The following is a 58,348-nucleotide window of genomic DNA, read 5'->3' as shown; positions in this document are numbered from 1 at the left end:
AACTTCTATTTTTCAAATAATTTTCCAAAATTCCAATTTTCAAACCTTTCATTTTCAAATAATTTTCCAAAATTCTAATTTCAAATTTAATTTTCAAATAATTTTCCAAATTTTCAATTTCCAAATTTAATTTAAAAAAAATTCCTTTCTCAAATAACTTTTTAAAATTCCAATTTTCAAAACTTCCATTTTCAATTTTTTTTTTTCAAAATTCCAATCTTCAAATTTAATTTTCAAAACTCCAAATTTCAAATAATTTTTCAAAACTTCCATTTTCAAATATTCTTTTCAAAATTCCGATCTTCAAATTTAATTTTCAAAACTCCCATTTCCAAATAAATTTTTAAAATTCAAATTTTCAAATTTAATTTTCAAAAACTTCCATTTTTAAATAATCTTTCAAAATTCCAATCTTCAAATTTAATTTTCAAAACTTCAATTTTCAAATAATTTTTAAAACTCCCATTTTTTTTAAAAAATAATTTTAAATCAACTCCAGTTTTCAAATAATTTTAAGTCCTCAATTTTTTGTCTTTCTTTAAGGTTTAGGGTCACCAAAAATCTCATTTTTAATAAACTTGTTGCCTTTTTTTTTTTTTTTTTTTCAAGCAAACACCTTCACAAATTTTTCTTTGATTTTAAAATAATTTTTCCGTTTTTCTTGATTTTTAATAAGTATGAACAAACTTCATGGTTCCAAATAATGGAACTCATTGAACCAATTCATGCAAAAAATAAATTGGGCTTTGATGGGGGCCCAACATCCGAAATATTTTCTTTGAAAATAATTCAAGTGAAGTGCATAATTATCAATGAAGATTTCTTTCTCTGTTTTATGACGCATGCGATATATTTTGTATTCATTATTGTACATTAATCCCGTTTCATGATAGTGCATTATGACTTGCTGTTAAGATTCGATCTCACTCCCATTTTGCTCATTCTCATGCATGATTTGTTTTATTATTTGATCATTTCATTGGTATCTATTGATTTCCTCATCAATTGCTGCACTTGTCTCATTTTATTTAGTAGAGACTTATTTTTAGGGACTAAGAAGGGTGTTACGATTTTTTACTGAACCTTCCTAATAGGTAACTTGGTCTCGAACCTGACTCGATTTTTCACAGACTTGTTTTTTCAAATAAGGAGTCACATTTAAGGTTTTTTTTTTTCTTATTTTCTTTTCCCTTTAAAAATAAAATAAAAATAAGTGGCAACTCCAAGTTTTTTTTTAAAAAATCATATTTTTCACCAAATAAATAAAAAAGTGAGTCATGCATCGAATGGGAACGCATCGAGCGAAATATGGGGTCTACATTACCATAATACTTGTCTGGGATTTGAAGTGATACATAACATAATTTGATTTGATAATTTTTTTAAGTGATAATTGGCCTTTGTCATACTTATTTTGTCTATTATAATTTTAGGACACAGGGTGTGAAGGGATTTTTCTCAATAGTACGGTAATTTAAAAAAGTTATGCTTAAATTACTGTAGTAGAAGAAGTTATTACAAATATACGGTAGTTTTTGCCACCTAGGAAAGAGGATTTGCCACTTAGGAGAGAGGAGAAAGGAGAGAGGTTCAACGGATAATTTTTTTTTAAAACCAAAATCATCTTTTCAAATTTCAAAAGTTAAAGGGAAATCGTCTTTTCAAAAGACGAGTTCCATGAAAAAAAAAAAATTAGTATTTAAAAAAATTCCCCATTTACAAGGGAACTCGTCTCTTGAAGAGACGAGTTCCTTGAAAAAAAAATACATATTTTTTTTAAAAAAATCCCAAATTATTATTTAAAAAAAAAAAAAAACGAGTTCCATGAAAAAAAAATTAGTATTTAAAAAAATTCCCTATTTACAAGGGAACTCGTCTCTTCAAGAGACGAGTTCCTTGAAAAAAAAATACATATTTTTTTTTTAAAAAATCCCAAATTATTATTTAAAAAAAAAAAAAACAACAATTCCTCGAAGGAACTCGTCTCTTCAAGAGACGAGTTCCCATGGGAAAAAATATATATATATATATATTTTTTTTAAAAAAATTCCCAAATTAAAAAAAAAAAAAAAAAACGCACAATTCCACAAGGGAACTCGTCTCTTGAAGAGACGAATTCCCATGGGAAAACAAAAATTTTTTTTAAAAAAAATATATATTTTTTATAAAAAAGTTCCCAAATTAAAAAAAAAAAAAAAGAGACGAGTTCCCAAGTGAATTTTTTTTTAAATATTTTTTTTTATAAAAAAATTCCCAAATTAAAAAAAAAAAAAAAAACAATTCCACAAGGGAACTCGTCTCTTCAAGAGACGAAGAGACGAGTTCCCATGGGAAAAAAAATACCCAAATTTAAAAAAAAAAATAATAAAAAAATAAAAATAAAAAAAACAATTCTTCAAGGGAACTCGTCTCTTCAAGAGACGAGTTCCCATAGGAAAAAAAAAATTTTATAAAAAAATTCCCAAAAAAAAAAAAAAAAAAAAAACTATTCCACAAGGGGAAACTCGTCTCTTGGGAAATTTTTTTTTTTTTTTTTTTAATTCCTAAATTTATAAAAAAAAAAAAAAAAAAAAAAACTATTCCACAAGGGGAACTCGTCTCTTCAAGAGACGAGTTTCCCATGGGAAATTATTATTATTATTTTTAATATATTTTTTTTTAAAAAATTCCCAAATTAAAAAAAAAAAAAAAAAAAATTCCCAAGAGGCGAGTTTCCCCTTGTGGAATTGTTTTTTTTTTTTTTTTTTTTTTTTTTTTTTTTTTAATTTGGGAATTTTTTTAAAAAAAATATTTTAAAAAAAAAAATTCCCCATGGGAAACTCGTCTCTTGAAGAGACGAGTTCCCCTTGTGGAATTGTTTTTATTTTTTTATTTTTTTATTATTATTTTTTTTAATTTGGGAATTTAAAAAAAAATATTTAAAAAAAAAAAAATTTCCCATGGGAAACTCGTCTCTTGAAGAGACGAGTTCCCCTTGTGGAATTGTTTTTTTTTTTTTTTTTAATTTGAGAATTTTTTTTTAAAAATAATATTTAAAAAAAAAAAAATTTCCCATGGGAAACTCGTCTCTTGAAGAGACGAGTTCCCCTTGTGGAATTGTTTTTTTTTTTTAATTTGGGAATTTTTTTTAAAAAAATATTTAAAAAAAAAAAATTTTCCCATGGGAAACTCGTCTCTTGAATTTCCCTTGTGGAATTGTTTTTTTTTTTTTTTTTAATTTATGAATTTTTTTTAAATATTTAAAAAAAAAAAGTCCCATGGGAAACTCGTCTCTTCAAGAGACGAGTTCCCTTTGTGGAATTGTTTTTTTTTTTTATTTTTTTATCTGGGAATTTAAAAAAAAAAAAATTAAAAAAAAAAAATTTTCCCATGGGAAACTCGTCTCTCGAAGAGACAAGTTCCTCTTGTGGATTTTTTTTTTTTTTTTTAATTTAGGAATTTAAAAAAAAAAATTAAAAAAAAAAAATTTTCCCATGGGAAACTCGTCTCTTGAAGAGACGAGTTCCCCTTGTGGAATTGTTTTTTTTTTTTTTTTTTTTTTTTTTTTAATTTGGGAATTTTTTTTAAAATAATATTTAAAAAAAAAAAAGAAATTTCCCATGGGAAACTCGTCTCTTGAATTTCCCTTGTGGAATTTTTTTTTTTTTTAAGGAATTTTTTTTAAAATATATACCTTGAGGAATTTTCTTTTTTTTATATATATTTTTTTTCATGGAACTCGTCTCTTCAAGAGACGAGTTCCCTTGTAAAGACGATTTCCCTTTGTTTAAAAAAAAAAATTATCCGCTGAACTCCTGTCCTCTCTCCTCTCTCCTCTCTCCTAAGTGGCAAATCATCTTTCCTATGTGGCAAAAACTACCGTATATTTGTAATAACTTCTTCTACTACAGTAATTTAAGCATAACTTTTTTAAATTACCGTACTATTGAGAAAAATCCGGGTGTGAAGTTAATAAGTGATTAAAATTTTTTAGTACACTAAGGTTACGGTCGGTTAATAAGATAAGATATGATAAGACACATATACCCTTGGATATTAAATTCAGGACATGAGCTAACTTAGGTTATCTAATAAGATATGTAATATTATATTTATATTTAGTTAAAATATATAAACTTTATAATGGTTTTTGGTACATGGGAACAGAAAGGTAAATGAATATTTTGTTTTTATTCCTATATTTTGATAAATTTATTGATTCTATTTCAAGTGTTTGGATAACCATAGAAATTCAAGATTGGAATAATTATTTATTTTCATTTTAATGTTTAGTAATAATATGAATGATAATAAAAAAAATAACAATAATATCATTACACAGTTTAAAATATTTTTTATTTTCATTTAAAAAAATAAATTTTGAAAGTTTTCTTTTTTTCACTAAATAATAAGACTAAAAAAAATAGTCTTGTTATGGGATGAAAAGGTATAAATAATTGATGAGAGAAATTTAAGAGTAAAATAGTAATTTTAGACTATTTAATATTTTTTTTATGGGATAAATGAATCAGAATATCACCTACGATGAATTGAAATCTCACTTATAAATTTTCTTTGATTTATGTCAGATCATTTTTATTTTATTCATATCCTCATAAAATTTATTCAAACATGAGAATGAAAGAGGAAAAGAATGAAATATGTATATTCCCATATACCAAACACCTCATTGTGATAAATATTTTTGTATTATATTATTCGATATATAAAACTTATATATATTTGTCTCACAAAATTAGTTATATTTGAAACATACATTCCAATCCAATTATGATTGATAAAAATTTTTGTTACACTCTTTTAAGGCACTTCAGAGTAATTATTCTAAGTACATAAAATATTTTATGTATTTAATTTTTCAATAAAAACAATTAAAAATATTTTAATTTTATTCTTAAAAAATGAATTATCAGACAAAAAAACGTCAAAGAATTATTTTATTTTTCAAAAATTTATTGGACATAGTGGATGTTCATAGGGACAAGCAGTAGTGATGTTACAAAGTGGATGATTTCAAGGCAGCCACTCACACCTCCGCCAATCCAAATGTCACAATGTCCTCAGCTCTACCGCCACATATGGACCTACAACCAAATCAAGATGAACGGCCTGATTTCGCGGTAGCTCCCACTGATTCTTCTCAGAAAAAAAAAAAAACAACAAAATCCGCAAGCTGCCGATTTTCACCTCCCCTGATCAACTTTGGGCCCACCTCATTTATTGAAATCAACGCTTCCCATGGGGCTGGGACGGCTCAGATCGTCGGAGCCGACCCCAGCGAAATGCCACGGAATCCACCATATCACTTTCCGACGCGAGTCAGTGCTCGTTTTATATCAGCAAACCCCGAAGTCCTCTCTCCTCGCTAAATTTTGCAGAGAAATCAAACCCTAAGACTTCAAAGAAGAAGCTTCAAGAATGCCGGGCCTCAGAGGGCCATCCGATTATTCACGAGAACCCGCTCGTCATCCATGCCTCCGGATCAATGCCAAGGTCGGTTTTTTATTCGTAATCATTTCCGTTTGGTTCCTGAGAAATTAAAGAAAAATAGTTGAAACACACTCTAAAGCCCAATCCTATTATTGGTTTCAGGATTTCCCTTCTTTCTTCCTGCGTTGTCTTCAAAATTGTTCCTGAAGTCAATTTATTTGTTCTCTTCTCATAGGAAAAAAGTTTCCATCGAGGCAAACAGAATTAATCATATGTGTGTGTATTAATAATATTTCACTCTGCCATTCTTGGTGCAGGCGCCTTTTAACGCCGAACCACCGCGTTCAATGTTGATTACCACTTATGTGACGCCAGTGGATTTGTTCTACAAGAGAAATCATGGACCAATCCCTATTGTTGATGACATAGAAAGGTAATAGGCTCTACATTGATTAAACCATTCAACGTACTCTATTTTAGTGAACTTGAACTGATTTCTGCTCGTGTTTGTCTAAATAGATACTCTGTTTCTGTGCGTGGTTTGATTGAACATCCCAAAATGCTGTCCATGAAAGATATCTGGTGAGACATGGATTTTATTTTATTTTTTTCACTTTTTTATTTTTATTTTATTTATTTATTTTTACACCAGGGAGTGGTGAATGATATGTATCTACTTTGAGCCGCTGTACCTCTAGTTTAACCTTCTTTCGAGCAAAATTTGTTGTTTATTCTCCTTTAAAGAAATTAATGAGAGTATGTTGTACATATTTAATTGAACAAGGATTTAATGTTGTGTGATAACAGGGATCTTCCAAAGTATGATGTTACTGCCACTTTACAAGTATGTTTCATATACTTATCTTTTTGGTTTAATGTTGGGGTTGAGTCCTCTAGTTGGAATCCCTCCCCCACAAGCTTTAGATAGTACCTTCAGTTCTATTCTTAATCGAATTTCATGAGCTCATTAATTGGCCTGGTTTTGAGTTGTGCAGTGTGCAGGTAACAGAAGAACAGCTATGAGTAAAGTCAGAACCGTGAAAGGAGTCGGCTGGGATATTGCTGCTATTGGAAATGGTTTATTATCTCCATCATCCAAGATCAAGCTTGTTGCTCCTTTTAGTACAATTAGTGTAGATTAGCTTCAAATCTAGTAGACAATAAGATGGCCTGCTAACAAAATACTGGAGAGTTTAGAATCTTTTGAACTTTGAAGGGAGCTGAGCTGGTCATGAAATCTATTGGAACAAACGCGATCCCTTCGGTGAATTATTTTCTTGGAAAAGCCAGAAGTAAAATTCTTTACTCCCTTTTTTAAAGGAAAAATATTTAAGTTATCATTCCTTCACCCTTTTTAAGAAGTAATTTTTATAGTTATTTTTTATTAGCTATCTGTGTAGGAAGTTTCATTCTTGGACAGAAATCTGATGGGGTTGAGGTTTTTCTTTTTTAATTTTTTTTAATTATTTTATTAACTGTTAACTTCCCATATTTCTTTAAATTCCTGTCAGCTGTCTGGGGTGGTGCCAAATTGGCAGATGTTCTTGAACTTGTTGGGATACCTAAGTTCACAAGTACCACACAGTCAGGTGGAAAACATGTTGAATTTGTGAGCGTTGATATGTGTAAGGTTGTAGCTTTGGTCTTTTAAATCTTATTCTTAATCTTGTATGCTGTTTTGTGGTTGTCCTTTACTAGCTTATGAGTGATCTTGTATGCTACTTTTTTTAATGCTTTCATCAATCACAAAAAAATGTAGGAGGAGAATGGGGGACCTTATAAGGCATCAATTCCACTAAGTCAGGCTTCAAACCCTGAAGCTGATGTTTTGCTTGCTTATGAGATGAATGGAGAGGTTAGTGAACTTGCCTTCTGAGAAGGGTTTATATGCTTATCCTTTTTGAAGATTCTCATCCTTTTATGTCGGCATGTTCATTATGGTAAACCGTGTTTGCTACCAAAAAGTATAAATGGAGAAAAAGCTTTATCTTGCTAATGTTAGTAATGAGGTGAATATTTTGACCCTTCTGTTATTTTTCTGTAATTGGCCTCCCTGTGTCCCATGAACACAGTAAGTTACTTTTACAAGGATTGTGAATATAATCTTCCATGGTCAAATAATGATGTATCTCTGGTGTTCTGTCTTTGCATATGAAAGTCTCATTTTTTTTAACATAATCTTGCTCAGTCATATCTCTTTTTCTGTATTATATGTTTTAAACATCTTTCTATCCTGCCTTACTAAATCCCTGGTAATTCAAAATTTGTGTACATAATATCATAATCGATTCTTCTAACTTCATTTTTCTTTCTTCTTATCATGGCAAAGCCTCTGAACCGTGACCATGGGTATCCGTTGCGCGTCATTGTCCCAGGGGTCATTGGTGCTCGTTCAGTTAAATGGCTGGATTCCATCAATATTATTGCAGAGCCATGCCAGGTTGGAATGCCATTTTCATTTTGATATTTTATTCATTTTCTTTCTTCACTCTGTCATATGATAGAGTTTATATTGCTATTTTGCAGGGGTTTTTTATGCAAAAAGACTACAAAATGTTTCCACCTTCAGTGAATTGGGATAATATTGAGTGGTCTACCAGGAGGCCAATAATGGATTTTCCTATTCAGGCATTTACTTGATGCTACCCCTTTTTTTTTTTTGAACAATGTTTGCAATTATGGTTCTATAAGGATAAATATGGATTTAGTTTGTGAGAGTGTGATATGCTGATTCAGAGTGAATTGTTTTAAGGCAAATATTACCTGATCAATCCTTGTGGATTTGCTGACAGTGTGCAATATGCTCCCTGGAAGACATCAATGTGATAAAGCATGGAAAGGTTAGTTCTCTTTGCAATTATTGGTTGTATGATAAAGCACATTTCCACAAAACATTGGGTTTCTAACAGATTCAGCTTTACCTTTTGAATCCACAAAAGGTAGTTATTTATTCTCCAAGTCTTTGAGACTCCCAAACATATCTCACATTTCCATTGTGCTTAAGTACCTATAAAATTGTGCGATTTAGTAATCTTAAAATATTTACATGAATATTCGAAATAAATTTCTAATAATGTTTCTGTTTTTTTTTTTTTTTTTTTTCTGATTTATTATAAAATGATGGCATTAACTTATGGTGCTTTTTAACCATGATTTGAGTGGTTTGCCTGTCAAATTTATTTTGAATCTCTCTGGAAATATTGATGATATTTTCCATTATATATCTCTATCTGCTGCTGTGGATGTTCACCCAACCACTGAAGGAGTTCAAGGTGCACAAATTTGTTCCTTGACCCTTGCCCTTGGAAACTAATTATTCCCAAAACCTGAATTTGTCACTGTAGGGGCAGGTATTGCTGCCTGTCTTCACCTCGATGGATGGACCTGGGTTGCTTTGCAAAATCTACCAACTAGCTCATTTTTATTTCTGTGTGCAGATAACTGTTAGTGGATATGCTGCAGCAGGAGGTGGCCGTGGAGTTGAGAGGGTAGATATTTCTGTTGATGGTGGCAAAACCTGGGTAGAAGCTTCCAGATACCAGAAGCCTGGCATTCCATATGTTTCTGATGATGAAAACAATGACAAATGGGCATGGGTGCTTTTTGAGGCCAAAGTTGATGCCCCTCACAGTACTGAAATAGTTGCTAAAGCGGTATGTCTTGTTTCTTGTGATGGCATCATTGCCTGTCATATTCAATGTCTACACCCTTACACTGACTGAGATTTTATCCCAAAACTATATTATATGTCCAGGACATATACCATCTGAGGTGAACCCATTTTAGAGAATGTGTCTTCAAGATTAAGATTGGGACCAGATAATAATAGTCAGCTATAATATCATTTCCAGATGTTCTGAGAGCAATTAGATCAGGTAGAGTAGTGACAATCAACATTTTTGTATGAAATTATAATTGTTGTTTTGGGTGGGTGTTGGTCAAGCATGGTTGCAAAAAGTCTTTCTCCAACACAAATGGATTGCTTATGCTGCTGGTTCTCTATACAACTTTCAGCCCTGACACACTTGTTTAATTTTCCTATTTTCTTGGTTATTATTGCCCTTTACTGACCGATAAATCATGATCCTTTCCCAGGTAGAACCAATTTAGAATGCTGACAACTGATTGTCTTGCAAATCACGATCTGTATCCAAACTTGGCAGCTTAGCACATGCTTTTATGCATGTGTGTTTACATATAAACAAAGAACGAAAATATGTACACAAATTTTTATAACATACATGGGTCTGTTGTCCTATGCTTAGTTATGAGGGGACTGCAGAGTCCAACCTTTTTTTTTTTTTTTGGGATAGGTAGACTGCAGAGTTCAACTTGAACCTTTCTACTAACGTTTTGATAACTTCTGGTCCCAGCCCATGCAGAGTGACCCATGAGAAATTTGCATCCTATATGAGTTGCAATCCATGCTACGGTTTGAGTGTAGTTTTGTACTCATCATGTTTCTCATTCCATTGATGGGCAGGTGGATACAGCAGCAAATGTCCAACCTGAAAGTGTGGAAGAAATCTGGAACTTGAGAGGGGTACTGAACACATCGTGGCACAAGGTTCAGGTTCGAGTTGGTCATTCCACTATGTAGACAGAACTCAATAGAACTGAATAATCGAATGAGCTTCTTGCTGTGCTGTGATCCATGACTGGCTTTTCTCTTCTGTGTGTTGCTTACAAAAATAATGATGCTGGATCAATGGAGCATCTTCATTTGTAATTGAGATTTGTGTGTGACTCGTACCAGTTTTATGTGGTATCGTTTGCAGGCACAGGTTATGTTAAGCCCATAGCGGATTAATCTTACAGCTGGGCCCAATGAGCCCATCCTAGCATATAGAAGTTCTATGCATTATACTTAGCTGGTGAGCAGGTCTATTCAGCCATCCATATTTATCCGCCTACCTGTATATGGATATGAACCCATGGATTTCTGGTGAATTTACCACTGTCTCATCAATTACCTGTTTTGACTGAAATTTCTACATTATCAGCCATATTCAACTCACTTGATCTCGGTAATCGTATTAGGGATGAGATTGGCATTCATTCATACACAGGCCATATGAGATTGGCTCTTATCATATTTGACAAATCTAAATTGTGTCTTAATTTTGTTGAAGGCATCAGGCTTTAACAAGTAGATAGGGGAAGGTCATTAAAAAAGCACTATGCAGCAAAGTAGATGCCTCTGACTCTGACTGCATAAAGCGAGTTAATGATTCAGCAGCTCCAAATAACGGCAGGGTACTTTCACATTCTCCAACTTATGGTAGCTCTAAATTCTAGTAGAGGATCCTTCAGGAGGAATTAAATTCTTCATTAAGAGCAATTGATACTTTTATGCATTCCTTTCACTTTCACAGGCATAATATCTGACACAATTAGTATTTATCATTATGCTTTTATAAGTTTATTGTGGCCTTACTAGGCTCTTAGAATTCACCATGGCCCATGTAAATTGGTTTTTGCTGTCATGCCTTTGATTGAGTGTGAAAATTCAAGAATTTTCAAAAGATCAATCACTCAATTATTGTAAATCTATAACTAATCTCTCTTGGCATTCAACACCTCTTATCTTCTCCCTTTTTCTCTTCCAAAGTAGTATCTTTCGAAATGACTTCTGTAGGTGGACCTTCACCATGTAACCTTGTTGGTTGTACTTTCAAGCTCCTATTCTTGTCTTTGCCTGACTCTGAGCTATGACACATGCCACTTGCTCTGAAAGGGCACGTCCATTTGGACCCACTGCTGACAAATGATAGACTCCTTAAAGGATTAAATTTTTCTACATCATCAAAATGCATGTCACAATCCTAATCCCTGAACAATAAAATACATATTCATTTCATTGTATTCTAGCCTTACATATCTGTAAATTATTATTACCTCTCTCGTCATCTGCTTTGAAAGTTCAAGCGTAGCTTTCTTTCGCTGCGTTGCCCATTCATGGAAGTCATTCTCAGCATATAAAATTGACATGACCCAGGTGAATTGAAAACGCCATTCCTTGATCACTTCAGTCATGGAGTAATTATATTAAATTCACCGGATTCCAATCATTCCACACATGACCATCCGCATAGCCATTTGCTTTTCTGTATTTTTTATCGTCCCCACTTGTGTCACACCCGCGGTGAATGGTGGGTACAAACACAGCCCCCAGACCCGTCCAATGGATTGCCACCCCCACCTCCACCCCCACCCTAATCCTAGGCCACACAGCCATACTTGTATAAGACATTTCACCAATTATAGAATCCAGAGATACCATAAATGTTTACAGTTCATAATATATCATAAGAATTCCTACGTTGATATAGTATCCCCCCATATGTTTGGTCGGCTACAGGAAAAACAAAGAGATCACTACTGTGTGGATGAGAGCATGGATTCTCCATTCCACCATCATGCCACTTGTGGAGTGACCGAATTCAACTTGCTTTTTGTGATGGGAGAAGCCGGGTTCAATTTATTGCAAAGGCCCTACGATCGATTTTTTTTTTTTTTCCTTTTTGGGGAGGATGATGATCAGCTTTATGAAAGCCTTTTGAGTCGTTGCATATAAAGCCCAGCCGGTGGATAGGTTGCTGAATCGATGAAGAGGCTTAAAGCATAGGCTGCCTGCTAGTGACTGGTCCACCTGTTATATAGGTGGGGAGGTTGGGGATGTCGAATCACTGACTCACTGCCCTTAAATGATACCATTTCTGTCACATCGATTTCCCCAAGGAAGGAAGAAACCATGCGCTGTTAGGAAGAGAGAGACTGCTGAAGTACACCCTTTTGCTCTCTGCTTCCCCTGTCGCTCTTGAATTGAATTGGGCCCCTTTCTCTACTGCTTCAGTAGCTTCCAATATAAATTGTGTGTGTGTGTGTGTGAGCATCAGCTATCAAGATGAATGATATATATCAGATCGTTATGAACTGAATATGATTTGAAGATAGGATTGCAACTTCTCACGTGTGAGACAAATTAGGTATTTCGAACATATTTTATTGTTATTAAGATAAGCAAGTACACCATGTCACCAACATGCTCAGAATATTAGATGGGATTTAAAAATGATTTTTTTTTTTTTTAAAAAATAAAAGTCCATTTTTAAATTGTTCTTCTCTAAAAAAGTTTTTAAAACAAATTGAAGTTGATAACATTCAAAGTTATTTAATTTATTTATAAAAAGAAAAAGAAAAAGAAAACATGAAAGAATAAAAAGTAATTTTTAAAAAAATTATAAAAAACAAAAAAATAAAATACAATTTCTTTCTTTTTTTTCATTCTTTCCATCAACTACTACAGAAAATATTCAAATATGATTTTTATTTTTAATTACACACATTTTTTTCTTTGACTTCTATAAATTTTTTCATTATACAAATAAATTTCAAAATAATTAATACTTAATATATAAAATTTATTAATTTTTTAAAAATAATTTGAAACACAAAATCGGTGCAATTAATATTATAAAGTCATGAAACTTAAAATTATTTAAATTGATATTAAAAAGTCACATACCAAATTCATCCCGAATACTTTTAAACCCAGTTGGACCCAAAAATTAAGATTTGACTCATAAAAGTTGTATAATTGATGGGAAAGATATAAAATATGAAGAAACCAATATACCTTTCAAAACTATTTTCTTCCATAATGTTTGAAAAACTTTTTTATCTTAAATTTTTTTTAATAATTATTTTGAAAATTTATTATTTTTAAAAAACTAATTTTAAAAAAATATATTAAAATATATCATTTAAAAAAAATGACATATTTTCAGTTATTTTTTATATACACAATTTTAAAAATATATATTTTCTAAGATGTTTGATTTTTAAATAATAATAATTTATTTTTATTTTTATTTTTATGGAAAATGGTGTTTTTTTTTTCCAAATCACTAAATTATATTAAATTTTATTTAGGTTTGCAAAAGGAATAAAATTTAAATTAATGTTTTTCTACTTTTTTTTTTCGTAGTCAATAAATGTCATTTTTAGAAAGATAAAAAATTTATGTCATTCTTCTCAATTTTCACACTTCCTCTAGGTCTTGGGCTTAAATAGTGAACTTATATGGACCAAAGCTTAATTTTTGGGCCCAACTAGATTCAAAACACAATTGTCCCTAATTTTATTTATTCATTTTTACACATAACTATATTTTAACAAAAAATTTTATTGGGAATTTAATATATTGGATTTATTAATAATTCTAATTATTTATAAAATAATTTGAAACTTAAATATTAGATAAATTCTTTTTTTTTTAAATAGAAATTTCTATCTAAAAAGTAGAAAATCTTGCACAAAAAGTATAAAATTACCTTATGTACTTAAAAAATACTTTAAAAATTTTTAAATTTGAAGTAGTAATTTTTTTTAACACCTCACATTTCTAATCAATTTTTAAGAAAAACCATTGCATTTTCAATATAACTTTCAAATAGTTTTTATATTTTATATAGAAGTTATTACAATTTTCTGTTTTTGAAAATGCTGACATAACCTAATTAATACTAAAAAATTATGGATAAAAATTGTTCTAAAACAACTCTATTGATTTTCCTATACTTAAAACCATAAATTTTCAAATTTTCTTAGATAAATAAACTTTGTTAACTCAAAAGTTCTCCTAATTACATTTAAAAGATTAGAGAATGAGGTTAAGTATATTAACACATTTAAATCGAATGAAGTTTTTACGTTTTATTGTCAAATACAAAGGAAGGCTCAAATACGCTTATAAGAGATTCAAAAGTAACTAGAAATGGATCCTTAAAAACTCCAGTTGCCTAACACACTACGTAAGATGAAACTCATGGATGCACTTAGGATAATTTTTATTATTATTATTATTATTATTATTTCTAAATGTTTTTCATTCATCCTTACCTAAGCTTAAAAACAACCTATTATTGTTATATATTAAATTTTGCTTTTATGTGGGCTTCTCAATAAATATGTCAAAAAAACAAAAAAAAAAAATTTTGCTTTACATTTTTTATGGGTGATGGGTGGTAATGGAACCAGTGTTAATATTAAATTGCATTCATTTTATTTAACTAATTAAGATTTATTAAGTGACAATTTCTTTAAGACTTTAAAAGGGTATTTAGTAAAACTTAATACTTATTATTGAATGACTTGAGGTGATGTTAAGTTAAATTATATTTAAGTTGTTGACTTAAAACTTATTACTTATTAAAGTTGTTTGATAAAATTAACTTAAAATTTATTTTAAATTATTAAATTAACATATTTGTCTCATAAATTATAACTAGGGTAAATGAGGTTGATGAACAATAGATGTGTCATGGAGTAACAAAAAAGATCGTGTAGATAATTATGGCAAATGAGGGTAAAAAAAGATAAAAAAAAATGTGCACTTAAAAATAAGTTAATCATTTTTACTTATTATTTAAAATTATTTTTTATTTTAAGTCATACCATTAAGTTATTTTAATATATATGCTTAATTTATTTAATAACTTAAATTAAATTATTAAGTTACTTTAAGTCAGTAAGTTGATTTAACAAAACACCGACTCAATATAATAAGTTTATTTGAGATGCCTTTTTGGGGGGTTGGAGATCAAGTAGGGGAAATTCATTTTTTGAATATGATTAATCATGTAGCATTTAATCACTAAGTTAATTTTGAATGTTTTTTTAACAATGTTTTCAAAAAGTTATCGATTCACTGATTGGACCACGGTCAAATCAGTGATGTCATAAATAATAATTTATATATTATATACAATTTTAAATAATTATAAGAAATTAAAATTATATAAAATTAAAAATTAATAATATTTCATTTTTATATTTCATATATCAAAGTAAATGATGAAGAGAAATATAAATATATTAATATTTTAAATTTTATTAAATAAAACATTTATAATATTTAAATAACAAGATATATTTAAAATGAAAAAAATTATAATATTTAATTTTATTTGCATGTCTTTTTTATTTTATGATTTGAAATTATTATATTGATTAATTTATATTATTATTTTTAATTACATTATATAATTATTATAAAAATAATTGTGAAAGTGTTTTATACTTTTATACAATAAAAATTTGAAAAAAAATATTAATTTTGTTATATAATTTATTTGCAAATTTAATACAATGAAGAAGTTTTATAATTTAATAGTTAGGCTTCAATTTTTACCATGATTTTAAAAACCTGGATCGACCTGACCGTCAGCTAAGGGTTGGTCCGCAATCGGACCAGTTGAATCAGTGGTTGGACCAGTAGGGTCAACTTTTTTTTTTTTTTAAAGCAAAAATAAAATTAAAAAAAAAAACATTTTGATGCATTTTACACTAAAACGAAAACATTTCCTAAGGGAATTGAATCACTCTAGAGGAGCCCATTCAACCCATTTCTCATCAAGCTTAATAAACTTTTAGTTGTACAAGTTAATGGTTCTTGCATGCATTTTATACCTCATATATATATATATATATAGGCGGTACAAAATAAAATAAAAAACAAAAAACATAAAATTAAATCAAAACATAAAACCGACCATGTAGGCGGTATCAAATAAAATTAAAACCAAAGCTTAAATAAAAACCATCCATATAGGAGGTAATCAAAACATACTTATATTATACATAAGGAGAATATCTTACAATGGATAAGGGTAGGAAAGCTTGAAGAAAGCTTGAAAGCTTGAAGGCTTAAAGGGATTACATGATGAGAGAGAAAGAAGAGAGAAGGGAGAGCATAGGCTTGGGAGAGAAAATTTAAGTGTGCTTACAAATGAAACCTGAGCCTCCTTAAATAGGCAAAAAGGGAATCTTGAACAGTAACCATGAACAGTAGACCGACCTTGAATAGTGCTTGAATAGTGAACCGACCGTCCTTGAATAGTGCTTGAATAGTGAACAGTGAACAGTAGAACTTTTGACTCCTGAACCGGAAATGTGCTTTCGGTTGAAATGACGGCTGTCAGGCATCTTTAAACTGTGTGAACACATGCTTGCTGCTTTTGGTGCAGAAACTGCAGAGCTTGAAATATTCTTGATGGAAGACATAAGGCTGATGATTACTTAGATCTTCTTATTGGAGGAAGGATTCCTTCACAATCATCACCGTTGTCTGGAAGGTAGCTTGTTGAATCATCAGACTCTGCATAGGAATTTTCTTGGAGAAGCTTGTGCTTCCTTCTTCAAGGATTTTCTGGAAATCTTGAGGGTCTTAGCTGCTGCGAGCATGGCTTGTAACTGTTGCTTTTTGAGGAGAAACTGAGACATATCATCACTGGCTGAGACTTGTGTGGGGTTCTTGAGGAAATACTGCTTGACTGCATCAATAGATGCATCATTTTTCAAGGCATCCCACCATTTAGTTTTAAAAGTCCTTCCCAGAGATGGAAAGGCTGCTGATTCATCCGTAATGATAATATAGTCCCACTGGACTATCCAAGCAAGGCCAAAAATGCTGAAAAGAATAGTGAAGGGGGAAAAGCTGAAAGTTCTCTAGGGACATCAAAAGAACTTCTGAATAGCTCAAAGCCATCCAGGATGGGCTTAGGAAAGATCTTAATAGTTGGACCATAATAAGTCCACCAACTGTAGAACCAGAATGGGAAAGAGGAAAGCTGATTCTTAGATGGAAAATAGAACATCCATGAATGATGGAAGTCCCTATTCTGGATCAGAAAAGCATTAAACCATGCTTTCTGATAATCCCAATAATTAAAAAACCTTGGCTTAGATGGTTCAGAAAATTCCCTTGAAAGATTGGGATTTCCACCCCATTGCTTAACAGTAGAATCTTATAGATATGGCAGGTGGAGAATGCCAAACCTATATTGCTGAATTTGTCAGCATGATGCTTAATCTTAACAGAACCAGTTTCTGTAAGGACTGCTTCATAAAACTCTCTTGTTTTAAAATATCACCAGAGGGATAATGAAAATTTTCTTTAAAAGCTTTTGCAGCAATCTTTCTGGGGTTTTCAGAGAAAAATTCTCTTTCTATAACCAAAAGAGCTTGATTTAAATCATTTTGCCAATATCTTGATTTTGTTGAAAGAGGTGTGGGGTTGGCAGCCACCACAATTTGCTTGTTTGAAAAAGAAGAGCTTGATGCTAATTCCTTTTGAGAGAGATTAGCCTTAATAACTTGCTTAAAGGTCTGGGACCCTGAAATGACTGGGTGTTGGGTGGCCTTGGCTGGATTAGCAGGATCAGAATGATCATAGTACAAGGTCATCATCTTGTTATGCATAGGTTTAGAAGAATGAAGCCTTGCTTCTTCTTCTTCAACTTGTTGGCTCCATAGCATTTTATGGGGAGAAGGAGCTTGACTGGATTGGGTTTTCTGGTTAGGAGCTTGGGTATTCTTTTTAGGGGCCATGGTCTCATGAACCCTGCAAATTCCACGAGTTGAGTGATTAGGAATGGAACTTTCTCCTTTAATAAAATTAGGGTTTAAAATAATCCAATCAGTTGAATTATACTTAAAAGCTATATACTTAATTGTTTTCTCAAATGTGAAAACAACTTTTAAAATTCCTTGATTCAAAATATCAGTTTGAAATCTTGAAATGCATAAAGGAATGCTTAAAATATCATTTATAATGAGATTATGAATGAATTGGGTACCTAGAATCTTAGGTGGATTTATTTTAACCAGATTAATATCTTGACCACAAAGAGTGACAGGAATAGCAAATTCAAAAAGAATTTCCTTATCAAAAAGCTTTGTTCTTATACCTTGGTTATCAACCCACATGGGATAAATAGAGCTTAAGAAGGGTATTCCTAGGAGGGCTTTTTCCTTAAGATCCTTAACAAGGACAAAGCTTTGCTTAATACAGATGTCATGGTTACGGATATCAACATCCGTTAATTTATACTTGATGGCAAGTCTTTTGCCATTGGCTCCAAATAGAGACTGACTAGTCTCTTCGCATAAAGGAATAGGTACAAGACCTTCTTGAAGGCAATTATCAGATGCTCCTGAATCAATCAAAGCAATAATATCAAGGACAAATATATCTTTGACTACTATAGTAAGGGAGATTTCCCACCTTTGGAAGATAACCCTACTCACAGTATTCAAAAAATTATTTGTCTCATTATCATTAACTTGAGAAGATTCTGGAATATCCATGAGGTTTCCTTGGTTGACAATTCTATTGATTTGATCTTGAAGATCAGAGAGACCTAGACTTATGAATTGTCTTAACTCCTTAATCTCCTTTTTATGCTGCTTAACTTCTTCATGAAGTTCCTTAATGCTGACTTCCTTGGGAGACTGTTGGTCAAACCTGCTTAAGATATCATTAAGGTTATAAGGATTAACAGTCTTCTTGGCTTCTACCTTAACAACAGATTTCTTAAAAACTTCATAGAGATTTTGCTTAGTCTTTTCATCTTCAACTTTTCTTAAAGTATCTAGGATGAATTCCTGATCTTGGCTTATGACATTTATAGTTTTAGGACGACAATTACAATTACCTTTAATACAAACGGCTTGGTCACTAGAAGATTGGCTAGAAACTTCACCACTACTGTCTAGTTGATTAATGTCATCTTCATTATCTGAATCAATCCTTGATTCAGAATCTGTGGAGCTTAACATTACCTTACAAAGCATATTTTTAGTCATCTGAGACACTTAAGTTATTAATCTTTTGCTTAACTCTACAATCTTTTTTATAATGGCCGACTTTGCCACATTTAAAACAGATAATTGACTTGACGTCTAAAGGAGTTTCTACCTTTTTCTGGGTATCCTTGTTGACCCTTCTTTGGACGTGCCTTGACTGCTTAGTATCATTCATCCTATAGTTGTCATAGGTACCTCTCTTACTGTGGTAAAACTTATCTTTGCTAGGCTTCCTGCTTGGTTTTGCTTAGAGGAGGCATAGTTTCCTTTTGACTGAAACCAAACTGGCTACAGAATGAACCAAATTCATTCTTGTAGATTTTCTGTTCATTCTTCATTTGTTGCTTAAGCTTGAAGTCATTGCACAACTTAATCCCTTCAGCTGTGACAATGCTTATAATCTCACCATAGGTTAGCTTATCATAAGGGATTTGACCATTATACTGTTCCCTTATCTTGATCCTAATTCTCTCAGAGAAAAGCTTGGGTAATCCTGAGACGAATTTTTCTTTCCAAAAAGACTGGTTACAATCTGACCTTAGCATGATTTTGGTTAGGAAAACTTCCTTATACCACCTAAAATCATGAAGCTTAGGACACTTAAGGTTGGTCAAGAGATCTGCAGTTTATCCTTAATTTTTGCAGGATCTCCAATGAAATGCTTGGATATAGAGTAGATTAGAGTAGCCACTGCATCCTCTATATCTTGGCCATCTTCGTCCTTAACAACTTCACTATTCTCATTAATCCTATAGGCTTTAAGGATACTATTTCTATCATCGAAAATGAGATAATTATCCCACCAACCCTTAAGCTGACCTGTAAACCCAGCAACAATGGTCTGAGCTACAGCATGATCTGGCAGTCTATTGTTTAACTTATAGGCTGTACTTACCATGGTCATTTCTTGAAGCTTAGTGAGTATGTTATACTCGGTCATACCGTCTATGTTCCATTCATAGATAGTACCACTGGTGTATGAGGCTTGAGTATACTGATTTCTTTCCTCAAATTGCATGTCAGGAAAAGTAGGTCTAGGATAGTAATTCCTAGTCTTAAAGGTCTCTAAATTGTTAATAATTTGATTATGGGGTTCCTCAAACATCTTAATTAGTTCATCAGCTTCTTCTTCTGAACTAATATCACCTTTAACCATATGATTCTCATATGAGGCTGAACAGTCAAAGGGGCGACAAGATTATCCTTAATCTTCTGATTAATCCTATCAACAAAGGCTTGGTTGATTTGGGGATTTCTTGGAATTCCTTAGAAAATTCAAAGGACTCTGTGCTCTTAGTGTTATTAACACGCTTACTGGGATAATCTGGATATTCCTCTTGTTTGAAGAGTTCAAACCAAATCCAAAACTTAATATTTTTCTTTTCTTGTCTTAAGTAGGCATAAAATTCTTCTTGGTAAATGGTTCTAATGACCTTAGGGACGGTGCTAAAGAACCAATCATTCCTTTGCTTATTGACTTCAGAATAGAAGTCTTTTCTTAAGAGATCCTTGTTGATCTCAAAGTCCTCATCACTTAGGCTTATTGTGTTAATCATCTGAGAATAGGTAGGAGACATAACAGGGGACTCATCCTGTTGGGATTCCTGAGTAGACTCATTTTCCTCAGAATAAAATGGTCTAGCCACATTGGTGTAACTTCTGACACCTGATAGCTTAATATTCTTAGGATTTCCTGAGCTGGGACCTTCTTCTTCCCTAGTGGTCCTAACTGGGACGGAAGAGCTTGAAGCTCTAGAGGTTCATAAACAGAAACTCTAGGGCTGCTGGAATGTCTGAAAGATTTGGAGAAAACCAGTTCTCCTCCTCCATCAGGGTATTGAACAATTTGTTCAATACTTTCAGAACGCTGTGCTATGGCTGGAACAGCATTAGCAAAATGCCAATTTTCAGGAAAATCAACATCTTTCCACAAGATCTTCTTGGGGATGATGAAGTCTGACTTATCTAGCATATCAGAGTGAAAATAAGTGGTTTCACCCTTGGGACTGGTGCAAAGAGCCTAGATCAACGCTTGTGTTCATACTCTTATATGCAAACCTGGTTATGATGGAAACAAGACTGTTTCCTGGTTTGATCTTAAAGCATGGGTCTTAATATGCAGGACAACTGAATCTAAGATGTCTGCATCTCTTATTCTAACTGTGAAGTTAGGATAGCACTGGAAATAAACAGGGCCATCATTCAGTCCAGCTTGGACTGCGCCTATAATAGAATCTCGATATTCGAGATGCCTATTATCCCTTAAACACATGACAATAGAGGTGTTTAAACCTAATCTTGTCAAAGGCTTAGCTGCTACTTGAATCATACCAAAGTGTATGAAATTATAGTCATCTTTCTTATGCTTATCAATGGATCTGTTATCTAGAAGTCTTATGACTTGGTCGTCTTGTTCTAAACTGACTGACATCTCAGAGGTCTTGATGGTATAATCTGTGAAGAACTTAAAGGTTCCTTTCTTATAAATTTCTTGATAGACACCTTGGGTAACTTCCATCATCTAAATCATTTTGGATCTTAGGATAATTGATCTCTTCACTGTTTACAACAGTATCTTGAGAATCACTGGATCTCCTAGACATGGTTCGGAAAATTGAACTCATTTTAGGGTTTTGAACTAGAGCCTAATAGCAGATTGACAAACCTGATGAGACGTCACCCCAACCCTCTTACAGCCTAACAAACGCCTATCCCCGGCTAACAACGGCTCAACCGGCAGGGCTCGCGCTCCTAGCACACTGCTACCTATCCTAGGATAGTCCAAGAACACCCAAAACAAGACCCAACTTCCCTTCCCCGTGGCTCTGATACCCTAAAATGGGTGTCTATGGTATCAGAGCCACGGGGAAGGGAAGTTGGGTCTTGTTTTGGGTGTTCTTAGACTATCCTAGGATAGGTAGCAGTGTGCCTAGGAGCGCGAGCCCTGCCGGTTGAGCCGTTGTTAGCCGGGATAGGCGTTTGTTAGGCTGTAGAGGGTTGGGGTGACGTCTCATCAGGTTTGTCAATCTGCTATTAGGCTCTAGTTCAAAAACCCTAAAATGAGTTCAATTTTCCGAACCATGTCTAGGAGATCCAGTGATTCTCAAGATACTGTTGTAAACAGTGAAAGATCAATTATCCTAAGATCCAAATGATTTAGATGATTGGAAGTTACCCAAGGTGTCTAATCAAGAAATTTATAAAAAGGAACCTTTAAGTTCTTCACAGATTATACCATCAAGACCTCTGAGATGTCAGTCAGTTTAGAACAAGACGACCAAGTCATAAGACTTTAGATAACAGATCCATTGATAAGCATAAGAAGATGGCTATAATTTCATACACTTTGGTATGATTCAAGTAGCAGCTAAGCCTTGACAAGATTAGGTTTAAACACCTCTATTGTCATGTGTTTAAGGGATAATAGGCATCTCGAATATCAAGATTCTATTATAGGCGCAGTCCAAGCTGGACTGAATGATGCCCTGTTTATTCCAGTGCTATCCTAACTTCACAGTTAGAATAAGAGATGCAGACATCTTAGATTCAGTGTCCTGCATATTAAGACCCATGGCTTTAAGATCAAACCAGGAAACAACCCTGTTTCCATCATAACCAGGTTTGCCTATAAGAGCATGAACACAAGCGTTGGATCTGGGGCTCTTTGCACCAGTCCCAAGGGTGAAACCACTTATTTTCACTCTGATATGCTAGATAAGTCAGACTTCATCATCCCCAAGAAGATCTGTGGAAAGATGTTGATTTTCCTGAAAATTGGCATTTTGCTAATGCTGTTCCAGCCATAGCACAGCGTTCTGAAAGTATTGAACAAATTGTTCAATACCCTGATGGAGGAGGAGAACTGGTTTTCTCCAAATCTTTCAGACATTCCAGCAGCCCTAGAGTTTCTGTTTATGAACCCTCTAGAGCTTCAAGCTCTTCCGTCCCAGTTAGGACCACTAGGGAAGAAGAAGGTCCCAGCTCAGGAAATCCTAAGAATATTAAGCTATCAGGTGTCAGAAGTTACACCAACGTGGCCAGACCATTTACTCTGAGGAAAATGAGTCTACTCAGAATCCCAACAGGATGAGTCCCCGTTATGTCTCCTACCTATTCCCAGATGATTAACACAGTAAGCCTAAGTGATGAGGACTTTGAGATCAACAAGGATCTCTTAAGAAAAGACTTCTATTCTGAAGTCAATAAGCAAAGAAATGATTGGTTCTTTAGCACCGTCCCTAAGGTCATTAGAACCATTTACCAAGAAGAATTTTATGCCTACTTAAGACAAGAAAAGAAAAATATTAAGTTTTGGATTTGGTTTGAACTCTTCAAACAAGAGGAATATCCAGATTATCCTAGTAAGCGTGTTAATAACACTAAGAGCACAGAGTCCTTTGAATTTTCTAAGGAATTCCAAGAAAATCCCCAAATCAACCAAGCCTTTGTTGATAGGATTAATCAGAAGATTAAGGATAATCTTGTCGCCCCTTTTAATGTCCAGCCTCATATGAGAATCAATATGGTTAAAGGTGATATTAGTTCAGAAGAAGAAGCTGATGAACTAATTAAGATGTTTGAGGAACCCCATAATCAAATTATTAACAATTTAGAAACCTTTAAGACTAGGAATTACTATCCTAGACCTACTTTTCCTGACATGCAGTTTGAGGAAAGAAACCAGTATACTCAAGCCTCATACACCAGTGGTACTATCTATGAATGGAACATAGACGGTATGACCGAGTATAACATACTCACTAAGCTTCAAGAAATGACCATGGTAAGTACAGCCTATAAGTTAAACAATAGACTGCCAGATCATGCTGTAGCTCAGTACTGCTCAGACCACTGTTTGCTGGGTTTACAGGTCAAGCTTAAGGGTTGGTGGGATAATTATCTCACTTTCGATGATAGAAATAGTATCCTTAAAGCCTATAGGATTAATGAGAATAGTGAAGTCGTTAAGGATGAAGATGGCCATGATATAGAGGATGCAGTGGCTACTCTAATCTACTCTATATCCAAGCACTTCATTGGAGATCCTGCAAAAATTAAGGATAAAACTGCAGATCTCCTGACCAACCTTAAGTGTCCTAAGCTTCATGATTTTAGGTGGTATAAGGAAGTCTTCCTAACCAAAGTCATGCTAAGGTCAGATTGTAACCCGTCTTTTTGGAAAGAAAAATTCGTCTCAGGATTACCCAAGCTTTTCTCTGAGAGAATTAGGATCAAGATAAGGGAACAGTATAATGGTCAAATCCCTTATGATAAACTAACCTATGGTGAGATTATAAGCATTGTCACAGCTGAAGGGATTAAGTTGTGCAATGACTTCAAGCTTAAGCAACAAATGAAAATGAACAGAAAATCTACAAGAATGAATTTGGATCATTCTGTAGCCAGTTTGGTTTCAGCCAAAAGGAAACTATGCCTCCCTCTAAGCAAAAACCAAGCAGGAAGCCTAGCAAAGATAAGTTTTACCACAGTAAGAGAGGTACCTATGACAACTATAGGATGAATGATACTAAGCAGTCAAGACACATCCAAAGAAGAGTCAACAAGGATAACCAGAAAAAGGTAGAAACTCCTTTAGATGTCAAGCCAATTATCTGTTTTAAATGTGGCAAAGTTGGCCATTACAAAAAGATTGTAGAGTTAAGCAAAAGATTAATAACTTAAGTGTCTCAGATGACCTAAAAAATTGCTTTGTAAGGTAATGTTAAGCTCCACAGATTCTGAATCAAGGACTGATTCAGATAATGAAGATGACATTAATCAACTAGACAGTAGTGATGAAGTGTCTAGCCAACCTTCTAGTGACCAAGCCGTTTGTTTTAAAGGTAACTGTAATTGCCGTCCTAAAACTATAAATGTCATAAGCCAAGATCAGGAATTCATCCTAGATACTTTAAGAAAAGTTGAAGATGAAAAGACTAAGCAAAATCTCTATGAAGTTTTTAAGAAATCTGTTGTTAAGGTAGAAGCCAAGAAGACTGTTAATTCTTATAACCTTAATGATATCTTAAACAGGTTTGACCAACAGTCTCCCAAGGAAGTCAGCATTAAGGAACTTCATGAAGAAGTTAAGCAGCATAAAGAGGAGATTAAGGAGTTAAGACAATTCATAAGTCTAGGTCTCTCTGATCTTCAAGATCAAATCAATAGAATTGTCAACCAAGGAAACCTCATGGATATTCCAGAATCTTCTCAAGTTAATGATAATGAAACAAATAATTTTTTGAATACTGTGAGTAGGGTTATCTTCCAAAGGTGGGAAATCTCCCTTACTATAGTAGTCAAAGATATATTTGTCCTTGATATTATTGCTTTGATTGATTCAGAGCGTCTGATAATTGCCTTCAAGAAGGTCTTGTACCTATTCTTTTATGCGAAGAGACTAGTCAGTCTCTATTTGGAGCCAATGGCAAAAGACTTGCCATCAAGATATAAATTAACAGATGTTGATATCCGTAACCATGACATCTGTATTAAGCAAAGCTTGTCCTTGTTAAGGATCTTAAGGAAAAAGCCCTCCTAGGAACCCTTCTTAAGCTCTATTTATCCCATGTGGGTAGATAACCAAAGTATAAGAACAAGCTTTTTGATAAGGAAATTCTTTTTGAATTTGCTATTCCTGTCACTCTTTGTGGTCAAGATATTAATCTGGTTAAAACAGATCAACCTAAGATTTTAGGTACCCAATTCATTCATAATCTCATTATAAATGATATTTTAAGCATTCCTTTATGCATTTCAAGATTTCAAACTGATATTTTGAATCAAGGAATTTTAAAAGTTGTTTTCACATCTGAGAAAACAATTAAGTATATAGCTTTTAAGGTATAATTCAACTGATTGGATTATTTTAAACCCTAATTTTATTAAAGGAAAAAGTTCCATTCCTAATCACTCAACTCGTGGAATTTGCAGGGTTCATGAGACCATGGCCCCTAAAAAGAATACCCAAGCTCCTAACCAGAAACCCAATCCAGTCAAGCTCCTTCTCCCCATAAAATGCTATGGAGCCAACAAGTTGAAGAAGAAGAAGCAAGGCTTCATTCTTCTAACCTATGCATAACAAGATGATGACCTTGTACTATGATCATTCTGATCCTGCCAAGGCCACCCAACACCCAGTCATTTCAGGGTCCCAGACCTTTAAGCAAGTTACTAAGGCTAATCCCTCTCAAAAGGAATTAGCATCAAGCTCCTCTTTTTCAAACAAACAAATTGTGGTGGCTGCCAACCCACACTCTTTCAACAAAATCAAGATATTGGCAAAATGATTTAAATCAAGCTCTTTTGGTTATAGAAAGAGAATTTTTCTCTGAAAATCCCAGAGAGATTGCTGCAAAAGCTTTTCAAGAAAATTTTCATTATCCCTCTGGTGATATTTTAAAAACAAGAGAGTTTTATGAAGCAGTCCTTACAGAAACTGGTTCTGTTAAGATTAAGCATCATGCTGACAAATTCAGCAATATAGGTTTGACATTCTCCACCTGCCATATCTATAAGATTCTTACTGTTAAGCAATGGGGTGGAAATCCCAATCTTTCAAGGGAATTTTCTGAACCATCTAAGCCAAGGTTTTTTAATTATTGGGATTATCAGAAAGCATGGTTTAATGCTTTTCTGATCCAGAATAGGGACTTCCATCATTCATGGATGTTCTATTTTCCATCTAAGAATCAGCTTTCCTCTTTCCCATTTTGGTTCTACAGTTGGTGGACTTATTATGGCCCAACTATTAAGATTCTTCCTAAGCCCATCCTGGATGGCTTTGAGCTATTCAGAAGTTCTTTTGATGTCCCTAGAGAACTTTCAGCTTTTCCCCCTTCACTATTCTTTTTCAGCATTTTTGGCCTTGCCTGGATAGTCCAGTGGGACTATATTATCATTACCGACGAATCAGCAGCCTTTCCATCTCTGGGAAGGACTTTTAAAACTAAATGGTGGGATGCCTTGAAAAATGATGCATCTATTGATGCAGTCAAGCAGTATTTCCTCAAGAACCCCACACAAGTCTCAGCCAGTGATGATATGTCTCAGTTTCTCCTCAAAAAGCAACAGTTACAAGCCATGCTCGCAGTAGCTAAGACCCCTCAAGACTTCCAGAAAATCCTTGAAGAAGGAAGCTCAAGCTTCTCCCAAGAAAATTCCTATGCAGAATCTGATGATTCAACAAGCTACCTTCCAGACAACGGTGATGACTGTGAAGGAATCCTTCCTCCAATAAGAAGATCTAAGTAATCATCAGCCTTATGTCTTCCATCAAGAATATTTCAAGCTCTGCAGTTTCTGCACCAAAAGCAGCAAGCATGTGTTCACACAGTTTAAAGATGCCTGACAGCCGTCATTTCAGCCGAAAGCACGTTTCCGGATCAAGAATCAAAAGTTCTACTGTTCACTATTCAAGCACTATTCAAGGACGGTCAGTTCACTATTCAAGCACTATTCAAGGTCGGTCTACTGTTCATGGTTACTGTTCAAGATTCCCTTTTTGCCTATTTAAGGAGGCTCGGGTCTCATTTGTAAAAACACTTAAATTTTCTCTCCCAAGCCTATGCTCTCCATTCTCTCTTCTTTCTCTCTCATCATGTAATCCCTTTAAGCCTTCAAGCTTTCAAGCTTTCTTCAAGCTTTCCTACCCTTATCCATTGTAAGATATTCTCCTTATGTATAATATAAGTATGTTTTGATTACCTCCTATATGGATGGTTTTTATTTAAGCTTTGGTTTTAATTTTATTTGATACCGCCTACATGGTCGGTTTTATGTTTTGATTTAATTTTATGTTTTTTGTTTTTTATTTTATTTTGTACCGCCTATATGGTCGGTTTTATGCTTTCTATTTTATAGACACCCAGTCATCTGTATCAAAAGGAATTAGCATCAAGCTCCTCTTTGTCAAACAAGCAAATTGTGGTGGCTGCCAACCCCACACCTCTTTCAACAAAATCAAGATATTGGCAAAATGGTCAGTCTCTATTTGGAGCCAATGGCAAAAGACTTGCCATCAAGTATAAATTAACAGATGTTGATATCCGTAACCATGACATCTGTATTAAGCAAAGCTTTGTCCTTGTTAAGGATCTTAAGGAAAAAGCCCTCCTAGGAATACCCTTCTTAAGCTCTATTTATCCCATGTGGGTAGATAACCAAGGTATAAGAACAAAGCTTTTTGATAAGGAAATTCAATTTGCTATTCCTGTCACTCTTTGTGGTCAAGATATTAATCTGGTTAAAACAGATCCACCTAAGATTTTAGGTACCCAGTTCATTCATGATCTCATTATAAATGATATTTTAAGCATTCCTTTATATATATATATATATATATTATCCATTTTCGATGTGAGATTAGTTAGTGAGAAGAAATTTTTTTTGTAAACTTGGGACCTTCAGGTATAAAAATTGAAGCTTAACTATTAAGCATTGAAACTTTTCATTGTATTATATTTGTAAATAAAAATATATAATGAAATTAAGTTTTTTTTTCAAATTTTTATTGTATAAAAGTATAAAACACTTTCACATTTATTTTTATAATAATTATACAATGTAATTAAAAATAATAATATAAATTAATTAATATAATAATTTCTAAATAATAAAATACAAAAGACATGCAAATAAAATTAAATATTATAATTTTTTCATTTTAAATATATCTTTATATTTAAATATTATAAATGTTCTATTTAATAATATTTAAAATATTAATATATTTATATTTCTCTTCATCATTTAATTTGATATGTGAAATATAAAAATGAAATAGAATTAAAATTTTTTAATTATATATAATTTTGATTTCTTATAATTATTTAAAATTTGTAAAATATATAAATTATTATTTATGACGTCACCAGTTATACCGCGGTCTGACTAGTGAGTTATGAATCAGTAACTTTTCCGATTCAATTACCAGTTCGGTTATGGAAACATTGATTTTTACATTTGAAGGTCCCAAGTTTGCAAATTTTTTTCTTCTCACTAACTAATCTCACATCAAATATATATGTATATATATAGATTATGGGGTATAAAATGCATGCAAGAATCATTAACTTATACGATTAAAAGTTAATTGGGCTTGATGACAAATGAGCCAGATGACCTTCTCATAGAGTAATCCAATTTCCTTAGGAAACGTTGTCGTTTTAGTGCAAAATGCATCAAAATGTCTTTTTGTCTTAAAAAAAAAGAGTTTGTTTGGCTTAAAAAGAAAAGAAAAGAAAAGAAAAAGTTGAATTGACCGATCCAATGGCTGATTCAACTGGTCCAACAGTCGGTTCAACTAGTCTGACCGTTAGTTCAATCGGTTCGACCATCGATTTAACCAGTTCGATCATCAGTTCAATTGGTTCGACTGTCGGTTCAACTGGTCTGATTCTAGTTCAACCCTTAACTAGCTCAAATTAGTCAGACCAACTGGTTCGATCCGATTTTTAAAACCATGTTTTTTCATATAATAAAATCTATTGTTTATTCAGAAAATATGCGGAAGATAGAGGGAGAACATCTCAATGTACAGGGGTTATTCATTTGAAAATGTAAATCTTAAAAGTTGACTTTCCAGTTTTTTAAAAATGAAATATTATTTTTTTTTTCGAAAAAAATTATATAATTTTTTAATTCTTATTTCACATCAAAATTTTTTTTGGACAAAAAGTTATGAAGGTAAAATCCTCAGCATAAGGTTATATATGTAATTTTTAATATATAATAATAATAATAATAATAATTTTCAGTATAAGTTTATATCATCTTTTTAATAAAATATTTCTAAAATAAAATGGAAAAATGAACGAAATATTTAAGAATAAGTATATTTTAAATACATATTTTTATTACATTAAAAAAAAAGGGTTTTGGGAATACCCATCCCTACCATAATGGGTGTTATTTTTGGGATTGATTGTTCGTGTGGGCATTGAAGATTATAAAGGCTTTTCTTTTCCCCTATACATTTAATCACACTTGCATAAATCTTCTTCTCCATACAAAACTGTGTGCGGCTTTAAATGCGGCGGTGCCAAGCCTATTTCTCTTGAGTCTAGGATATCCTCCCCACGTTGGCTTAATTGCAAGTGGCCAATAAAAAAAGAAAAAAAAAATGTTATTGAGGCCTAAAAACTCATTGCCATGTTTTGCCGACATAGTTAATTTCTCCCTTTAATAAAATTTAAGGCTAACTAATTGTAAGGATTCCTGCTTGAATTGGAATGGAGTTACCAATTATCAATATTTAATTTGAGATCCTAGAGAGAGTGATTGGTTGGTCGGGAAGTGTTTTTATTTTCAAATATGAGATTACCAGTTTAGGTATGTATAATTTGAAAGCTCTTGATGTCTTTTATTAATATATTCTATTTTTATTTTTTAAAAGATAATATACATTAATTTTTATATAGTTTCTAAGGTAAACACATGGTAGAATGGTAATAAATTTTTCTTAAAGAATCTGATTCATGACGTGCTAGTGGTTTGTTTCTCGATCACATATTTGAACATGAATCAACCAATTGCAACCTAAAAGTGCATGTTGTTGACTGGTATTCAAACCTAAAAGTACAATTAGCTTTTTGAAAATGAATTAGATTTGAGACTTGTAGCGTAATTTTTTGGTTAAATCTAAGAATTTCATAAATACGTCAAATTTTAGTGTTTTATGAACATTATGAGGAGCTTTTTAAGTTGATTTTAAATAGAGGCACCAAGTATGATAATTGATAAGCATCTTTAAACCAAGTAAAAAATACAGAATAGGTAAGGCTACGCCGATGTGATTATATAAATAGGGGAAGAAAGAAGAAGGTGGGTGTGAGTAGTGAAACCGATCGAGGAGGACATAATCTAGGTCAGTCAGCATCCATGTCCATGTCCATGTTTTTGTATACGGTGGCACAATCACTTGCTATGATGTCGCTCCTCCTCTTCTATCTCCTCCTCCTCCTCCTCCTCTTATGCCGTGAGGCAGCTGGGAGGTACTCTCGCAATGGCCCCCCCACGTACCCCATCATCGGATGCTTGCTTTCCTTCTACAGCAATCGCCGCCGTCTGTTAGACTGGTACACTGATCTTATTGCTCACTCCCCCACCCGCACCATCGTGGTGCACCGCTTTGGTGCACGCCGCACCATCGTCACCGCCAACCCCGAAAACGTGGAGTACATGCTCAAGACTAATTTCAACAACTTCCCCAAGGGCAAGCCCTTCACCCAAATTCTCGGTGACTTTTTGGGCTGTGGCATTTTCAACGTCGATGGCAAGCTCTGGCGCACCCAGCGCAAGCTCGCCAGCCACGAGTTCGGTGCCAAGTCCTGGCGCCAGTTTGCGGTGAGTTCGCTGCAGGAGGAAGTGGAGCAGCGGTTATTGCCTCTGCTGGAGTCGTTGGCGGAGGACGCCCACAAGACAGTGGACTTGCAGGAGCTGTTGCGGCGACTCGCTTTCAATATGGTTTGTAAGGTTTCGCTGGGGATGGATCCGTTTTCCTTGGATCCTTCTTTGCCGGCGTTGCCTCTGGCGAGAGCTTTCGACACGGCGTCGGAGATATGCGCCGGAAGGGCAGCGGCCCCGGTGTTTGCGGTATGGAAGATCAAGAGAGCGCTGAGAGTGGGATCCGAACGGAGACTGAGAAAGGCCATTGAAGAAGTTCATGCATGCGTTGACGACATAATTCGCAAAAAGAAGAAGATGATGGAGAAGAAAGGAAGTGATGATGATAACGGCAATGAAGATCTCCTGACTCGATTGATATCGGCCGGACACGGGCATGAGGTGATAAGAGACACCGTCATCAGCTTCATCATGGCCGGACGAGACACGACTTCGGCGGCCATGACGTGGCTCTTCTGGCTGCTTTCCCGCCATCAGGACATAGAAGAAGAGCTGGTAAAGGAGCTGTGGGCGACTACAGACAAGGAAAAATGTTTAGATTATGATTCTCTGAATGAGATGAAGCTCTTGAAAGCCTGTCTCTGCGAGTCCATGAGGCTATATCCGCCTGTGGCCTGGGACTCCAAGCACGCCCTCACCCATGATATCTTGCCGGACGGCACGCCCGTCCGGGCTGGAGATAGAGTCACTTATTTCCCCTACGGCATGGGGAGAATGGAAGCATTGTGGGGAAAGGACCGATTTGAGTTCAAACCGGACCGCTGGTTTCTTGAACCGGACAAGGAGAGAGGGGAACTGAGGAGGGTTTGTCCCTACAGATTCCCGATTTTTCAGGCCGGTCCGAGGGTATGTCTTGGGAAGGAGGTGGCCTTCCTTCAGATGAAGTACGTGGTGGGATCGATACTTAGACAGTTCGAGATCAGACCGGTTGGTTTGGATGAACCGGTGTTTGTGCCACTCCTGACGGCTCACATGGCTGGTGGGCTCAACGTTTCGGTCCGAAGGAGACAGACGCTTGTTAGATAGACTTGAAAAACTGATTAAATTAACGAGTCAATGGTTGTTATTTTTATTTCTTGGACTATATGTAACATGCCATCGTGCTCGTGCCTTACTTGTAATATAACAATGGGAAAGTGATTATGGAAAATGCTTGCGTATATGAATCATATAACCATGCTCCATACATACTCTTAAAAAAAAATTGTCAAGACCTAATTTTTCTCTGAATGATTGGTCAAATAAAAGATTAATCATACACAGGTTATAAATATTCTTCAAGTTGCAGGAAAAAAAAATAGAAAAAAAGAAACAAAGGCTTTTGTGATACACAATATAGGAATCGTAGCAAGTACTCCTGAGTGGGGCAGACCCTAGACCAATCATTTTTCAAAACGTGCCATTATGTAATCATTTTTGGCCTTTAATTAATCCGATCATCCAATCATCGCATCATAAACAATCTGATCATCATACTCTTTAACAAAGAACAAATTTGTGCTAACTAGGACACGAGCACATGCTTGTTTGGAAAGAAAATTTCACATGTAGAGTAATATTTTTTTAATTAGAAGAAAAGACGAGCATGAATTCAATAATGTTCCAGGGTCAGCATTCGGCAGTTACATTTGTTTATTCCATTAATTATGATAAATTTTTATCAAGATAGCGACATTCAATTTAAATAATGTTGATTGATATAATTCTTTTTCCCTTAGACGGACACTTTTTAACTTACTCCATGGAAAAAAAAAGTGGTTAAGAATCAGGAATACCAACTACCAAAAATAAACTCCTAGAGTCCACTGTCATTTGCACACGAGGACGGAAAAAAATTAGATGAAAACAGATTTTAAGGCATAAATAATCCCTGAGATTAAGGACGAGGAAACCAAAAGTGGAAGTTCTACTATGACAATCTTTCTTTATAAAAGAGAAGCAAAGGGCGGAAAAACAAGTGGTGGCCCATGATCATTATCAATGATATGGTAATGAAGCACGACAATGAGCACAAGGCACCTCATGAGGCTTGTCCCATGAATTCATTCTTAAAAACATGACGATTCATACTCCAAAAGACAACACAAGGCGACATGGAAAGGTTTATTTTTGCAATAAATACAGTAGTAATCGAAGGTTTTTAGAGGATGCTTTTGTCCTTCATCTGAAAGAAAACTCGGTGTCCTCCCCCATGCATATGCCCCTCTTGATTAGAGAGAATAAGGACAAGGAAGAGGCAGTTGAATCCGACAATTTGTCTAACATGGATAAAGATCTAATGAAATATGCAGAATTTAAATATTTGGAAATCATCGTAAATGGAAAAATTTTGGAACCTAATAAATTGTTTTTCTTAGCAATCAAATGGGGCCAATCACGGACTGGAAGATGCTCAAACAAATAAAATTTTTGTTGGTTTGCTAAACATATCATGCGGTTGTTCATGCTAAAGGTGTGACACTAGGGGAAAAACTTCTGCCAGACTACAGTATAATCCAACAGGACGGTACCTTAATCAAATTTTTGCAAACCTAAGTGTGAATGATAATTGTTATTCCAGAGGTTATGCTTCTGAAAACTTCATGGACTGGCTGAAGTTACCAAAGGCTGCTTACAAGCTCTAGTATTCCTCTATCTTCAAACTACATTAAACAAGCTTGACCCCTAGAGTGACAAACTTCCAAATTGTTTGTTCCATTCATCATATGTACCAAGTTCATTCAAAGAAACAGAGGGCCTCACCTCTTGCAAAGCACTTTCAAAGTCCTACACATAAAAAAAAAAACAGAAGAAGCTCAATTTATTAAGTTAAAATGACCAAACTTGCATGAATGAGCAGTTTATGTATGACTCTGTATTATTACCTGAAGAGTTACTGGCTTCATATCCTCCTTTTTCAGCTTTGTGATTTCTATGCCCTGCCTCAGAGCTTCTCTCAGTGGGCCCATAGATGCATCCTTCACCAAGTTCTTCATATCTGATCCTGAATACCCTGAATAATAATAAGAATAATAAGCGAGGAAACTTCCATGGAAGCCAAAAGGGTGTAGCTCTGAACTGTTTGGAGCAGATACCTTCAGTTAACTTGCATATGGTATCAATATCCTCCTTTGAAAGCTTAAATAATCCATCCTTCTCTAAGAGGTTTCGTATGATCCATGCTCTTGCCTCTTTATCCCCAAAACCAGTGGTTAGCCAATAATTTCTAAATTTTTTAAAAATGGTCTAAGATTAGAAAAGGGGAGGGTGTAAATTGCACCTGAAGAAGGGAGGGGAATATAGAGTCGCTTGGTAAGTCGCCTCCTTGCTGCTTCATCAAGTTCCTGGGGTCTATTAGTTGCTCCTGGATAATGCACCAATTTGTAAAATAAATGCACAACTGCAACATGGGTTATATTTGGAAGAGCAGAGTGATATCAAATGTCAAGTGACACACCAAATCAATGTAGAAATTTCCAATGATCAGTACAATTTTGACTAGGATAGAAATTGATGCCAAATGCAAAGTTGCAATCATTTATAGCATATATTTACACTAAACTACAGGTTTCAATTCCACTCATCCAGAACATATGCTGGGATATATACTATCTAATTGAACTCAAAAGTTACAAATATAAAGACATTGGTTGGTTAGAATTTTAAAAGTACTTCTTAAACAAAAATTACTTTATCATTTCAAAGACAGAAAAAGTATTTCCCAAGTTCTAACCAAATAGTAATCACATTAAATATAATGTAATTACAACATTTTGAGGCCAATTTTGTAAAGAAAATAAGCAGCCAATTAAATAGAAATATTAATATTTAACACTTGGGGCTCCCAGTCATCAATCACTGAGTCAAAACCTTCACTACAACAGCATCACAGATTTAAAGTTAAACAAGTGAACAGACATCCAAAAATTACCTATAAGCAGAATTTGCTCACTCCCACTGTCAAAGCCTTCCATTTCAATGAGAAACTGAGTTTTGAGCCGTCTACTTGATTCATGCTCACCTTCTGACTTGCGCTGCAACCATCTAGAATTTCTCAGCAAAACATTTCATAAGAAAAACTTATTGATTAGTTTCTAAGGAAACCGGAAAAGTGGTCATTTAAAAAATTAAGTAGACTCATCTAATGGTGTACTGGCATAACTGCACACTGGATCCTATGTAAACCACTTTCCCAAGGATCAAACACAGATTTCTGATTGGAAAAGCAACCAATCAATGTCAATCATCTGCTTGACAGGGTTCCCCAACCTTTAACAGTGGACTACGGTGCAGCCAGTAGGCTGCATATGCACCATCTTTTCAGGTTCCTAGTCCATTTATAAAGCAAAACTTGGCTTACCTGAGACAGAAGTGAATCTATTTCATCAACAAATATTACAGCAGGCTGGCGGCAACTGGCAACTCCAAAAAGAGCCCTCACTAGCTTTTCACCCTCACCAATCTACAGTAACCAGATGACATGTTAAACATCTGGACCAAATGAAGTATTATAGGCAAAATGGAGTATCCACAATTTGATCATATAATGCACTACATTCCTACACATCAAATCTGTACTAATGATAAACAAGCAAGTGGGGCCAATAATAAGGAGAAAAAAAAGCTCTCATACATAAAGATTATGAAAAGCATAGAAGAATCCTGAAGATATTTTGTTCCTTTCCAATTCAGGTGTAATGATCACAAATTTTGTCCAAGAAATTGAGAGCCTGTTTGATAAGGTTTTTGAAAACAATTTTTTCAACCTCTTTTCCATGAAGATAGTGTGGACTTATATATAATGCAAAAGTTTCCAGCTTATTATCTGTATTTCCAATTGTTTTTCAAATCACTCTTTAAAAAAAAACATTTAAAAGCACCTGAATTTTGTTCTAAAGATATTGTCCTATTTTTTAACAAATTCTCAAAAACTGTTTTTAATCCAAACTTTGTCAAACATGTTTTAATTTTTTTTTTTTTTTGATAGATAAACAAGAATTGTATAACAAGAGGCAAAAAAGTCACAAAGCATACAGGGAGTATACAAGACAGCTAAGACCTCACAAACAAGAAGAAAAAAAGCCAAAAAACCTCACCAGCCCTTAATTGGAAGCTAACCACTCCAAGAAGCCTATAAGGGAGAGCGACTCCTCTCCAATATACAATCTAGCCTAACTCCATAAATTACAAACAAAAGAATTTTTGAGTTTCTGAAGTGCTAACACCCCCCCCCTAAAGGCTAGTCTATTCCTCTCCTTCTAAACTGTCCAAAAAATATACAACGGGATGGACTTCCATATCTTTTTTCTTTTTTTCCCCACAAAAGGGCCCCTCCAACTAATTAAGACCTCCTTTACAGTTTCTGAAAAGACCCACTGAACACCAAACAAAACAAGGACGATATCCCACAGAACTCTGACCACTATACAGTGTATAAGAATATGATTTACAGTTTCTTCTTCACAACCACACAAAAAGCAACAATTAAGGAGCTGCCACCCTATTTTTTAGAGCTTGTCTAGAGTAAGCACCTTCCCCCACGTAGCCTCCCAAGCGAAAAACGCAATTTTGGTTGGAACTCTATCCACCCAAATGCAATTTTTCAGGAAGGCGGTGACAATGGGGTTGACCAATGAGTTGTATGCTTCCTTGACTCTAAACTGCCTGTTTCTTCCTCCCTTCCAAGAGACGGAGTCTTCTTCCAAGGTAAGCCTGCGACCCCTCAATACATGGAGCAAGTTACCTACCATATCCAATTCCCAGTCATTAAAATCCCTAAGAAATCTTAGATTCCAGCCTCCTTGACTGAAATTCTGGTCTCACATCTCCTCCACCATAGCGTTCCTATGTACAACCATAGCAAAAAGATGAGGGAAGCTTTGGGACAGGGTTGTACATCCGCACCAATGATCAGTCCAAAATCTGATTTTGGTGCCATTTCCAATTGTGAACACCATATTATCCCAGCACCAATCAGTTTCCTTCAAGATCTCCTTCCAAACCCCTACTCCAAACGCCCCAATAGCCTTCTTTATCCTCCAAACAAGACCCTCTTGCCCATATTTCGCCAAAATCACCCGCTTCTAGAGATTTTCCTTATCACAAGCAAATCTCCATATCCATTTGCCAAGCAAGGCTTTGTTCAAAAGGGCTAGCTTCCTTAAGCCTAGCCCACCATTTTTCTTATCCGCACAAACCACCTCCCAATTAACTAAGTGGACTTTCCTTTCCAAAATTTTCCCTCCCCAAAGGAAGTCTCTTTGCAATTTTTCTAACCTCCTTGCAACAATCTTGGGCAATCAGAAAAGAGACATTTGATAAATGGGCATACTAGCCATCGTACTCTTCATGAGAGTGATTCTCCCGCCTTTGAAAATATACTGGCGTTTCTAAAGCACAAGTCACTTCCTCAACTCTCTCTTCCACCCCATCCCACATAGAAAGAGCCTTGTTAGGAGCCCCTAAGGGCAGTTCCAAATAATGAGACGACAAAGAACCCACCCAGCACCCTAGCTCCACAGCCATCACATTAACCTCTTCCACCTCACCAACTGGGATGATTTCACTCTTAGCCAAATAAATCCTTAAACCTGACACGACTTCAAACCAAAATAAGATCCAGCTCAAATGAGTTAAGTGCTCTTTCTTTGCCTCACAGAAAACAACTGTATCATCAACAAAAAAAAAAATGGGAGATATTCAAAGCCGGCCTTCCCCGGATACTGCACCCTGAAAGGAAACCCCCTTCAACAACCCTCCTAATAAAAGCACTCAACACTTCCATTCCCATGACAAAGAGGTAGGAAGATAGAGGGTCTCCTTGGCGCAGCCCCTTAGTACTTGGGAAAAAACCTGCTGGCACCCCATTAACCAAGACTGAGAACTTAGCTGTAAAGATACAACTCCACATCCAACCCAACCACTTTGACCCAAACCCCATTTTTTGCATAACCTTCAACAAAAACTGTCAGTTAATGCTGTTACAAGCTTTCTCGATATCCAATTTGCATATGAGCCCTTTCTCTTTACTTTTCTGCCATGAATCAATCACCTTATTTGCAATTAAGGAAACATCTAAAATATGTCTACCCATTACAAAGGCATTCTGATCAGGGGAGACCACTTTTCCTATCACTTTCTTGAGCCTATTAGCTAGCACCTTGGCCAACAATTTTTACAGCCTCCCCAATAGACTAATGGGTCTAAAGTCCTCGAGGTCCTCAGCCCCACCTTTCTTAGGTAACAAAACCAGAAACGTGTTGTTGAGGCTCTTGAGAAATGAGCTTTGCTCATAGAATTCCTTAAACATTTCCAAGACCTCCTCTTTTACGAAGTCCCAACAGCTTTGCCAAAAAGCCACAGTGAAGTCATCCGGGCCTGGGGCTTTGTCTCCATTCATATCCATTAATTCAGAGTGGACCTCTACCTCAGAAAAAAAGAATCTCCAGATTCTCCGCTTCTTGCTTGCTGATTTGCTCTAACTGCAGCCTCCCAATATCCGTCTTCCAATCCGAATCGTCTGAAAGCAGCTATTGGTAGGCGTTAACTACCCCTTCCCTCACTTCTTGCTCCTCTGACAACCACACCCCATTTAATTTAATTCTGTCCAGGGAGTTATTTCTACAATGGGCATTTGCCATACGATGGAAAAAGCCTGTATTTATGTCCCCTTCCCTTAACCATAACTCCCTTGAGAGCCGTCTCCAATGGATTTCTTCCAATGATACTCACTTTATATAGCTTTCCTTAGCTTCCTTTTTTAATTATGTTTCCTCCTCTAACAGATTTATCCCGCTTTCCACCAAGTCTCAGAATTCTACTTGTTGGAGAGCTGAAGCTTTATTGCATTCCAGCCTCCGAAACACATCCTTATTCCAAACTTTTAATTTTTGTTTGAGCTCCTTCATCTTTGCAGCCAATCTAAAGCTAGCACTGCCTCTAACCACAATCCCCTGTCACCAACTTCGAATAAGATTTTTAAAGCCCTCAACTTTAAGCCACATGTTTTCGAACCTGAAGGGAAAGGGTCCTCTTCTAAGACCACCACCCTCTAGCAAAACAGGGAAATGATCAAATAAAGGCCGAGACAACCTTCTCTGGATGACACCTCTAAACTGATCAAGCCAACTGGGAGTCGCCAGAAATCTGTCCAGTCTAGCCCAGGACTGATTATTAAGACCCCCACTCTAAGTAAACGACCCCCCTAGCAATGGGAGATCAACAAGCCCTAACTCATCGATAATCTGAGCAAATCTCCTCATCGCTGATGTTGTTCTTTCTTGTCTACTCCTTTCCCTTTGGAAGAGGATGATATTAAAGTCGTCCCCTAAGCACCAGGGTTTTTCCCAAATTCCTCTAATCGCCTCAATCTCTTCCCACAAGCATTCCCTTTCTTCTTTGGTGAATGGACCATAGACTCCCGTGACCACCCAGACAACACCATCTTCCACATTCCTAAATCTACAGGAGATTGAAAATTAGCCCTCCTCCCAATCCAAAATTTCCAAAGACCTTTTGTCCCAACATATCAATATACCTCCTACAGAACCAGAAGCATCCAAAGCCCTCCAATCTAAGAATCTCCCTGATCCTAAGCTTCTTGCCACACCCTCAGTCATTGGTTGAATTTTTGTCTCCTGGATACACAACAAATCCACCTTCTGATTTCTTATGAAGGCCTTTATTATTTTCCTTTTGGAGCTATCATTTGCTCTCTACACATTCCAGCTCAATGATTTGAGCTTCATTAGACTTCCACAAGCTGACACCCTCTGCCCTGTAAAGGGCATTTCTGCTTACTTCACCCCTCAGTTAATTGAGCACTCTAGCCTCTTTAGCTCCCTTTCAAATTTTGACTTCTCCAATAATCCTTTGTTATGAATCCTCTCCCGTCTTTTTCTAATTTTGACCAAGAAATTCAAATTTTCATTTTCCAATCCCTCTATCGAAAATCCCAAAAAATGGCTAAATTTGGCCAGACTACTTTCCTCCCATCTAATCTCCTTCTCACCCCTAACTTCTTGAGACTCGGACAAAGCTGAGCCCCACTCCAATCCCCTAACCTTATTATCGTCACTGTAAACCTCTACCATATCCCAGCAGCCATTGCCATCCTCTGCAAACCCATCTGCAGTTATTATATGCAGCGGGTTCTCTTCCTGCTTATCTTCCCTTAAAGCCCCAGAATGATCGTAATACTCCCCCTCCGAAGTCTGACCAAAAGAAAGAGAAATAGGAAGAGAAGACCTCGAGTCCCTTTTTCCCCACGTATTCAGAATAGATCCATACCTCGATGCTTCTCCAACTACTGCTCGGTCTGTCGTTGATTGATGGACTTCCAATTGCTGTTTCCTCATGACTTTCGTCTCCCAGAGTTTGAAAAACTCTGCCTCTATGTTGCTCCCGTTACTAATTCATGGCAGGCCAAGGGGTAGGCCTTCACCGAAAGGCTTCTGTCAAATGACTAGATCTAGGATGGACCTGGGCTGACCCCTTCCAAGCCAGTTAGCCCAACAGGTGATGGGCTCTCCACATTAGTAGCCCACCACTTAGCCTTGGACGACGACGGCCTAGCCACTGGCCCAGCTTCATCAACCACGACATCTTTTAATTATAATCCTATTGGTGAACCTTGCACAGGAAGCCTACCAGCCCGCTTCGAACCTTTTGAGCCCACAGAAAGGCCTGACGAGGAAGGCCCAATCGCCAATGGATCAAGAGAAGGTCGGGCCATCGACCCATCTTAGACCCTATTTGCGATCACTTCACGGCCCGACCCACTCACCTGCCCACCCGTCCCATCTGCTGGCTGATACAGCGCCTCGAGCCGCGTGTTTTCCATCTTTTCCACCACGCACGGGCCGGCGCATGCAGTGTCATCACCCCTAACCTCTTCTCTTGTTCGACCAGTCATTTCACAACTGTCCACCGAGGCCTTCCTCAGAGACGACCTGATCTCCCACCAGAGAGAAAGAGAATAACAAACCTCCTCAACCTCGATTTCCAGCGCACTCGGCAAAACTTCTTCGTTCGTCTTAACCAAAATCCGGGCCCACTGAAGCTCCTCCATTCTCTCCGTCTGTGGGTCAATTGCTAGAAAGTCGCCACACTCTTCCCCCACTCTTCTCAAAATGATCGGGTCCCACAACAAGATTGGTAGCCCTACAATTTTTACCCAAGCTTCATTTCTTATCTCACCCTCTTCCAAACAACCGGTCATAGGGCTCCATCGCTCCAAACCCAACTGAAACCCTCCCACCAATCTCTTCCCAAAGGTAAGGACACGTTTGGCTTCGCCCACAAATTCAAACTCCAACAAAACCCTACCCTTTTCCAACCTTGCCAACCCTAACTTCCCTTTTAGCCCCCAAGAAGTTGCCATTAACCACCCCAATTTCTCCAACTCCTCTTCTCTTGTTGAACCGGGGTCCCAGCTTCCAACAAGACAGTGTTCCAATTTGCTCAAGTTACTGCTAATTTCCTCCCCTCTTACCTTCATTCTGACCGTATTTCTGTCTCTACTCCTCAGCCTCTTCACCACTTCCGCATACGACTTTTCCATACAAGGTTTCACCATGGCTCTCTCTTCTTGCTTATTATCCTTTCTGTCGATATTTACTCCCATATTACGTAGCATCTCCGCCATAGAGACCCATCCCCCCCTTTCTCCTTTGCCTTTCGGGATGAAGATATTATACCTCTTCATCTCCAGGTCAACAACCCCTAACCGAATAAAACACCCCGCTCTGTTCACATCTTGCACCAGGAAGTAAGATCTCCCATTTTCCTTCTTTCTCGTCCTTAATGCACTGGTTCAAACTTTCCAAGAAGAGCCCTAAACTCACCGGTCCCAACCAGACCCAGGATGAAACCCCTCTCTCTCTCCACAATAGTAACTTGGGGTTTGCCCTTTCTCTCCTCTACTTCAACCTCGAACACCTTCGACTCCACTCCGAATCTACTCCCCTTCCGTCTTCTCCGATTCTCCGCTCTATAAAACATCATTCACCTCATCCAAGCATTTAGTTTTAAATTGATTGCAACATTTGTTGTTGCTTGGTCATTTCACACATTAAGCTCTCAAGTGCCGAACATGGAAACGATGTCAAACATGTTTTTAAAATTGGAAACTGTTTTTTGCTCTAAAGAACAAAAAATTGTTTTCAAAAATAGTTTCCACATGAGCTCTGAGACTTTGTGTTTATCTTTCTATCATTGATAAGCAGTGTAAAAAACATCCGTAATACCCGTTCAATAAGTAGATCCCTAGTGGTTGTGAGGGTTGCCCAAAATCATTGAAACAACTGGCAGCACTTTTTTATTTTATTTTTGATAATCGAGGAACCTAGCATGACCAAGCCCTTAGGACTCTCCATGGGACCCAAACCTTGGGGTGCCAACCACTCCGCAACAACTAGTACTGGGTAAATTCAAGGTATCATCAGTGACAAGATTCAAAACTAGGACCATATGCCACTTATTGGGACCACGCTTCCCAGTATTCACTCTGACCAACTAGGTTACCTTGGCAGGTCTGGCCGCGCTTTAAAACTATAAAATGTGGGCATAGACAGTTTTCGGGTGTCACAGTGAGACAGTGATACCTATGCCCTGAACTAACCTGATTCATTTAAAGGAGGACTCTTTTGGGAAAAGGTGGAAAGGAAATCAGGAGTTCAGCAGTCAATAAAAAGGTTCAAACATCAAATTGGTGAATTCCAGAAGCAAACAATTTAAATTACAGGAATATGTCTCTATCAAAGTATAGTTATTGCATTTTATCAGGTTTAAGAAACCCTGCTGCACTTTGAAGCAACAACAATCACCAGACAATTTTCCAAAAGATGAGTCCATGAGAAAACCATCACAAAAGTCGAAATATACATACCCACTTGCTTGTCAATGAACTGGCAGATATGTAGAAAAATGTTGCCTTAGCCTCTCCAGCTATAGCTTTCCCAATCATTGTTTTACCTGTTCCCTAAAACATGAGAAAAAAAAATATAAAAATAAAAAACTAGATAAATTATGAATCAGTGATGTTTTATCAACCATATAAAAGAGTACTTACTGGTGGACCAAAAAGAAGAAGACCTCTTCCTGGAGAACGGCAGCCTTTAAATATGTCAGGACGTAATAAAGGCCATATAACCATCTCAGTTACGCATTTTTTAGCATGCTCCAGACCAGCTACAACATTGTAGGTGATGCGCATAAGTTAGAACAAACTTAAATAAATTGCCACAATTTGAAAATCAAAGGGAGCTTGGAGTATCTTAAATTACCAATATCATCCCACCGAACATTGGGATCCCTATCCATTATCTCATTACTGACATGTTCAATAAGACGAGGTTCCAAATTCCTTAATTTCTCAGGAAGTTCACCATCAGGCCCATATAACATTTCCAAGCTAAAATCAAAATATAAAATGCATTAAAACATGAAGTTATACCTATCACTTCACCATCATACATCTAACTCAAAGGTAGAGAGAGAGAGAGAGAAGATGCATAAGAAAAAGGAAAGAAAGTTGAATGTATATGAGCATTAGAAAACTACTGATATGGTATCAAACATTAACTGTGCCAAACAAGCTGGTAGGACTTGATTGCACAATCCTCACAATGTTGTGGAGCAAGCCTAACAGTTGATATAAAACCACTGCTTTAAGGTCATTTACCCAAGGCCAATCTCATGAAGGAGGGTCCCAGGAGAAGTCAGCTATGGTCCTAACTTTCATTTTTGCATGGAATGGTCATTCTCAAGAGTCAAACCTGCACATTCAAATATGAGAGCTGATAGTTCTACCATTGCACCAGAGAGTGGCTCCTATGAGCCACAGGTTTTCTATAAACTTTTTCCAGCAAAAATATCGTTAGAGGTTTAAAGCTCCTTTTGGATGCCACTTACTGAAAGCTGTTAAAAGAAAGCACAGGTAAATTTAAACCACATTTCTAATATCGTAAGAACAAATTCATAGAACTAACCATCTCTTTGTTGAGTCATCTAAAGCATCATCGGCCTTTCCTGCAATTTGTGAGGTCATATTACCAGCATTGCCCCCATTGGATCTGATAGGAGGAACAAAATTACCACGGATGCCACGGCGTGGAAAACCATATGATTTTGCACCATAACCCCTACTGGTGAAATTGTTATCACTTTGAGGTGAAACAGAAGCACTAGGTGACCCTGCTGAACCTCGTCTTTGCCTTGCATCCATTTCCTATGACACGGAAGATACAAGGACATTGACATTGCTACAAAAACGACAAGATCAAAACAATAACAGTACTACCAAGAAGTATCAGATAATATCTAGCAACTGCCAACCTGAGATATTTCCAGATCATGGTTATTTACTTAGAAATCAAAACCGATGCTCCTATCCTTTTCCTTTAACACATTTCTTTGCGATGATGGAACAGATACAATTTATAGAAACACTCTGAGTAACCTAGGTTGAATGATTTGATATACCATTCCTGCCCTTTGGGGAAAACAAATATCAATTTTAGAAGTTGTTAATCAAGCTTACTACATATTCAGAGACATCAAGAAAATTCCCACATTGCATGCACTAACTTGGAAGGGACAAGTTTCACCACGTTCATTGCAGGCTCAAGCTATAACAAGAGTTGGGCAGTCTAATGGTCTGTTTTCAAGTTTATCTTGGCATCTAACTAACTATTGTGCTGCAACCAGAATACCTTTTTAAAGCAAAAACAGAATGGAGCCATCACTGCTGATTTTTTATGTCCCCAAAACTAGATAATGCTTGAAATTCAATTGTTAGTATTCAAGCTTGTCATAATCTATTCCCAGCAACATTTAGTGATGGCTGTCCTAGCAAGTATGCTAGAGGTAGGGTTTTGTAATGGTTACTTATATGCATGTTTAGGGCATTAAAAAAAGTCAATTGATAAAGAAAGAAGAAAAAAATTATCCCTCAGGTGTTGATGATGCTGACAGATAAAAATAAATAAATAAATAAAATAAAATAAAAAAACAGAGAAAAACTATTGCAAGAAGTAAAATGGATACCAGTTTTGCTCTGGCAGTTACAAAACCTTTACCAAAACCATCGTTTTGGGTTTCTTCATTGCTTGATGGCGACTTCGCAATATCATTCCTGGGGCTACTAATTTCCATGTGGGCACGTTTTGTCCCCAAACCATTTCCATGGGCTCTTTCTTCCTCTTCAACTTTTAAAAATGCAGAGGCACCTTGACCTTTAGGATGGCTGTGATATGAGTGAGCCTTTTCTACAATAACACAGTCCTCAGAGCTGCTACTCTTTGAGTGCATAGAACTCTTGTATGAACTCTTGTCATTTCCATACAAGGATATCAACTTTGATTGTGTCAGAACTTTGGATGCCTTGAAACTCAATTGGTCCTGCCTGCCTAATTGATCCACCTGAGACAAAGCCAAAAAAATACTGGTTAAATTTCACCCAATCTTGTGTCATAATATACAGGTGCAATGTTTGATGAAGAGATCAGAACAAAGGTTTTAAATCTGGAAGGTAAAAGCTTGCTATTTAACTACACACCAATTCGTTTGCAGCTCCTCCCTTTGATTGCTGAAGAAGAGCACGGAAATACTTTGACTGCTTAATCTTCTCAATGTCAATATCACCTCTCATGCCAAAAACACGACCTGGAACTCTTCCTGCCTGTTCAAATGCTTGGCTGAAGGCATATAAAGCAGAAACCATCACCATCTTAAATCATAGATTTTCAGAATGTGGTCACAGTCCTACATTTGGTAAACACCGTAAACTTACCTCAAGAAATTTATCAATGCCTTTTTATTGAGATGCTGAGAAAACTTATGAAAAGGAACAGAATAAAATATACCAAAATTCTGAACCATGTACTAAATGTTGCTTTTGTCTCCATTGAATGAAATCTGACCTCAAGTGAGCCAAATAATTGTATTAAACTCAATTGAGTGGAATCTTAGGTTTCTCTCATCCCAAACATTGAAAGAACTTAAGGTTCAGAATTTTAAAATTCGTTTTCCTACCTTTCTCAGAAATCAAACATACTATCATCCTTTAAGTCCTACAGTTATTTCTAGGTTTCCCATGAAGTTCTGCAAGGCCTGAAAAAGGCAAAGAAGAGGTACAGGAAAATAAGAAAAATTTGAGCTTTTTTTTTTTTCCCAAAGTGAACAAGTACTGAACAATTTTCATCATATTTCATTGTCGTTTCTGTTTTTCATGACAAACTAACAATCAGAATTTGAGACTTCCTATTTTTAATACTTTCTCTCGCACTATTTGAAATCAAACGGTGTTAACTTGAACACCAATTTTACAAATTAAACACGTCCTTAGAGTTTCCAAAGATTTTCCAAGAAAATACACATTCCACAATACAGAGAGAGAAAGAGAGAGAGAGGGGAAGAGAGAGACCGATCAGAATCAGGAATGAGTGATCGGCGAGCTTGATGGATTTTCGAGTAAACTTGGGAGCGAATGGGACGAATGAAGGCTTCATCGACGTCGGAGTGAGAATGAGAATCAAGGAAGCCGATGAGACTGAGGCCAAGGACTTGAGCCGACGAGAAATCACCTTCGTGGAGAGCGAGATCGGATCCGAAGAGAAGAGAGTGGAGCCTCTTCAGATTCTGATCCACCTGTTTTCTCCAGCATACATCTCCTTCCATCTTCGCTCTCCCATTCCCGCACCACGCCTTCTCTTTTCCCGCCATTTCCTGTTCTCCTTTTCTCCCCTTCTCTGCCTTATCCGGGGTGGGGTAAGAATTAAGATATCGGGGTCAAATTTTAAATTACCATATTTACCCTTTTGTTTTTGTCTTAATCACTCATTAGCCACCTGTCCCAATTTTGTTCTTCCGTCGCTTTAGCTCCTCGCATCTCAGAAAGAAATAAAATTCAAAATAATTTCTCTAGTTCAGTTCTGATAATGAAATATAAAAAAATTCATTATTAATTTAATAGAAATAAAAGGGATATAGACCAATTTGTATATATTGCCCATTTCTTTTCTTTATTTCTCATATGCTTCACAGGATCTTATAGAATGTTTTTGTTGTTTTCTGGTTTAGTGGGATTGGATTAGCTTATGGTCATTCGCAATCGCAAGTAAGAAAAGTTGGGGCCCAAACCTTAGGGTGCTAACTGTGTCCACCACAATTAACACTAGGTAATCTAGGGCATTTAACTAGCCACAGAAATGGAACCTGAGACTATAAATCTCTACCAAAAGTCCCAACAAAACTAAATTACCTATTTGCTTTTTCAATATCCAAAGAAGGAAGTCTGAGATTCAAAGTGAACAGATAGTTCTAGACTTGTAGTTAAGGAAATAGGAAAGATGGAAGCTAGATGTTTTAAGGAAAATACATCATTTTACAAGCAAATGCAGCAACTCAATTTTGTTAAAAGCTTCTGTTACCAACAAACAGTGACTCATTCTCCCCCTTCCACGCACACTCAGTCAAAAATATAAAGGAAATACCCAACATGAAATACCATACAATTCATAACTGACTACACAATGTTCACCAAGTAGCTTGCTGCTTGCGCTCTCCTTAACACGAGTGTTTGAAAATGAAATGATGCAGCCATCCGTCCCACTGCAAATATGCCTGAAAATCTAGATCAGTCATTAGATTCCATTGATGCCCTATCGGACACAGCCCTGATTGGATGCGACAGGTCTGATTCCTGGTAAAGGGCATCTATGATTCCTTGGAATCATGAAGCCTCATAAAGCTACAAATCTGGGAGCTCAGATACTATGACATTGTAAAAGGGTTCTCCAATAATGGCAGGGAGTAATACTTTTATTCCTGTAAATATATGTTTTCTGATTCTCTGATCTTCTCCCCCTTTTTTTCTTCAAGCAAAATTGACAATTCTTTACAGCACCCAGGTTATCCTTTTGGGTAAATTAGCCTAAAATCTGAAAGCAGAAAATGTGCAAAGAAGTAAATTAAGTCCACTTTGCCACTCTCTTTGTTTAGATACAATTAAGTAGGAAATCAAGATGATTTCCAAAGGGATGTCTTTCATTAGAAGACATTTCTACATTCATAATGTTTCAACCTCCATGATATAAGTTGATAGAAAAGGAAACTTCAAACAGAGAAAGAATCTATCATTTATAAATTAAACATTCTGCACGAAGACAGCATCATACCACTACAATGTTCACTCCTTAATCATGCTCATCATTTTCATTCTAAATAGTTTACAGAGCAAATTTTCTTATATGAGCACCCAACATTCCTTTCCATCAACAGCATAAAAGATCAGATAAAATCTGTGCAACTCCCAAAATGACGTCAAAATGATCCATAGATATGAAGTCAGAAGAAGAAATGACAAACTACTGGCCTATCAGCAGCTCAACAATTAACCTTTTCATGTACTCCCAGGAGCGTCACTTCCAGCAACTGGCTTGCGATTCAGATAACGAATGACAGCATCTTCAACCCTATTAGATTCATTAAAATAAAAATAATTAGGGAATAGTATCACCTCAGGTACGATAAAATATATCTCAACTTCAAAATACACCTCACATGTCAAATCTCTTAGAAGCTAAAATATGGGAAGGTGTAGCTTAAATCTAGAACAACATTGACTAAATAGGAAGCATATGATACAACATTATAATATAATGGGCCGAGTTTTGGTAATTTTACAACTCAAGTGATGGCAATAGAGTACTATTATTCTGAGGAGAGCACAATTGAATCTTCCCAAATGGTTCTTCTTCATCCCATCCAATCCCAACCACCCACATGGAAAATATATCCAATAACGGTAAGATCTGGGATGAGAGTATAAAACATTTTTATCTTTTTTTTTTTTTGGAATCAAAGATGGAACCTCCTATATACCCACTCTAATCCACTGCCCATATTTTTATAGTAAGTCTTAATGTTGTTTGTCAGCAAATCAGTCACAGTCGGTACATACTTGCTGGAAAGTGTATGAAAAAAAAAACAAAGAAAGAAAGAAAGAAAGAAATAAAATAACCGCAGCAAATAGTAGATGAGATTACCATGGCTGGTTGAAGAAGTCCGATCGCCGCTCCTTTTCAGCATTGCGACTAGCTTCCCCAGCCACTAGCTTCAGATCTTTGCTTTGAGATTCAATCAAAGTGTTAATAAATTCCACAGGAGATTGACTAAACCCAAGAAAGAATGCCCGCCTCCGACGGTGTTCATGTATCTTTCTTATAGCAGAACAAATTGCTTCATCACATGCATCGATCTCTTTGTTTTTCTCCGTGTTAGCCAATAAAGCAGACAATTCCTTCTGTATTGGAAAGGGGACATCGACCAACACATCATAGCACGCGTTTCCAGCTGGACAATTCCCCGAAAGCTTGATCTTATGTTCCAAATGTATAGGTTGCGGAGGAGACAAATGCTGTGATATCTTCTGTGATACCATGGTGAATTTCATCTTGTCTTCCCCAAACACTTTCTGAAGAGGCGGATCACAATTGAAAAATGAAGGGTCATTGGGGTTCTGCAATTTTCTAGCCTTCACATAATGCCAGATTGCAGCTATAATTCTTGGGCGTGTATCAACCTCAATACCAAGAACTTCCATCAAAGCTGAAGAAAGCTTAAACTTCTCAGGCACATAATTCATTTCTAACCGTATATTCACAGTAAATTCTTTATCCCCCTTTCTCTTTACCTCAAAGCCCTCATGAGGTGCTGGGGATCGAGCATTCTCCCATATAATAATAGGGTTATCAGGATATAGTCTCTGGTCTAGGGAAATGGTGACTCTCTTGAAGAAAGACGAGAATTTTGGGTATGAGACATTTGCTTTGTGGAGCATTGCAGCCTGGTCAGGATCTACCCCTTCTTCCAAGATCCTCCCAATTATCTTGAGGGTCCAGGTAGGTGGCTCTGCATTTGGCTTCTTGGGAATTGTGCGAATCTGATTAGCAAAAGTGTTGAAAATATAAATTCTAAGAGTTTTTTGAACACAAGGAGGGTTTTTAAGTGCCTCTTGAATGTCAATTTTCTTCCTAGCTAGAGCAGCATCAACTCGACTCTCAAACTCAAGGAGTTGTGTGTACAAAGCAGACTCTGGCAGAATTGCTGCCACTCTATCTTGTAATTGCTTCTCTGGAAGCTTCTGCTTCTTTCTGCGGGCAGCAGGTGTAAGTTCCATGACTTTCAAAGGAGAGATAGTATTAGCACCTAAAAGGCCAGGAGGGCGTACTGGAGGCTTCTGCAAAGCCCGTTTCATGTTTGAATTGCCGGGTGCTCCTATGGAGGGCGAAGATCCACCCATATTCCCAATCCCAATGCCTTGGGACTGATTAAGGGTCATTCCTTGAGCCTGTAACTGAGCTTGGAACTGGGCGTGGGCAGCCTGCGCTTGAGCTTGGGCATGAGCTTGTGCTTTAGAATGTGCCTGGGCAATGACATGGGCTTGATGAGCCTGGGACAGCTGAAACTGACCCTGAAAGCCACCCCCAATTTGCCCCTGAGCTTGCGGTTGCGAGAACACAGGGTTTGCAGGCATAGCAGGAGAACCCATTCCGGCATTCCCAAAGGGCGACGAAGAAGCCCCAAGGTTCTTGGGTGGATTATTGTTATTCACAGCCATCACAACCCAAAATACTACTGTTTAACAAACAACCGAAAAGGATCCACAGTCCAGAACCAGAAAACCCCTAAGTTTTCATATCAATAGCTTCTGAAGAACCCTTCCAGAATCAAAACCCTAACAAAAAAGGTGAGAACCCTAAAGTTGAGAAAAAGCCCTAACTTTAGAATACTTTGCAGAACAACTTTAGGAGACCCCTATTTCAAATTCAAGACTATAAATTAAAGCCTAAAATCGAAACGGAAGTCGTTTAGTACAAATAAAAGGGAAGTGAAGTAAAATTCAGGATGGAATTCATGACAAGTTCTGCATGGAAGTGACATACAAAGAAAAGGAAAAATGGAGGAACTGGAATTGCAGAAATCACGATAAACGGATTCTTACGCAGTGAGAGCAGCGTGGAATTCTTCACTCGTCGCTTCCCTGCGAAGAGCTGCGGCCGAGACACGACACTTTTTTCTTCTCTCTATTTTCCTGCTCTTTCCTGGTTTTCCTAGTAGGAATTAGGAAATTCCCGAGAAAACTGCCCAACCAGCCCGGCCCATCTTCTACAGCCCATCCCATAATTCTAAATCCACCGGGTCCATACTTACCAAAATTGGAAATTTGGGATGTGGGACCAGCAAAGGAAATAAAAATTTTGTAAAGTTGGCCATGTTTGTATCACGTCTGTAAGACGATCCTATTAAGCCAATTTAATACATGAATTTTGTAACATTTTGAATATTTTTTATTAATTAAAGATATTTTCGGTTGAATTTTCGTTTTTCAATTTATATTTTATAATTAAAATTTAAAAATTATGTTTTGGCGAGTTTTTTGAATTTTATTTTTAAAATTTAATACCAAAGTATTAATTTTATTTTTTTTAATTCTCAAATGTTTTTAACACGAGCTTCTCACATGTGAAGATCGATAAATAGTCAAAATTTGAAATTTAGTTTTTGGTTGAGGTTTTTTTTTTTTATCTTCTTCAGGTGTTGGCTTAGGGTTTGTGACAAGGATGAGATTGTTGTCACCCTTTATGTATGTGGTATCAAAAGATACCGACTAAGATTTTTGCAATTTTCATTGAATTTTTAATTTCAAGATTATAATGAACTATTTTTAGTTTTGTTCACATGTGTCTCTAGACTGTTTTGGAAGAGGTGACATTAGGAGATTTTGTGACTTGGCTTTGATATACTATTAATTGGGTTGGACTATAGTTTAAGAGTTTTTGCTACTTTGGAGATAAGATTTGAATTTGAATTTGAATTTGAATTTATCTAGTTGGATTATGTTAACAATTTTGTTCCATCCATCTTGGTTTAGGTCTTTGCTTACTTTTTTGTACTTTCTCGTGATTTACACTCATTTGAAGGTTCAAAATTGTTATATAATCAAGTTTGGAGATAAGTATGATTGACTTATTTGAGAATAATGACTCAAAAAACATTGTGGACTTGTGAAAATTATAAATAAAATTAATCTGGAAAGAATTTTAAATTAAGAATTTAAAAAAAACATTTCTAAATAATAAAAATAATTTGGAAATGAATTTTAAATTGAGAATTTAAAAAAAATAAAATTTGAATTTAAAATATAGAATCTTTCCAAATCCTTCTAAAATTCTTAAGTTTCTAAATTATTATTTTTGTAAAATATGATTTTTAAATTGATTCCAAGTCCACTAGCTCATTGGAAATGTTCTTAAAAAATGTGGATGCACCTAAACTTTTAAGTCATTACTCTTTATATTTAATTCAAAACTCTTAAATATATTTGACTTTTCATTTGTTGGGTTATCAAACAGCATCCACTTAGGAGTTGAGTCAAGATCCACCGGAGCACATGAGGTGTTGCGGCACAAACATGAATTATAGTATAGGTTAGAGTAAGTATAAAAGTAATATTTGCCAGATAATTTGTGTATTACTTTCTCATATAATTGATTTTTGACTGATGTCTTTAATCTATCATGGTTCAATTGAGTTGAAAAGGTTTAATTTCCTTTAATAAGTTTAATTGGATTAAAAATCTCAACCCTTATCTTTATAATCTTTAAAAATAACCTATTCATCCACTTCGGCTCTTATGCAAAAAATTTTATTTTGCAGAAGCAATGTGAAAGTATTTCTTCAAGGGCATATAATTAAAATATTATGTGCATTATTACTAATCACATAATATGTATTCTTTTGGACATTTAAAATATAATTATTAAAACAAAATGAAAATATTCTTAAAATGAATGAATAAATAAAAGTAAAGTTTTTTATATAAGAGTATTAAAATGGAGGTCGACGTGGTATTTGTTTTATTCCCTTAAATTTAAATAGAACTTAATTTTAACTTGATGCTAAATATAATTTAATAATATTAAGTATTAAGTTGTTTATTTTTTTATTATTTTATTCCTATGAAAAATTAAGTATTAATAGATCAAATTCATTTTGATATTGTGTTTTACTTGTTTTAAATAATTAATTTTAGTATTTGGCAAAAATACGAAACATTTTGATTTTTCTATTCAAATCAAAAACCAAAAGCTCATGGGAGGTTGACTTGCAAATGAATTGAAGTTTGCTTGTCCTTTTGCGAACAAATTGAAGTTAGTTTGTCTTCTTCTCTTTCTTTTTTTTTTTTTACATTTGTAATATGAATTTCGACTCGGTTCTTCCAGGGTTCGACAGACCCTTCTTAATCATTTTGGTGATGGGGGCCTTGAGTTACATCATGACCAAGGTGTTAGACTTTTGGAAGGCAGGGACATGAGTCACGCCCAATTGGAATCCAAGACTAAAGAAAAACTACTACTTCATTGATTGGGAATTGGAGATGCTACATCAGTCTTCGTACCTTTCAAGCTTTGCGTACATTTAATTCAACTTTGTATGCAAAGAAAGGCATATTTTTAGCTAAATCGTATTATAAGCTTTTGTCGCATGAGATTCCCTTATCCTTATCGGTTAAAGAGATTTTGGTTTCTAAGGTTCTGTCCAAACATATTCTTTATGCTTGGGAGAGGCAACTTAAGGCAATTGTGATCATCTCATGAACAGAGCAGAGAAGAAAGCAAAAAAAACTCATCTCTACCTTCTTTCTCAGGAATCCAACTTTCCCAAGCAATGAACTCATCCATGTTGTGACCAAAGCTAGCCAAGGCATCACTTCCCTGTAGGAATCACTGCATTATAGCTAGCTTGCCATCTTGTGGATATGGACTCACTATCCCGTACATGTTTCATATTAGGCTCCAGAGCAGAAGGCATAGACGAATCAGTCATGGGTTTGCCTTTTCAGGCGTTCAAGCTTGTTCCCACTTATGATCCTGCGCCTGTGGCCTTATTGACATGCCCCAATTCTGCAGGGTGTGAATAGGCGATATCAATATACCATCTTCAGAATCATCTAACAGGGACGAAGAAGGTAATCATCATTTTTAAGGACAATGCTTTACATATCAATAAAGAACTTGCTACCAGGGTTTTACACATTCTATGTGATGTTGCTCAGCTTTATCTTTTGATGCCTAAACTAAGCTTCAACTGAAACAAAACAAAAAGCTACCACCTAGAAGGATAAAACAGCTGATCAAATCAAGTTCATCATATATTAAGGATGTGAAACCAAACATAACTGTTATAAAACTTCTGTTCCAGGAAATTTGAATTCATACAGGGAAGGGGGGACATGGTGAAAACTCACCAACATTCCTTAAATCAACCAAATGCCATCACACAAAGTTTGGAGAGTCATGCACAATTTGCAGGATCTCCTCGTGTAATATTGGAATGAAACATCTTCTAATGCCAACTTTCTACTTTCCCAATTTAGTTTTTATTTGGGTAGTCAGAATAATTTATCAAACAACTCTCTACTGCAAGACTTCCTTTAGGAGCTGACCTCAAGCTATCATGATGGAACAATTTAGGATAAAATGACTAAGCCGGTTTCTGCCACTGTCAAGAGGCTTCCACAGCAACTCTTCAGCATCAGGATCGGGGCAGCAAGTGTATATAGTCATGCCATGACCTGCAAAAGAAACTGAGGATGCGCCTATAACTAGCAGCTTGTTGCCTAGAGACTTGAACGCAACACCCCATCCTCTATTAAAATCAGCTCTGACGGGGACTGTTCCCAGCCGCCTCCATGAATTAGTCTTCTTCAAATACACCTTCAGCTCATTCGAAGAAGCTTCTAGAGAGTAGAGATCATTGTTCACAACTGCAACAAGAGGGGGAGATTCAGAAGTTGAAACTGGGGCATCTTTTAACATGTCTGGGATCAAGTCCCATGCTTTTCTATCCTCGTCATATGCTTCTCCACAAGTAAGACCTTCACCCTTTTCGTCTTGCCCACCGATCACATAGAATTTGTTATCCATGTAACAGCCTGAGCAATGCTTCCTCCTCTTGTTCATTCTTGGAAGGGTGTCCCATGATTTATTATCTGGATTATATATTTCAGCAGAATTTAGTACTTCCTTAGTACTCACCATACTGATCCCACCCGCTACACAAGCAAAGGTACCACAGTTGGCAGAAGCAAACATGCATCTTGGGTTGAGCATGGAAGGACCCTTGAACCATTTGTTCATTGCCAGTTCGTACCTCCATATAACAACACCTTCAAACTCCCTGCCTGAAACAATAAGATGGGTCCCCGCGCAGACCGACTCTTTATCCGCTGATGTGAAACATGGATCTGATGGTAAAATTGGTAGCCTCCTACGAGATTCAAATTGCCTATCAAATGCCCACCAACTAGTTTCCCCACTCGCTAACATAAAAACAGACGATTCTTCGACCCCAATCTCTCTCCTAATCTTAAAGAGTTCACCGCTCTTCAAAAGAGTTAAGTACCGCTTGTTCACAAAGCAAAACTTCCAATATTCTGATCTAGGGACCCTAGCTAAGATCAGACCCTCTACTTCATAGCTGAGAGAGGGACCATCAGAGTAATCTGCATCCTGAGTATCTACAGCTGACGAACTACCAACCCTGCACTCGCCGGAAGAGAATCCATTCCGACTCGGGTCCAATCTCCTTACAGTCCCACGAGCCCTAATCTTTTCAGGCGGAGGACTACTGGAACTCGCCCAACAGCCATTACCTGAATCCCCATCAAGCACACCTCTCCTATTTCTAAGATTAGAATCACACATACATAAACTCTTCTCCTCTTCATCCTCTATTTCGTTTTCTTTTCCTCTGGACATGGATCCGACCGCTTTGTAGCCCTCTAAAAATATTCTCTGTAATTTCATCAAATAAAAAACCCAGCAAAAGATCATCAGCATATACAAACCAAAACCTTTGGAAAGAAAAATATAGGCCCAGATGCACAATTGAAACCAAAATGCAATTCTTATTGTTGTTTCGTTCAACATGCAAGCGATCAGTGAATACAAATAAAGACCCTGGCGAGAGGAAGGGGTGCTTGTAAACCAGAAGAAAATTCAGCCAAAAATCAATTTTAAAGTATTGGTTGATCAATATTTAAAACGGTCATATGAACACTTGACGAATAAGGGAACAATTTTCATTCCTTGCAGTATAAAAAAAAGGGTCAATACATACCCAGATAAGAAGTAGATGCGGAAAACAATTTCCATCCCATACACTAATCAAGATTGCAGAAATAAGACCATACGCATCCAAACCCTAGTAAAATCAAATGCCCATAAAATCCCAAGAGGGGGAAAATAGAAACAAAATACCTGGAAGAGAAATTGGGACCCAAAAACTAGACTTCTATCTAATGAAACAGGCGAAGATTCAAGGGATACCCTACAAAAAAAAACCAAACAAATAGATAGATTAATATAGAAACCAAAAAACCAATCGTTACGCCGAAGAATTGATGGAGATTAAGATATGACTAGACATGCATACAGGCCCCCTACACAAGGAAAAGTAAACACCCAGACAAGAAAACGAACTCAAAATCACGATCTTTTCGCCATGGACTAGTAACATCACAAGGAATGAGTCAACATGAGCACAAACCCATCAAAGAAAGCCAAAAAGGGTTAACAAAGACAATCAAAACACACCACATAAACACAGATAATAAGAAAGAAAAAGAAGCAGGCGTACCAGGTAAGGTAAGTGGCTGACTAAGGAAGAAGGCAAATCCTGAAAGGGAGAAATGGGTTCTCAAGAAACACTAGAATCTGGGATGATAAAGGACAGAGAGGATGCAGAGAGAAAAAGGGACAAGGAAGCCATTAAGACGGAGGGAGAGAAGAGAAGAGAAGAGCAGTTTCGATGGTGGTGGTGGAAATGTGAGTGAAAGGGTTCCAGAGAACCCCATTTGCCTGGAATTTATTCTTAATTTACTCTCAAAGCATCCATTAAAAAACGTTGAAATTATGATATACAAATACAAGACCACCACCACCACCAACAACAACAGCAGCAGAAGCATCTTAGAGAGAGAAAGAGGAGAGAGAGAAAAGAAGCGAGGCTGGTGTGTTTCCTGTTTCGTTCTTTCTGTAAATTAATATGGAAATTATGCATTTTTGAATTTTATATTCTATTTATTGTCTCACTTGTCCTTCTCTCCCCCACGCTCTTCTGCTTGCCCGTTCCCCCACGCTCTTCTGCCCCTTTGACCACGTTTCCTTTCTCGTTTTGGTCACTACGAACGCCACCCTTGAGTCGGTGGTTTTTTTTTTATCAAGTAATTTTCTGAATTTAATGAACCATTTTAAAATTTATTTATTTTGTGTGTATAAATTATAATTCCTCTGAATTTTCAACACAGATTTGATTCAATCTTTCATCAAGATCTCGTCCCAGGTTTTCCTTCGGTCCATTTGAGCACACATAAGAACAATTCATTCATTCACAAGAATTTTCCATGTTAGGCAATTTCCACGACCATTCATCTAAATCGGTTGTCCGATGGGAGTCCGGAAAGGGTGCAATCCGATGGTAAAACACTCTTTCTTCCGGACCAAACACGATTTTACGTGTCATATCAGGAGAGAATCGAAGACTTCCACATTCATGCATTCTCTGAAAACGGCTCCTTTCTCATCCCCTCACGCATGCTCAGCCTAAATTCCTCGGCCACAAAATGACACCTTGACAGATAAGCAATGCATTAGTCAAAATAATAAGGCCATTGACAGCTAAATGGGCAGGTGCCCCAAACGCGGCCTTACAGAAGGTGGAAGAGGAGGACTCGGTTTTGTCAATTTGGAACTTTTCTAAGTTGGGAAAATGGCAAAGCCCAGTTACTTGTCGTTTCTTTTTAATTATGCTTTCCTTA

At 36.0% G+C, this 58,348-nt stretch overlaps 5 protein-coding genes across 8 annotated transcripts; 2 read left to right on the top strand and 3 right to left on the bottom strand.

Moving 5' to 3' along the window:
• The first annotated feature begins 5,323 nt into the window (after nucleotides 1-5,323).
• LOC117930912 (sulfite oxidase) lies at nucleotides 5,324-10,418 on the top strand. The gene is made up of 12 exons (XM_034851700.1): nucleotides 5,324-5,493; nucleotides 5,748-5,863; nucleotides 5,950-6,012; nucleotides 6,238-6,274; nucleotides 6,426-6,507; nucleotides 6,942-7,060; nucleotides 7,190-7,285; nucleotides 7,760-7,870; nucleotides 7,957-8,058; nucleotides 8,223-8,270; nucleotides 8,868-9,083; nucleotides 9,914-10,418. The coding sequence occupies exons 1-12, from the start codon at nucleotides 5,419-5,421 to the stop codon at nucleotides 10,028-10,030; spliced, it is 1,182 nt and encodes a 393-aa protein (XP_034707591.1). The 5' UTR covers nucleotides 5,324-5,418; the 3' UTR covers nucleotides 10,031-10,418.
• A 20,402-nt stretch (nucleotides 10,419-30,820) lies between these two features.
• LOC117930395 (cytochrome P450 94B3-like) lies at nucleotides 30,821-32,645 on the top strand. The gene has a single exon (XM_034851035.1). The coding sequence runs from the start codon at nucleotides 30,961-30,963 to the stop codon at nucleotides 32,509-32,511; it is 1,551 nt and encodes a 516-aa protein (XP_034706926.1). The 5' UTR covers nucleotides 30,821-30,960; the 3' UTR covers nucleotides 32,512-32,645.
• A 1,157-nt stretch (nucleotides 32,646-33,802) lies between these two features.
• On the bottom strand, nucleotides 33,803-47,219 carry LOC117930394 (ATPase family AAA domain-containing protein FIGL1). The gene is made up of 13 exons (XM_034851034.1): nucleotides 46,889-47,219; nucleotides 46,022-46,160; nucleotides 45,511-45,885; nucleotides 44,454-44,692; nucleotides 43,749-43,876; nucleotides 43,535-43,653; nucleotides 43,352-43,444; nucleotides 35,825-35,926; nucleotides 35,396-35,498; nucleotides 34,745-34,828; nucleotides 34,560-34,655; nucleotides 34,350-34,477; nucleotides 33,803-34,251 (listed from the first exon to the last, which is right to left on the bottom strand). The coding sequence occupies exons 1-13, from the start codon at nucleotides 47,185-47,187 to the stop codon at nucleotides 34,150-34,152; spliced, it is 2,007 nt and encodes a 668-aa protein (XP_034706925.1). The 5' UTR covers nucleotides 47,188-47,219; the 3' UTR covers nucleotides 33,803-34,149.
• Nucleotides 47,220-48,444: 1,225 nt separating this feature from the next.
• Nucleotides 48,445-51,578, bottom strand: LOC117930844 (SWI/SNF complex component SNF12 homolog). Of its 2 annotated transcripts, XM_034851599.1 has the most exons (3): nucleotides 51,470-51,574; nucleotides 49,512-51,202; nucleotides 48,445-48,938 (listed from the first exon to the last, which is right to left on the bottom strand). In XM_034851599.1, exons 2-3 carry the CDS (start codon nucleotides 51,083-51,085, stop codon nucleotides 48,866-48,868), a joined length of 1,647 nt encoding a protein of 548 aa, XP_034707490.1. In that variant the 5' UTR covers nucleotides 51,086-51,202; nucleotides 51,470-51,574; the 3' UTR covers nucleotides 48,445-48,865. The 2 variants fall into 2 exon arrangements, with proteins under 2 accessions (XP_034707490.1, XP_034707489.1); XM_034851598.1 differs by having other exon boundaries at nucleotides 49,512-51,578.
• A 3,080-nt stretch (nucleotides 51,579-54,658) lies between these two features.
• LOC117930986 (F-box/kelch-repeat protein At3g27150) lies at nucleotides 54,659-57,519 on the bottom strand. 3 transcript variants are annotated; one of them, XM_034851820.1, is made up of 3 exons: nucleotides 57,169-57,519; nucleotides 56,790-56,859; nucleotides 54,659-56,324 (listed from the first exon to the last, which is right to left on the bottom strand). In XM_034851820.1, the coding sequence occupies exon 3, from the start codon at nucleotides 56,286-56,288 to the stop codon at nucleotides 54,975-54,977; it is 1,314 nt and encodes a 437-aa protein (XP_034707711.1). In that variant the 5' UTR covers nucleotides 56,289-56,324; nucleotides 56,790-56,859; nucleotides 57,169-57,519; the 3' UTR covers nucleotides 54,659-54,974. The 3 variants fall into 3 exon arrangements, with proteins under 3 accessions (XP_034707711.1, XP_034707712.1, XP_034707713.1); XM_034851821.1 differs by lacking the exon at nucleotides 56,790-56,859; XM_034851822.1 differs by lacking the exons at nucleotides 56,790-56,859; nucleotides 57,169-57,519 and adding an exon at nucleotides 56,650-56,783.
• Between the last annotated feature and the right edge of the window lie 829 nt (nucleotides 57,520-58,348).

The sequence above is a fragment of the Vitis riparia genome, chromosome 14 (assembly GCF_004353265.1).
Source record: "Vitis riparia cultivar Riparia Gloire de Montpellier isolate 1030 chromosome 14, EGFV_Vit.rip_1.0, whole genome shotgun sequence".
NCBI classification, from domain to species: domain Eukaryota; kingdom Viridiplantae; phylum Streptophyta; class Magnoliopsida; order Vitales; family Vitaceae; genus Vitis; species Vitis riparia.
The sequence above is the reverse complement of the archived record's forward strand: the minus strand, read 5'-3'. Positions and strand labels throughout refer to the sequence as shown.

Excerpts from the sequence above, each read along its gene's own strand:
- LOC117930912 (XM_034851700.1), top strand. The coding sequence starts at position 5,419 with ATGCCGGGCCTCAGAGGGCCATCCGATTATTCACGAGAACCCGCTCGT. Across the intron at positions 5,864-5,949 it reads ATTGTTGATGACATAGAAAG|ATACTCTGTTTCTGTGCGTG; the intron begins GTAATAGGCTCT and ends TTGTCTAAATAG. Across the intron at positions 6,508-6,941 it reads TATTGCTGCTATTGGAAATG|CTGTCTGGGGTGGTGCCAAA; the intron begins GTTTATTATCTC and ends AATTCCTGTCAG.
- LOC117930395 (XM_034851035.1), top strand. The coding sequence starts at position 30,961 with ATGTCCATGTCCATGTTTTTGTATACGGTGGCACAATCACTTGCTATG.
- LOC117930394 (XM_034851034.1), bottom strand. The coding sequence starts at position 47,187 with ATGGCGGGAAAAGAGAAGGCGTGGTGCGGGAATGGGAGAGCGAAGATG. Across the intron at positions 35,927-43,351 it reads GTTCATTGACAAGCAAGTGG|ATTGGTGAGGGTGAAAAGCT; the intron begins GTATGTATATTT and ends TGGTTACTGTAG. Across the intron at positions 34,656-34,744 it reads TATTCCCCTCCCTTCTTCAG|AGGCAAGAGCATGGATCATA; the intron begins GTGCAATTTACA and ends TTGGGGATAAAG.
- LOC117930844 (XM_034851598.1), bottom strand. The coding sequence starts at position 51,085 with ATGGCTGTGAATAACAATAATCCACCCAAGAACCTTGGGGCTTCTTCG. Across the intron at positions 48,939-49,511 it reads GACTTCTTCAACCAGCCATG|GGTTGAAGATGCTGTCATTC; the intron begins GTAATCTCATCT and ends TGAATCTAATAG.
- LOC117930986 (XM_034851820.1), bottom strand. The coding sequence starts at position 56,288 with ATGTCCAGAGGAAAAGAAAACGAAATAGAGGATGAAGAGGAGAAGAGT.